At 42.0% G+C, this 60,948-nt stretch overlaps 1 protein-coding gene across 2 annotated transcripts; it reads left to right on the forward strand.

Annotated features, from left to right (window-relative positions):
* The first annotated feature begins 22,365 nt into the window (after positions 1-22,365).
* TMEM183A (transmembrane protein 183A) lies at positions 22,366-58,626 on the forward strand. Of its 2 annotated transcripts, none has more exons than XM_089668205.1 (8): positions 22,366-22,597; positions 31,909-31,998; positions 33,586-33,747; positions 37,660-37,822; positions 43,438-43,618; positions 48,396-48,476; positions 52,471-52,626; positions 54,644-58,626. In XM_089668205.1, exons 1-8 carry the CDS (start codon positions 22,534-22,536, stop codon positions 54,827-54,829), a joined length of 1,083 nt encoding a protein of 360 aa, XP_089524331.1. In that variant the 5' UTR covers positions 22,366-22,533; the 3' UTR covers positions 54,830-58,626. The 2 variants fall into 2 exon arrangements, with proteins under 2 accessions (XP_089524331.1, XP_089524332.1); XM_089668206.1 differs by having other exon boundaries at positions 55,186-58,626.
* Positions 58,627-60,948: the final 2,322 nt, after the last annotated feature.

A 60,948-nucleotide genomic window follows, 5' to 3' on the forward strand; every position in this document is an offset into this window, starting at 1 on the left:
TCTGAAGGTGCCACCATCGATTTCAAAATTTGACGAACCAAACCTTTAATTTCACCTCATGTTGCTACAGAAAACAATTTTCGTAGCCAAGAATTTTCTTTTCTTTCCAGGTCACGGCTCATTTCTTTTTCGATTACATTTCTCACATGATTCTTCCATCATTGATTAGAAATTTGTTAGTTTTTCAAAAAATTTCCAACATGCCTTATCACTCAATTTTGATGGTCGCTCAAAAATCATCCGTTGCTGTGGCCCACTAATGGTGTGAAATTTGAACAAACATTCTTAGCAGGGGCGGACTGACCATTCAGGCACTCGGGCACTGCCCGAGGGCCCGGGGTTAATAGGGGGCCCCATGAGATGCCTTTCATAGGCTTTTTTGGGTGTGGTTTGAGTGTGGGCAAGGACACAGAGGCCCCATGATCCTCTATTGCCCGGGGGCCCCATGAGTTGTCAGTCTGCCCCTGAGTCTTAGAAAATATTTTCAAAAGAAAATTATTTCGAAATTTGACCCATGTATGGCCGGCTTAACATTTCACAGAATGTTTACCATGTTTGAAGGCAGAGCTGCAGTATTCTGAGGCAAAAATGCAATGATCCAATACACCACCTGCAACTACTGAGATGAGGTCAGCAATCTTTTCAGTCTAGGCTAGCAGGTTGGATACTTATTCAAGCACTTTCTGGTATGGGATGACAATGCTCTGTTCCTCTCTCTCAATTGTTCTCTTTCATTGTCACGCTGTTACAGGCTCTCCCAATGCAAACTACAAGCAAGCGCACGTAGCACAGGCATGCTCCACTGTTGTCTCCATCAAGAAACTGCTCTGAGAAATAACATGCAGTAATTACTGAAGTGCATGCAAGTAGACATAATGGAGTTTATTTACTAAAACTGGAGAGTACAAAATCTGGTGCAGCTCTGTAGAGAAACCAATCAGCTTCCAGTTTTTATTGTAAAAGCTTAACTGAACAAGCTGAAATTACAAATTGATTGGCTACCATACACAACTACACCAGATTCTGAGTGCTCGTGCTCCAGTTTTCGTAAATCAACCCCAAAGAGGCTGCAGGAGATCAGCAGCACCAAGATGCAACAAAAGACAAACAAAAGGTGAAATCAAGCATTTCAGTTTAAAACATTTCAGTTGTTTTTGATACTACGAGCTTTCATGAACTAAATAAGTTGAGCTCTGGGTATGATCCTTATTGCATACTTACAATAATTCAGCTTGGACCAATGTAAGTATGTATATCTCAAACCTGAGGGGCCACTGGGGAAGCTGACAACCACTATAGTAGTCAGTGTCATTACAATGATAGGAGAGATCTTCCTGTTCCTGTGCGAGTCGCTTTGCCTTTGCACACTGACCACAAGGAGTTGCTCATTTGAAACTGCAGCTATTTACAGAACACCTTGTATTTATTTTAATGGATACAAGGGGCTCTCTGATTGGATGAGGTGGGATGATGATGTCACAGTCTCTACCTCATCCAATCAATCGTTGAAAAAATGTTCTGTAAATGGCAGCAGTGCCAAGCGAGCAACTCCCTGCGATCAATGTATAGAAAGGAAGATACTTTCACAGGACTTGGAAGGTCAATGACTACTACAGTGATTGTCAGCTTCATGTATGAAAAATGCATACTTACATTGTGCCAAGCAAGACCAATGTGAGTATGCAATGAATGAATATACCTAGAGTCCAGTTCTGCACTGCCCTATAGCAGAAATACTACTACAGGGCGGCACAGATGTGCAAAATAACATGCGCACGCCCTACCTGTGTCGCCATTTGTGGCTTCGGCTGTCTATCACCAGGTCCCAGCTGGTGATTACTCGCCAGCACCTGGTGAAACGCTGATTATCTCTAACGGGGGAGAAACCTGTATACAACAATACAGATCTCTCCCCTGTCAGCTCCTGCACACTGATTTGTATGGCTCTGCATAGCACAGCCATACAAAGCAGTGTGCTTATAGTGAAGCACACACATAGCCCCCATAGTGAAACAGCCCACATTTAACCCTTTGATCACCCCAGATGTTAAACCCTTCCTGCCCAGTGCCATTAGTACAATGGCAGTGCTTTTCAATAGCACGGTCACTGGGGACGTCAGTGACACCAAGTCAGTTCCCCCCAGTGTCAGAATGCCTGCCGCAGTCCCACTATAAATCGCTGATTGCCACCATTACTAGTAAAAAAAAAAACGAATTCCAGTATGTATATTTGTAGATGCTATAACATTCACCAATTCATTTACACGTATTGGGATTTTTTTTTTTTAGACATGTAGCAGAATACATGTTGGCCTAAATTAATTTTTTTTTTTTTTTTTTTTACTGGACATGTTTAACCACTTCCCAACTGGCCGTTGTATATAAACGGCCGGACGGTGGCAGTGCAGGGTCGGGTGGCCGTTTATAAACGGCCTCCCCACACCCTGCTTGTGTGCACTCCCTGGGAGCGCGCAGCACCGCAATCCAGTGCCCGCTGTGTCCCCCGGACACAGTGAAACACTGATCGTCGGACGGGACCTCTGTACGAGGTCCCGATCATGTAATCACTGATTGGCCAATCAGTGATCACATGCAAAGTAGTAAGCAAGATGTCACTTCTGACATCATTGCTTACTACGTGTGAAATCTGTGAATGATCACAGAGGTCACATGGTACAAGGCTATTCATAACAGCCTTGTACCATGTGACAAGCTGTGACCAATCACAGCTCACTCAGTAGTTCTCAATGGCTGCAAGAATGCAGACAGAGAGAGAGAAATGATTGCGTTTACATCCTATATGGGTGTAAAAGCAATCAGTGTAAAAAAAAAAAAATCTTCATCCTCAATCTTCAATCCTCAAAAAAAAAAAAATCTTCATCACCCCCTAAAAGTAGTACAGTGTCACCATGGTGACACTGTACTACTAGGGTGACAGTATGTAAAAAAAATACTAATAATAATAAAATAAATAATAATATTAAAAAAAAAATAAAAATGTAAAAAAAAATGTTTAAAAATTATAATTTTTGGTTATAAACTAATTTGGCTTTTTTTTTTTTACTAAAAAGATAACGGAATAAATTTTGGCCAAGATTTATGATGAAATATTATTTATTTGCAAAATTGTATAAGAAAAACACTTTTTTTCAAAATTTTTGGACATTTTCATTTACATAGCAAAAAAAAAAAAATCCCAGCGGTGAATAAATACCACCAAAATAAAGTTGTATCTGTATCAAAAACAAGGTAAAAAACTCATATGGGTACAGTGTTGCATGACCATGCAATTGTCATTCAAAGTGTGACAGCGCTGAAAGCTGAAAATTGCCCTGGTCAGGAAGGGGGTAAAAGTGTCCGGACTGGAAGTGGTTAATAGCAAAAAGTCAAAAATATTTTTTTTCTACAATTGCTGCTCTTTTTTTGTTTGTAGCGCAAAAAATAAAAAACGCACAGGTGAACAAATACCAACAAAAGAAAGCTCTATTTGTGAGAAAAAAAAATAAATTTGGGTGCAGCGTTGCATGACCACGCAATTGTCAGTTAAAGTAAAGCAGTGCCGTAACGCAAAAAATGACCTGATCCTCTGGAGGGCAAGTGGTTAAGCGAACAAATACAGTGTTCCGGAAATAGAAACCGAACGTTCATTTAGTTACAGATTTTTAGTTGCTGTATTGATCCAATTACTGACAATTGGAAATCCATTAATGCTACATCTCATATTTGACATATAGCATTTCTATACGATTATACCGTATCTTAAATCGATACTAATATAATGAATCTATATCACTAACACTTAGACTTGAATTCTCATTTTTTCTTGTCGAACCAAAGATGACCCAGATGGCCTGATTTTGGATGCAACCGCATCAGCATGTGGAGAGTGGAAATTTAATTTTTCTTCTTAATCTAGTTTTATTTGATTAACCTTGTTATGAGAGGCTATACTATCTTAAGAGATACAAGTTACTTTCTCTTAGCCTGAGTTGCAGCAGTCACAAGATTAATGATCAACTAGTACAAGGTGATAGACGTCAAAGTTAAGAAGCAGATGTGTAGTGACACCTGGTGGAATAATATATACATTACAGTTGTGAATTTTTTATTAAACAGGTGTAAGTTGTATTTTCCATACAAAACATTTACTATTTTAACCACTTGACCTCCGGAAGGTTTTACCCCCTTCATGACCAGGGCACCTTTTTTGCTATTCACCACTGTGCTACTTTAACTGGCAATTGCTCGGTCAACACTGTACCCAAATTAAATTTGTATAATTTTTTTCACACAAATAGAGCTTTCCTTTTGTGGTATGTAACCGCTTCCCGACCACCCAATAGCAGAAATACTGCTACAGGGCGGCATGGGTGCACAAAATCACGCATATATACGTGATATTGAATTTCCGGGTTGGGGGTGCGCCCTACCCGCACCGCCATTCGTGCTTGCAGCTGTCAATCACCAGGTCCCAGTCGGTAATTACTCGCCGGCGCCTGGTGATTACCAAGAATCTCCAATGGGGAGGAGAACTGTTTTGTTTACTAACAGTTTTCCTCCCTGTCAGCTCAGGCACACTGCTTTGGATGGCTGTGCACAGCACAGCCATTTAAAACAGTGTGCTTACAGTGAAGCACACAGACACCACCACAGAGTAAAACACACCAGTTAACCCTTTGATCACCCCCGATGTTAACCCCTTTCTGCCCAGTGCCATTAGTACAGTGTCAGTGCTTTTTTTTAGCACTGATCACTGTATTGGTGTTACTGGGGATGTCATTGACACCAAGTCAGTTCCCCACAGTGATAGAATATCCACTGCAGTCCCGCTATAAGTTGCTTATCACTGCCATTACTAGTAAAAATCTTAAAAAATTTTAAAATCCTAGTATATATACTGCCATTTGTAAATGCTATAACTTTCACATAAACCAATGTTTTTACACGTATTGGGATTTTTTTTAGCAAAGACATGTCACAGAATACATTTTGGCCTAAATTTATGACAAAATTTTGATTTAAAAAAAATTTTTACTTGGCATATTTAATAGCAAAAAGTCAAAAATATAGTTTTTTTTCTCAAAATTGTTTTTTTTTTTATAGCGCAAACGGTAAAAAACGCACAGGCAATCAAATACCACTGAAAGAAAGCTCAATTTGTGGGAAAAAAAGGGCGTAAATTTAATTTGGGTGCAGTATTGACTGCACAATTTTCAGTTAACGTAACACAGCGCCGTAACTCAAAAAATGGCCTGGTCAGGAAGGGGGTAAATCCTCAGGAGGGCAAGTGGTTAATCTCCACTGTTTTTTTTTTATATTTTTTGCTATGTAAACAAAAAAATATTGAAAAAATAAAAAAAACATTTTCTTAGTTTCTGTTTTAAAATTTTGCAAACAAATCATCTTTCTTGATAAATGTAGGCATAATTGTAGACTGCTACATTTTGTTGGTAAAAATAACCCAAATCAGTGTATATTATTTACCCTAGGTTCACACCGTAGTCTTGTGTGAAAAGTTATAGAGTCTACAAAATATGGTATATACTGTATATTTGAAAATTGATCAATCCTGATGTACTGACTTCTTATCTTATTTCTTGAGGCCCTTAAATACCATGCAAATTACCCCTTTTTGGAAAGTAGATAGTCCAAGGTATTTGGTAAGAGACAAGTTGTAATTTTTTTTTCACTATTTTTTAGAAAATTAAGAAATTAAATTTTTTTTCTTTCACGCATTGTCACCAGTGCAGTATATCATCATCATATGACTGGTGTGGCGGTGATTGGGGATACTGACAATTTTCTAAAACTTTTTTTTCTTTTTTGTACAATTTTCTTAACATCCTGTCGTCAGACTAGTTCAGTGTCACCATAGTGGCACCGTACTACTATGGGGAGTGATCAGAGTTTTTTTTGCTTTTTTACACTGTGATTGCTTGTTACCGTGATGATCACTGTAACAGCAATCATTTGAATTACCATGAATGGCTTTTACTAATGGCTCATTGTTTGTGATGCTGTCAGTGGCCCACAGCTATCACAAAGTACAAAGTGCTGTGAGTGGCACAGGTACCATGTGATACCTGCAAGCCAATCACAGCATCACAAAAGTAAGTGTAACACTATCACTGAAGGAGTGGCTTGAGGATTTTGGGTTCACTGTTCTGTGCCTCAACTCCAAGAACACCCTCAGTCCCTCAGGGACACCTGGTTAGTGGTAGACACTGTAATTCCAGAAAGTAGACTCACACACAGATTAGAGTAAACTGATATGTTTATACTGATAGGTATAACTATAACTGATATGAGGTTTATATCAAACTTCAGTATAAACTTGGTTGAACAGCACAAGCTAATATTGATACTTGAAGTAGCAATAATTACTCCTAGCAACTTTAACCAAAGAAGCAACACCTATAACAGAAGCTAAATCAATGTTAGTAGGCCTGCTTTTCAGAAAATTACCCAATGCCCCAATGTCAATTCCAGTGAGAAACAATAAGACTAGCTCACTTTGAGCCCACTAAATCTGGTGGCAAGGGTTAAATCTGAAGGAAAAGAGCTCTTTGACCAGGTTAGTCAATGTCCCTTTAAATGCAGTGAGGATTCTTCTGTGCACTTGCTGGGGCCCAGTTGGTGCACAAGTAGACATTGATGTAGGTGATAGTCCCTCACAGGATTGATACAAAGGGAAGACAGAAGAAAGTACAAGGACCTTTAGGTGACACTTGACTTGCAATGCACTAGGAAAAGAGCAGCTTTTAGGCAAGTAACTAATTAAGTAACAGATGAGCTTGTTGGCAAAGGGCAACTCCACTGTGGGAGTTTTAGGAGGAGAAGCCAGTGGTTTGGAAAGCACTGATGTGATCTGGCCTACCAGAGGTCGGCTCTACTGATTTGACTTTACTGCAAACATGTTCAACAGTAGCGGCTATGGGAACTAGGCCGCAGCATTTGTTAACTGAATGTAATGTTCACAACTGTGTGCAGGTAAGATAGCAGGTATGGGGAGAATGTCTGTGTTCTCCTGCTTAAAGTGTTACTAAATGCACAACAGCAAAATCAGTCTGTTTATGCAGTAAAGCATGCTTGTTATACTCACTGTGGATCCTAAGGGGCTAATCCTCTGCATTGTGTAAAAAGGCTGTTTGATTCTGACTTCTCTGATCCTCCCCTTCTTCCAGTGTCCCCCTCTTATCTCCTGATAAAACATATCTTGTGGCGTCACTATGCACATGCTCAGTTTGGATTGTATTGCTAGAGAATTTTTTTTTTTTGTTTGGGAGAGTGCATGTGATCAGCACAGGGCCAATCAGCACTGTCCAGAGGTCAGGGGTTCTGCATCCTCCTAGAGCAAAATGAAAACTCTTCCTGCAAGCTTTAACATGTGGTTTGCTGGACACTGATAGATGTCACAAGACTGCTCTAACTGCTGATGAGAAAAGGTATTTAACAGTTTATATTTACTAAAATAATTGCACTTCCATGTTCTGTGTACTGTGGGAGACCAGACATAGTGAATGCAGGGTCCTGGGTTTAGTAACACCTTAAATGATGTATGGGACTCTCTCACCCGATTGGTGGCTTCCAGCAGGTCCTGGCTGACTTTCTCTCGGCGGATGGGGGCCCATACAGGTTCTCCAGTCTCATGTGAAGCATTCCGTCCAGCTCCTACACTCTGGATCACCTGCTGGCATGCTGAACAAGATGCCCAGGTCATTGGTCAGCAGCTCCTCCTCTCTCTCTGACAGCCTGTCTATCTCTATTGGATGTGCCTGGCCACACGATTGTCCCTCCTGGAACTCCCCAGCTCTTCTCTCCTGGAGTCCCCGGGCTCTCTCACACAAGCATGCTGGGAGCTGTGGTCTACTTCCCATTAATTAACATGCAGCCATCCATCTTTGGGACTACATGTTCCATGATCTTTCCTTGGTCTCCGCTGATTGGTTGCCTGCTGTGGCCAATAGGGAGGGGGCAGAATGGTTGGTGATCCTAGCAAGCGTCACTCTTCCATGCTACAGTATGAGGAGGAGGAGGAGAGGAAAGCCCACAGCCATCCTCTGTCTCTGCATGGCTGCATGGAGGGTTCCCGCTGCTGACAGCCATGGTTTGAGCACGGGGAAGAGGAGCCCAATCCTGTTATCTGCCAGCAGGGAGAGCAAGTGGGGAGGAACATTGCTACACACTCCCCCCACCAAAGAACCTTTGGTCCCCAAAGGAGCCGTAACATTCTCAAACCAAGAGTGTTGAAAGTTGACAAGATTACCATACAATATACACACCGTGTATATATATATTGTGTGTGTGTGTGTGTGTGTGTGTGCGTGCGTGCGTGCGTGCGTGTGTACTATAAACATTTCTTTAGCTAGAACTTAGAAAGCTCATATTATGACACAGAGTAGGGGAATCAACCACCAGTTATTGTAAGGGGCAAGGTTATCCTGTCCAGAAGCAACCAAAATTGGGATGGCCCACCTAGATGTGTCAGGGGGTGAGTTGGTGTCGTCTTCCACTGAATCTGTGGAGGAAAGGTGGAAAGAAAGTAATGTTCACACAAAAGTATATTTTCTGCACTTTACTGTAAGTTGCAAAGATGGCAGTAACATGTAACATCACCTTGACGTACTGACAGAACTCTTCAGCATAAAAAACAATAGGCAATAGCAGACATCCTGTAGCAGTCACCTAGGTGCAGAATGCCAGCACATAATTATTAAGCCATCTTCCCTTTGCATCTCCTCTCCTTGGGAGCACCACAGTGTTGCGACCCATCCATGGGCGTACTGACAACTCATGGGGCCCCCGGGCAATAGGGGATCATGGGGCCCCTGTGTCCTTGCCCAAACTCAAAAAGCCTATGAAAAAGGTACCAGGGGCATCTCATGGGGCCCCCTACTGACCCCGGGCCCTCGGGCAGTGCCTGAGTTTCCAAATGGTCAGTCCGCCCCTGGACCCATCTTGCTGTATACTAGACTCTGCAGCATTCTGTCAAACCTAGATTATCAAGGTGTTTTCCTGTAGTATACCAGTCTCTCTCTCTCTCAGTTCCATACTATAGCTCTGCCCAGCCAGGCACGCTCCTTAATGTTACTCTTATTCCCAGGGACTTTGGTACTCGCATCAGAGGTCTCTGGCCTGGTCTATTAGACTCTATGGGGGATATTTACTAAAACTGAAACATTCAGAATCTGGTGCAGATGTGCATGTTAGCCAATCAGCTCCTAACTTCAGCTTGTTCAAATAAACTTTGACAAAAAAACCCTAGAAGCAAATTGAATTCTCTGCAGAGCTTCACCAGATTTTGTATGCTCCAGTTTTAGTAAATCTTCCTTTATGTATCCTGCTCATTACTCACTTCACCTTTATCAGAGACAGGATGACTGCAGCTGCACCTACTCAATCCTGTACACTCTTCCCTGGGCTTCAGCCCTGTCCAGGGCACTTGGCTGTAGCTGACTACATCCACACAGCTCTGGGATGTTTGGCTCCCATGCTCCAACTAACTGGGCCTTTATATAGGCACTCACTACACCCCTGACATCACTAGAGGAGGAACTTCTCCAAAAGGGAGCTAGCATCTGCAGCTGGAACTTTTCCCTTTACTATGCTATAATGGAAACTGAGCCATCTAGTGACAGACAAGCTAACTGCACCTTCCTACAGATCTGTGTGTTATGTGTGCCAAAAGTGAGGGTGCTCTGGCCAAAAAATATATTTATACAGAGTACATACTTGTCCATTGCTTTCAAGCATCTAGATGAGGTGTCCAAGAAGGAATTTCAAGAAAGAGTAGTAGAACCAAATTTGTGCAATGAAAAAAGATGTAATGGTTTATTTCAAGGGACAACATATATCCCAACATCATAAATATGCAATGAATGCTTTGCAAAATTTGAAGCAGCTTTCCTAAGGGGAAATAGTGATATTAAGTGGGCATGCAATGTTTAAATACAGTTTTAAAAGGTATAACTTTTACATAAACCACATAGAGGCCATACTATTTAAATAGCAAAGTGTGCAAAGATAGGAAAGAGATTACAGATTTTTCAGAACGTTAGCATAAATTAATACATACATACCTATAAATCAGAGGACAAACTAGTATAGCTTGGCCAAAAAAAACATAAATAACTGCAGACCTTTACATAATATGGCTGCTGGCCATGCTCATGCTGTTTTTGGAGCAAAATCACCTCGTAAATGGCATATTGACATACAGTATATTCACTGCTAACATAATGTAGCAAGGTGTCCCAAAAGTGAAAGCCACATTTATACTGAACTTTGCAAAATGATAAGGTTTGTTTGTAGTTTATTTCTCTATTAGGGAGAATCATTACATAAAAAAAAAATGTCCACGTTTTTGGTTGCTTCTCTGGCACAAGCAGTCTTTTTTCCTGCATTCCTATAAATACAATGGCAGTGTTACCCTGACATGCTGGCACACACACTGCTGCTTCCTATTTACTATTACTGGTGGTGCCTCTTACCATAGCAATATACTAGAGCTTTCTAATCTTACTAAGCCTGTGGTGCAGTGCGCAATAACTAAAAACACAATAAGTGAACAAACAAAATGTATGTGAAAACCAATCAAAATAGTGCACTTAAGGTGTGTTATATGGTTTCCTCCAGAAGAGGAAAGACCTTTCCCTGATCTCCCAGGGCACAAGGCTCCTGACCGTAGAAATCTCAGGTTAAGGGGCTTTCCTGAAGAGAGACCCTCCAAGGCAGGGAAGGAAGGAACCTAAGGGCCACACATCCTTCTCCTAGACCTCACACCCTACAATCCTGAGTGAAAAAGCACATATACAAGCAAGTGACATACTGTACATGAGGAAAAAATAAATAAAAAATATTCCCAGTAACAAAATTGCCCCAGCATTGGCCAAAAGGTCTAGCCCATGAGGTGATGCACAGAAAAAGACAAGCAATGTTGTGGCCAAAGTGCCTTTTCTCACAGTGGGATTCCAAACCCATAGTGATACTCTAAGCTGGAGCTTAACGGGATAGATGTCAGTTTTTTTTTACATCTGTGGCCATTCAGTTGGTATCCGCATTTACATAGTCGACAGGGGCAGACCCATGATAGCTCTGTGGGTGGACAAATGTAAATGGGCCTTGTTCATTTTTTTTTCTTACTAACCTGGAAGGACTAAGATGTAGGCAGGTGTAAATGGACAAAATTCTGTTTACATCAGCCTGTCCATAGTACCACAAGGAGCTTCTGATCAAGTACGCCTGAAAATATGGACAGGTAGACCTGTTTAAAAAGCTTGTGTGAAAAGGCTCTTTTACCCCTCTCTCCTAGCAACAGCAGTGGACCAATCAGCAGTAAGAAGGAGAGGACCAGATGTTTCTGGAAAAAGGATTCTCCTCAGAGTGTGATAGGAGAGTGATGTAACAGAAGTATGACCGGATTGTGTCAAGAAAAACTCCACCTAAGAATGAGCTTGGTCAGTGGAGCCCGTTGTCATGTGAAGGACAGCCAGAGGGTACAGCGCGTGATCTGAGTACTGAGGGACAAAGCTACCAACCAGAGTCATCACTGGCAACCCAGAGCTGGTCAGCACTAAAGAATGCCCCTAACAATTGCTACCCTGAGGTCTTAGGCTGCCCTGAGGCCCTACCCTGAGGCTGATAGGCAGCACTGATGGGCACAGATAGGCGGCACTGATCATCAAGTGGTTAAGAGGCACTGTATCCCAGCCAACCCCTGAGAGTGCACAAGTATACAAGTTTTGAACAATTTTTACACATTTTGCTTGGCACCCTGGTTGAAAAAGGCTGCCTTAGAGTGCACTCTAACCTGTTGTAGTGTTATCATCATTTAGTTTGCATTTAAAGTTTACTAATATTGTTTATTGCTCATTTACTAACATACCCTTATGATCCTAGTTACCACTAAACGGGTGTATGTCTGTTTACCGAGTTTGTTCTTGGAGTCGAGGCACAGACCAGGGAACCCAAAGTTACTTCTCCTTCTCTCCTCCTTCACGGCCACTGGGAGTCAAGTGTGGTGCGCGACATCCCTGGACTGAGGAGAGATATGACAAGCTGTGAAGGCACCAGTTCCTGATCAGATGGTGTGTGTGGTAGACTTGAATCCAGATCAAAGGATCTCACACACCTACGTCTTACTAGAGTGGAGAGGGGAGATCCCTGCCTGCTTCAAAGGGACTAGTCTTCAGCTACCTGGCAAAGTTGAGGCATGCCTGGTCCATCTGAATGTGCCAGGTATCAGCCCAAAAAGTTTAAGTCCAACTACTTCAACAGAAGCAACAGAGGCCTATAGCCATGATAGGGCAGGAATCCATTGCTGCTTTGGGTGATTTCGTGACAAAGTGTCAGAAGAGTAACACAACATACACTGGGTCTGGATACCAAAAATTGGGAGCCTTTTCTGGAAAACAGCTAGTACCTGCTGGTGAAGAGAGTTTCAAAGAATGGCTGGAGCTAGCCTGGCAAGCATTAAATAAATGGGATATTCCTGAGGCCCAGAAAAAGCAATGAATCACTGAGAATTTAAGGGTGCCTGCTTCAGAAGCTATTCGAAACCTGAAACTTAGCAAACCGGACTGCACTGCTTATGACTACTTAGGTATCCTGCAAGACATGTTCAGGAGAACAGAAAAGGCCTCCGTCCTCATGTACCAGTTTGAACATACTTACCAAGATGAGAGGGAGAAACTGTCTGAATACATGAGGCATCTTGACGATAACGCACCAGATATTGCAAAAGAAAGGTATAGACCTTAGGTCCTATCATGATCTAGTTGAAAACTCAAAGAGATGGTGGAATTTTGAAGTACCCAGAATTAATCCAGATGGTGCGGGAGGAAGAAGCTATGTTGGAAAGTAAAAGGAGAAGCCTGATATCAGAACCTATCACTGAGGTCAGAGTGGGTAGTGCAGTCTGCAGTGACCGAGATAAAGCTCTTGAAAACCCAGAAGTCCCAAATGATGGAGATGATGATGCTGCTGGCAGGCAGGATTGTCACTCAGAACCTAAGCAGACTTTGAACCCTACAGTCATTCTCACAGAAAAACCTATGAGTCAAGTAGTCTGCTTTAACTGCGGAAGAGTGGGTAACTACCAAAGTCCCCCAAAGCATGAAAGTCAAAGCCGGTGGAAAACTTCAGAGGGCTCCAGTGAAGAAGCAAACTGGGTGCCCATCTACAACAGCCAGCTCCAAAGTTAAAGACGCAAAGGAGCCACGGTGGAAACACAAACTCTCGCAGAGGGTCCCCACTGTTGCTGCTGTGTGACCATACAACCCACTCTTCTCGACCTTGGGTGTCTGGCCTCAGAAAGTCAGTGCTCACCAACCCTCCGGGGCCCAACTGACACACAAACAAAAGCAGAAGCCCATCAAGAAGGGGGCACAAATACAGACAACAGGACAGGTCAACCCCACTACTCCACGTAAATTCCCTGACAAGTTAGTGGGACCTTCTCCCATTGAGCCAATCAAAGTGGAAGGCATCTATTCAAAAGCCCTTTTGTACACAGGAGTACAAGTGAATCTGCTATACTGAGACTTACTGAGTCCCTACAGAAATTGGAAGAACTAGAAATATGGGGCCTTGGAATTCAGAATTTTCCATATGATAGGTACTTCCCAATCAAGTTGTCCTTCAACCCCTCTGTGACTGGGCAATCAGAGACATTCGATACATTAGCAGTTGTATGCCCTTGCCCACCTGGAGCCAACAAGAGTTCCTTAATAGTAGGAAAAAACACCGGCCTTGTCAGGAAACTACTCGCTCCTCTTGTCTCAAAGTATGACACTCCAACCGAGAGTGTATACCGCATGCTATGACAAGTGTATCGGTGCCTGATTAAAAAAAATAAAGCCCCATCAGAAGGGGTGGTGAAACTATGGCAATTAGACAGAAGTGAGAAGATATTACAGCCAGGGGACATGGCATGTATACGGGCTTCAGTCACATTCAGTTGAGATCAACAGGACCCTTTGTTGTTTTTGAAGTTGACTCTGGAGGAGAGGACACAGGGGTGGAGGTAATCCCAGAAGTGGTGTCAACTGGAGACTTGCAACAAAGTCATGGAAAGATTCCAGTCAGTGTCCGCACCACTTACAGTCCAAATGTTGCTAGGACAAGTGAATCCAGCCTTCTGATTTGGTGGGGGGGGAGCAGAAGATGAGATTCCAGTGGAGAAGTTTTACCCACAGAACACCCCGTTCCCACCCGAGTGGAAATACAGTGTCAAAGCCCCAGCTTCTGAGATGGCAGGAGACATTATTGAAAAGTGAATTTGATGTTAGATGTGCAAAGAGTGCCCAGGAATACAAGCCATTCAGTGAAAGAGTTCGACAAATTCCACTGGGTGATTTGGAAAATCTTTGTGAGCAACTGGCAGAGCTAAAGAGAGTGAGCATCATTTGACAGTCATGGAGCCCTTATGCCTCCCCCATAGTAGTTGTTGAAGAATGAGTATATGACAATGACCCAGACTCAACAAAATCAGTCAAACAAACCGAAGGATCCAGGAATCAATCCAAGACCAGTGGATTGACCAGTGTGAGCAAGCTTTCAGTTTGCTGAAGTGGAGCTTAACAACTGCTCCTGTTCTAGCCTATGCCGGGTGTTATATCAAGAAAAAAATGGACACATGTGGCCTGTTGCCTATGTGAGCAGAAGTCTTACATCTGCTGAGAACTACCCTACACACAAATTGGAGTTCTTGGCTCTGATGTGGGCAGTGGTGGATAAACTGAAAGACTATTTGTATGGTGCAGACTTCATAGTCAAACTGACAATAAACCGCCCACATATATACTCACCACAGCCAAGTTGGATGCCACTAAGCACAGGTGGTTGGCCACCCTATTAGGATTCTGCTTCAGCCTTAAGTCTCTCCAAGGGGACGGGAACAGAGATGCTGATGCCCTGTCAAGGAGACCCTATAACTCAGGGGCTTTCTCTGAAGAGTGGACTCAACTGAAAACAGAAGGGATACAAGCCTTTAAGGGTCAGAGTATCAGGCCAGAGGAGCTACAGGGGCTGAAGCTATTGGAGCCTCAGTGGCAGGTGTTCCCAATAATACTGTGATCTTTCCTAAGTAAGGGACAAAGGCCTGCTTAAGCTTTCAAAGAGAGACTTAAGAGGATCAGATAGAGGATCCTCTCTGTCGTGTAAGGTCAATGGCGATATCTACTGCTGGCAGACTCTTCGAGAGAAGCACATCTAGTACACAAAGAATGGGATCAGTTGCAGTTACGCAACCGGATGGTCTACCGAATCAGCCCCTTGGATAATTCCGAAAATAAGTGGCAACTATTCTTGTATGGAGACTGTGTTGACTGCCTTACATGACAATCATGGTCACTTAGGACCTGAAATAACAATCAAATTAGTGAGAGATTGTTTTTATTGGTCTTGTATGGTGGCTGAAGTGAAAAAAAAAACCTGCCACATTTGAATACGATATACAGAGGAAGACTGGGCCAGCCGGACCACCACAATAGGCAATCTTCAAAGTCAAGGACCAATGAAGTTAGTGTGCATTGACTTTCTGTATCTGGAGCCTGACTTAAGTGGACAGGGTAATGTCTTTAATGATAACCGATCACTTCACCCTGTATGCCCAAGCATTCCCAACCAAAGACCAGTAAGCATCTATGGTGGCCAAAGTTCTGGTAGAAAAGTTCTTCATCCACTACGGCCTACTTCAGTGCATTCACTCTGACCAAGGAAGAGACTTTGAGAGTAGACTCATAAGGAGACTGTTAGAACAGCATTGCAGCAGACACATTGCAGCTATTGTGCACGTCTACAACAGCACTGAAAATTACGCTACTGGCTATTCCTCATACAGGTTGATGTTCAGGAGGGAAGCTAGACTTAGCATTCAGCACATCCCTAGATTATACCTTGATAATGTCCCACAGAGGATATGTAGACCGTTTAAAGAAGAGTGTAATAACAGCGTATGAGAAAGCTCAGGCTGCCTCAGACACCCGGGGGCAGCGGAACAATAGCAACTTTAACCTGAAGTTGTGAGTACACAACTTACAACTTGGTGATAGTGTTGCTAAGGAATCTGAGGACCCCTGGAAAACAAAGATTAGCTGATCAATGGAAATCACAACCCTATAGCATCTGCAAGCAGTTACCAGGACTGCCAGTGTACCAGATTTGCTCAGAGGGAAGTGCAGGCCCACTACAGACCTGGCACTGTAATCACTTACTGCCCCTATCAGAAGCAGTTTGTGTGCCTCAGTAACCAGATCCACAGCCTACTCAAACCACCTCTCAGAGATCATGCCCAATAACCAGGTCTCAAACTATGCCACCAAACACAAATGAAGAGGACAGTGAAGAAGAGATGGGCATGGACTGGCTGTGGCTGCCTACACTGCCAGAGACTGCCACTCCTCCTCCTCTTAGAGAGACAGATACTGGAACCCTCAGGCCTAAGGCTCCAGAATTCATAAGACAAAGCCAATCCTTGGCAAGCCAAGAAGACCCCCCCTGATTTCCCTGAGTGCAGAGGAGACAGAAACTCCTCAACCATCTATAGAGGGAGAGCCAGCCGTACCAGAAACACCTGAGCCCAAACAGCAAAGCAAACAATTCGCCCCCCCTAAAAGACTGACCTATGATACCTTAGGTGAAAGTTCTGAAGAAGCCATTTTCACTTCTCAAAGAACTCACACAACATCAACCCTTCCCACTACAACTTCAGTGGAGGGCGACTCAGACTCACCCCGTGACACATCTAGGTAGGACATTCCAGTATCGGTGGCTTGTAGACGAGACAACATTGCCCCTTATGCCAAATAGTGGTAGGTCCCCTTGTCAAATTAATATGTTAATGAAAATTTTCTGGGTTCGTGTGAATGTCAACTTAAGTTGCTTTTAGACATTCATTTAAGTTGCTTTAATGTTATGGACTTTTATGTAAATAGGCTCCGTCCCTGCTTTGGGAACCAAAGGTTCTTTGGTGGGAGGAGTGTGTAGCCGGGGCAGCCGATCCTTTCACCCCCACTCCACTCATCTACTTGCCCTCTCCTCCAGTTTACTGTGAAAACAGCCAGCTGTAGAGGGAGAGGTACTATGTGTGGACTCCTTTCAGCCTCTCTCCTAGCAACAGCAATGGACCAATCAGCAGTAAGGAGAAGAGAACCAGATGTTCTACAAAAAAGATTCTCCTCAAAGTGTGATAGGAGAGTGATGTGTCAGGAGTCATGTGACCGGATCATGTCAAGGAAAACCCCACATAAGAAGGAGCCTTGTCATGGCCCACAACCATGTGAGGGACAGCCAGAGGGTACAGAGCGTGACCCAAATATTGAGGGACAAAGCTACCTACCAGAGTCATCATGGGCAACCCAGAGTGAGTGGATACCCAATCAGAGAGACCACTGCTACTGTGTTGCGGGGTCTGGCAAGAGTCTTGTGGCTGCTACTTGTTATCACTGTTGGGGAATGAGCCATTAGGAACAACCATCCAGTTACTCCATAGATCTGATACTGTCTGCAGGCCTTACTGACTGCCTTAATGCATGCCAACAGACCCTCCCTCAAAGTTTAGCCGGCTGAGTCGGGACGAAAGACTGCCCCTAACAGATGTTGTCATGAAGTCTTTTTCTTTTTTGTTTTATTTTTTTTTTTTAAAGAAGTACTTCTTAACCACTAGCCTACAGGGCACTTATACCCCCTTCCTGCCAGGCCAATTTCCAGCTTTCAGTGCTGTCACAATTTGAATGACAATTGCGCGGTCATGCAACACTGTACCCATATGAAATTTTTATAATTTTTTTGAGACAGATAGAGCTTTCTTTTGGTGGTATTTAATCACCTCTGGGATTTTTATTTTTTCTTAAACAAACCAAAAACCACTGAAAATTTTGAAAAAAAAAAGTTTTTTCTTAGTTGTTATACAATTATGTAAATAAGTGATTTTTCTCCTTCACTGATGTGCGCTAATGAGGCTGCAGTGATGGGCACTGATAGGCTGCACTGATGGACACTGATAGGTGGCACTGATGGGCACTGATGAGGAGGCACTGGTAGGTTGCACTGATGGGCATTGACAGGCATCACTGATGGGCACTGAAATGCAGCACTGACACATGACACTGATACATGACACTGATAGGCGGCACTGATAGGCAGCACTGACTGGCACTGATAGACGGCACTGACTGGCACTGTTAGGCGGCACTGACTGGCACTGATAGGTGGCACTGACTGGCACTGATGCGTACTGATAGGCGACACTGAGTGGCACTGATTGGCAGCACTGATTAGCATTGATAGGTGGCACTGACTGGCACTGATGGGTGACATTGAAAGGCAGCTCAGATGGGCACTGATATGTGGCATTGATATCCACTGGTATGCACTGATATGTGGCATTGATGGGCACTGGCACGTGGCACTGATGGGCACTGGCACGTGGCACTGATGAGCACTGACAGGTGGCACTTCTGGGGCCACACTGATCATCAGGGCACACTAATCATCAGTGCCCTGATGATCAGTGTACATGTCCCCTCCGCGGAAAGCCGATTACCGGCTCTCCTCACCGCTCGAGCTGTCAGCGTGACAGCTCGAGAGGAGAGAAATGCAGATAACCGGCATTTCCGTGTTTACATGTGATCAGCTTTGATTGGACACAGCTGATCACATGACAGACCCGACATCTTTGGCTCTTTCCGTGATCCGCTGTGTCCGAGGGACACAGCGCACTGGAGATCGCCGTGCTGCACGCTCCCTGAGCAGCGCATGCGCAGTGAGAATGGTAGGACGTCATATGACGTCCTATCAGAACGAGAGAACCTTCTTGCGCCCGTCATTGTACTATAGGGCGGGCAGAAGGTGGTAAAGATGTGCTGCATCCCAAATAGACCCTTAGAGCAGTGATTCTCAACCTTTTTTCAGTCAAGGCACCCTTTAAAATTATAGAAAATGTCAAGGCACCCTCTAAAACTATGGACAGTCCTGAGGCACAATTTAAATTATGGACAGTCCTGATGTACCCCATGTAAAAACTATTCTAACAGTTTTACTGTATATAACGCAGCAACATCCACACGTGTAGGACACCTAATGTTAGAGGTGATTTATTCTTCCAAAGCAAATATACTTTTGCACACTGGTACTGACTAGTATTTCAATGTTTCTCTTCTTCCTCAGTTTTTCTCCATCACTGAGCTAATGTGACCCCAGTGCGGACAGAGAGGGGCAGGGGAGGGTCATACAAGGATGTTGTGCAGGCAAAGGACATCCTCCTTATCAACTGACGTAATTGGTTGTCAGGATGCCGGTGGCTAGGTCATAATGGTGCACAATAAAAACCTGTGGTTTTGGGTAACTACAGTAAAAGGTAGGCTTGTTCTACCCGCTGGCTTGTTTACAAGTTTTGAACAATGTTTACACATTTTGCTTGGCACCCTGGTTGAAAAAGGCTGCCTTAGAGTGCACTCTAACCTAGTGTAGTGTTATCATCATTTATATTGCATTTAACATTTACTAATATTGTTTATTGCTGATTTACTAACTTATACTTTTGACCTGAGTTAGGGGTATAAAAGCTCATTTTTTCCAGTTAAACATAGTTATTACTCTAGCAGACTGTGTTATAATCTATCAGATGTGTATTCATTTATGTTCAATTTGCCATTTATTCTAGCCTGTATCAATAGATTAACCACTTACCCTCCGGAGGATTTACCCCCCCCCCCCCCGACCAGGCCGTTTTTTGTGATACAGCGCTGCATTACTTTAACTGACAATTGCGCAGTCATGCAACGCTGCACCCAAATTAAAAATACGTCCTCTTTTTTCCACAAATGGAGCTTTCTTTTGGTGGTATTTGATCACCTGTGTTTTTTATTTTTGCCCTATAAACAAAAAAAGACTGACGATTTTGAGAAAAAAACAATATTTTTGACCTTTTGCTATTAACCTCCCTAGCGGTCTGATTATTTCATATTTTTGGTGCTGAAAGCGGTACCATTATTTTGCATGGAAATATGTACTTTTTTTATTGTAGGCTGTAATTTTTAGGAATAACTCACTGAAATCTGTCTGAACAAGATTCTAAATCATACATTTAATTCAATAATATAATCAAACCAAAAACACTGAAATCTGAAATATAGCGCCAAGTTCGCACATCGCTGAGCAAAGTCGCAAAATTGTTTTCAGTGTCTGATGACGAATTTCTCCACGAATCATTATCACTCAATTCTGCAAGTAGTTCTGATTTACTATCGCTGTTCTCTAGCTGATCTAAACCCGCTTTTGACCTAAAGGGACACTTTTTGGACGTCATGGACTTTTCTACGTTTCCAGGCAGAAAGAACAATCAAAATGCAGACAGGGGACAGGACAAAGCACTAGGGACAAAATGTATGTGAAATGGGTTGAAACAGCAATGTTTTACTATGTAAAATCGTTTTGAAAAAAATGACATTTTTTTTAAATTTTCAAATTTCCCACCAGCGGCGGCGCCCATACGTCCCGACGTCACAGGGACCGAAACACAGGGCCGGGGACGCTGCAGGGGACACATCGCGGGAGCCAAGGACAAGGTAAGTGCTGCAGGGACTCCCTATGCAGCGCTGCATGGTAAGCCCGAGTGTAGCTCGGGGTTAACGCTTTTGCTTTAGATATTTTACCCCGAGCTACACTCGGGAATACCGCTAGGGAGGTTAAACATGTCCAGTAAAAAAATTTTAAAAATCAATTTTCATCATAAATTTAGGCCAAAATATATTCTGCTACATGTCCTTGCTAAAAAAAATCCCAATACATGTAAATGAATTGGTTTGAAAGCTATAGCGGTAGAGATACAGGAATTTTTTTTTCTATTAGTATTGGTGGCGATCAGCGACTTATAGTGGGACTGCGGCGGGCATTCTGACACTGGTAGGAACTGATTTGGTGTCACTGACATCCCCAGTGACACCAATACAGTGATCAGTGCTAATGAAAAGCACTGACTCTGTACTAATGGCAGGAAGGGGTTAACATCTGGGGCGATCAAAGGGTTAACTGTGTGCTGTTTTACTACGTGTGCTGTGTTTCACTGTAAGCACACTGCTTTGTGTGGCTCTGCTATGCAGAGCCACACAAAGTAGTGTGTAGGAGCAGACAGGGGAGAGATCTGTATTGCTTACATACAGGTCTTTTCCCCGTCGGAGATACTCCGCAATCACCGGCTGAGATCCAATGACTGACAACCGAGGCCGTGAATGACAGCGCAGCTCGTGAGTGCCCCCTGCCCAGAACTGCAAAATCACATATATATACGTGATTTTGAGCACCCCTGTAGCAGTATTTCTGCTATAGGGCGGAGGGGAAGCAGTTAAGGGCATTTACCACTAAACAGTGTTTGTCTATTTACTGGTAGGAACCCACAGCCAGATTAAAGGAATTTTCTATTTGTGTATTTATCCATGCTTGCAGTGATTTTTAGTTACCAGGTATGTCACAGGGGCCAAGATTGTTCTTGGAGTCGAGACACAGAACGGAGAACCTATGGTTACCAAATAGTGCCTTTCGAGGGTGGCAGATTTCACTTGCGAAGACATCAGTTTTCATGTGTGCTTCCGTAAGTTTTATACACATTTCAGACTCCTGTGCAGGAAAAAATCTGTACTAGTGCTGTGGTGTGAACAGGGCACATAGAGAACAATTATTTCATCGTGCCCTTGCAGAACACATGCAGAAAAACTGACATCTCTGCATCATGGTGTGAACCAGGGGCGGACTATTTGGAAACCCGGGCACTGCCCGAGGGCCCAGGGTCAGTAGGGGGCCCCATGAGATGCCCCTGGTACCTTTTTCATAGGCTTTTTTGAGTTTGTGCAAGTACACGGGCCCCGTGATCTTCTATTGCCCGGGGGCCCCATGAGTTGTCAGTCCGCCCCTGGTGTGAACAGCCCTCAGTGGGAGGGGTCATAAAGGTGGTCCTTACACTTCTGTTTACCAGTGTCCACTCATCTGAAAGTAGTAACATGTAACCAGTCCTTTAGGAATAGACGTGTGTTTTTAATAATTCCCAGATGAAGTTGTCCAATAGTGTCTAATTACATCCTTAGGTGTACGGCTACTATTCATGCCCACCCCACTCCTACCACATTGTAGGTTATGGCAGCAGCAGGGTATTATAATACACATCCATACACACTGCACTCATTTCCCCAGCTCTCCTTTGGTGAACTCATGACTACAAGAAATGGAAATACAACCCCTCCCACACTGTTTCTGAGGGACATGGCAGAAGCGGAAGCTTCCTCCTCAGGTGAGTCCTGTGCAGCGCTAGTGCTGCTAGCCAATGTGGGTTGCAGTGGTTGGCGGAAGTGTGAGCACTTCCGGGTCGGACCCGTCATGCTGTGCTTGGGTGACGTAGTTCCATGATGGCCGAAGATCCCGGCGGAATTTTGTCACCTTCTTCTCCATTCCTGTGCCCGTTCCGTGGTCTGTAGTCATGGCCTGGACCGGCACCCCCTCACCCACAGCTCGTGTGACCCCCTCACTTGTCAAGCTGCAGCCATGCCCAGGAAAGGGAACAGAAAACGGCTGAAGTATCGGGCCGATGATGTGAGCTCCCACAGAGGTGAGAGGACAGACCACTGACAGAATGTGAAATACGTGGAGCGGTCACTGGGAGCTGAGCCACAATGTGATCATGTATCCGATCCTCCACTGATACCACTGGGGGGAGATGACCTGGGAACCTCCTTAACACCTGGAGACTGGACTACCAGAGGACTACAGGGACCAAGAAGAAATCATAGGGGGACAGGACTACCAGAGGACTACAGGGACCAAGAAGAAATCATAGGGGGACAGGACTACCAGAGGACTACAGGGACCAAGAAGAAATCATAGGGGGACAGGACTACCAGAGGATTAGAGGGACCAAGAAGGACTCATAGGGGGACAGGAATATCAGGATTACAGGGACCAAGAAGGACTCATAGGGGGACAGGACTACCAGAGGATTACGGGGACCAAGAAGGACTCATAGGGGGATAGGACTACCAGAGGATTACAGGGACCAAGAAGGACCCATAGGGGGACAGGACTACCAGAGGACTACATTGACCAAGAAGGACTCGTAGGGGGACAGGACTACCAGAGGACTACATTGACCAAGAAGGACTCGTAGGGGGACAGGACTACCAGAGGACTACATTGACCAAGAAGGACTCGTAGGGGGACAGGACTACCAGAGGACTACATTGACCAAGAAGGACTCGTAGGGGGACAGGACTACCAGAGGACTACATTGACCAAGAAGGACTCGTAGGGGGACAGGACTACCAGAGGACTACATTGACCAAGAAGGACTCGTAGGGGGACAGGACTACCAGAGGACTACATTGACCAAGAAGGACTCGTAGGGGGACAGGACTACCAGAGGACTACATTGACCAAGAAGGACTCGTAGGGGGACAGGACTACCAGAGGACTACATTGACCAAGAAGGACTCGTAGGGGGACAGGACTACCAGAGGACTACATTGACCAAGAAGGACTCGTAGGGGGAAAGGACTACCAGAGGATTACAGGGACCAAGAAGGACTCATAGGGGGACAGGACTACCAGAGGATTAAGGGTACCAAGAAGGACTCATAGGGGGACAGGACTACCAGAGGATTACAGGGACTAAGAAGGATTGTTATGTCACATGATATTTGTGCAACTGTTTATTTAGGGCAAATTTTCAGGAAAAAATATAAAACTTATTTTAGTGCAAAAACACACAATAGAATACCCATTTTTGGCTAAAGTATAAAAGATGAGGTTGCATCGAGTAAATTGATACCAAACATTCCATGTCTTAACCACTTCCCGACCGGCCGTTGTATATAAACGGCCGGGCGGTGGCACTGCAGGGTCGGGTGGCCGTCTATAAACGGCCTCCCCGCACCCTGCTTGTGCGCGCTCCCCGATCGTCGGACGGGACCTCTGTACGAGGTCCCGATCATGTGATCACTGATTGGCCAATCAGTGATCACATGCAAAGTAGTAAGCAAGATGTCACTTCTGACATCATTGCTTACTATGTGTGAAATCTGTGAATGATCACAGAGGTCACATGGTACAAGGCTATTCACAAAAGCCTTGTACCATGTGACAAGCTGTAACCAATCACAGCTCACTCAGTTCTTCTCAATGAGTGCAAGAATGCACACAGAGAGAAAGAGAAATGATTGCTTTTACATCCTATATGGGTGTAAAAGCAATCAGTGTAAAAAAAAAAAAAAAAATCTTCATCACCCCTCACAAGTAGTACAGTGTCACCATGGTGACACTGTACTGCTAGGGTGACAGTATGTAAAAATAAAAAATAATAATATAAAAAAATAAAATAAAAATGTAAAAAAAAATGTTTAAAAATTATAATTATAAATTAAAATTTTATTAAAAAAACACTTTTTTTTCAAAATTTCTGGACATTTCATTTACATAGCAAAAAAAAATACAAATCCCAGTGGTGAATAAATACCACCAAAATAAAGTTTTATCTATCTCAAAAAAATGGTAAAAAATTCATTTGGGTACAGTGTTGCATGACCGCGCAATTGTCATTCAAAGTGTGATAGCGCTAAAAGCTGAAAATTGCCCTGGTCAGGAAGGGGGTAAAAGTGTCCGGTCTGGAAGTGGTTAAACTTGCGCACACCCGTGATATCACCATAAACTACCGTGCCCAAAAAATCACCATAGGTGAAGCTTTAAGACTCTACAGCTCATCAGTTTAGAGCCAACTACTCTAAAATTTGTGTGTGTGTGTGTTTTATATATGTGTCTATATTTATTTCAGGTACTTATATAGTGCCATCAATTTACGCAGCACTTTTCATATATTGTACATTCACATCAGTCCCTAACCCTCAAGGGCCAAACAATCTAAGGTCCCTAACTCACATTCATACATACTAGAGACAATTTAGACAGGAGCCAATACACCTACCAGCATGTCTTTGGAGTGTGGGAGGAAACCGGAGTTCCCAGAGGAAACCCACGCAGGCACAGGGAAAACATGCAAACTCCAGGCAGGTGGTGCTGTGGCTGGGATCCGAACCAACGACCTTAGTACTGCCAGGCGGAAGTGCTAACCATTTAGCCACTGTGCTGCCCCATGCATATGTGTATGTATGTATGTATATATATATTTTTAATTTTTACTTGATTGCCATCACAAGGTGTTAATAAACCCCCATGTGATAGCACTGGGCAGGTGACATGTACTCTTTATGGAGACATTAGGGGGTCTTAATTAGAAATGCGCCAAAAAGTTTTGGCCAAAATGAAAAAAAGCACCAATACAGGTGCCGAAAAAACCGCACCCCTCGCCGTCGCCCACCGACTGGCCGCCGCTCAGTAGTTCAGTCTTACTTGAGAAACCAACTATCCCGGCATTGGGCATAGAGATAGGAATTATGGCCACCACACATTTCTATTCCCTTGGAGGTCTGGAGCAACGTCACTTCTGGTTCCGGCCTAGATCAATGCTTTTTTTAAAATCTAATACTTTACATTTCAGAGGAGAGATATGGGGTCTTATTGACCCCATATCTCTCCATAAAGAGGACCTGTCACTAATTATTTCTATCACAAGAGATGCATGCATTTCTTGTAATAAGAATAAAAGTGATTACAATTTTTTTAAAAGAAACAGTGCAAAAATAAAAAAAACATTAAATACCTTTTTTTTTTAAAGTGCCCCCGTGCTTGCACATAGTGGTGAACGCATACGTAGGCCATGCCCACATATGTAAATGGTGTTCAAACCACACACATGAAGTATCGCCACGAATGTCGGAGCAAGAGCAATAATTCTTGTGCTAGACATCCTCTGTAACTTTACACTGCTAACCTGTAGAAATTTTTAAAGCATCGCCCATGGAGATTTTTAAGCAGCACAGCTTCACGGCATTCCACGAGCGTGCACAATTTTAAAGTGTGACATGTTGGGTATCTATTTACTCGCTGTAACATCCTCTTACATATTTTACAAAACAATTGGGGTATATATTGTTTTTTTTTAATGAAAGTGTATTTTTTTCCAAAAATATATATTCGTTTTTAAAAACTGCGCATTTCGGTTTTGGTTTTCGGCCAAGTGCATTTTGAATTTTCGGTTTCAGCACCCGAATTTTCGGTTTCGATGCACCACTAGGTCTAATAGACCCCAATGTCCTCCCTGCCCTTCACACCATCTAACCATGCACAGATCGGCTTGGATAGATGTGTCCCCTGGCTGTAGTGGCCAGGAAAGGGTGCATCCGAAACCGGAAATGGCATCACTTTTGGCGTCATTGTTTACATGTGAGATCGAGGCATGGGTTTGCTTTGGTCTCACAGCGCTCCCCCTCCCCTAGGTTGCGGTCGTGTACCTGGGCTCCGGCAAGAGCAGGAGAGCCTTGGAACTGTGGGGTGGTCACTGCGCTGCTGGCTCTGTGAAAGTGATCACCAGCTACAGAGCTGTCACATCACTTTTCACTTTTAAGCTGGCTGAACAAAAAACACACAAGCTGATGACTGCTACTGTAGTCATCGGCTTGTGATTAAGGGCAGGTTCACACTATAGAAACGCAGTCCAGATGCTTTTCTCCGGAAGGTGACTGCGTTTTTATGCATTTTTGCCACATTCCAGTGCGTTTTTATGCATTCCAGTTCATTTTTCCCCTCTTTTTCTTCAATAAAAATAGGGACATGTGCGTTTTTGTTGCGCTTTACCACGTTCCAGTACAGTTCTGTGCAGGAAAAATGCAGCATGTTCTACTTTTTTTTCCTGCACCCAGAACACACTGGAACTGCAAGCACAGATGTGAACTAAGACATTGACAACCATATAACCTACTTTCTGTGCATTTTGGATGCAGGAAAAACACAACTGAAACGCGTGTAGTGTGAACTGGCCCTAAAGGTTTACTCTTTGGATGTATTACATACGTTCAAAGAGCTGAACTGGTTAAATGTGAGCAGCAAATGGTCAGTCCCTACAATACTCCTTTCAGCCAATGAACATCTGAGCTGCCACATTCTTCCACATGTGGCAGGTCTTGGTTTTTGTTCAGATCATGTGAGGGATGGGGAGATAGATCGTCAGCCTAACACTATTCATAAAACAGAACAGCCCTACCTCTGTCATATCACTGCTTTACCCACTTCAATACCGGACCCTTTCCTGCCCAGGGCAATTTTCAGATTTCGGCGCTGTCACACTTTGACAATTAGTCATGTAGCACTGTACCCATATGAAATGATAGAGCTTTCGTTTGGTGGTATTTAATCACCACTTGGGTTTTTTTTATTGTTTGCTAAATAAACGAAAAAAGACTGAAAAGTTTGAAGGGAAAAAAAAAATTTTCTTAGGTTCTTTTATAAAATTTAGCAAATACAGTGGGGCAAAAAAGTATTTAGTTAGCCACCAGTTGTGCAAGTTTTCCCACTTAAAAAGATGAGAGAGGCCTGTAATTGGCATCATAGGTAGACCTCAACTATGAGAGACAAAATGAGAAAAAAAATCCAGACAATCACATTGGCTGATCTGGAAAGAATTTATTTGCAAATTATGGTGGAAAATAAGTATTTGGTCACTTACAAACAAGCAAGATTTCTGGCTCTCACAGACCCGTACCTTCTTCTTTAAGAGGCTCCTCTGTCCTGCACTCATTACCTGTATCAATGGCACCTGTTATCAGTATAAAAGAAACCTGTCCACAACCTCAAACAGTCACACTCCGAACTCCACTATGGTGAAGACCAAAGAGCTGTCGAAGGACACCAGAAACAAAATTGTAGACCTGCACCAGGCTGGGAAGACTGAATCTGCAATAGGCAAGCAGCTTGGTGTGAACAAATCAACTGTGGGAGCAATAATTAGAAAATGGAAGACATACAAGACCACTGATAATCTCCCTCGATCTGGGGCTCCACGCAAGATCTCACCCCGTGGGGTCAAAATGATCACAAGAACGGTGAGCAAAAATCCCAGGACCTAGTGAATGACCTGCAGAGAGCTGGGACCAACGTAACAAAGGCTACCATCAGTAACACACTACACCGCCAGGGACTCAGATCCTGCAGTGCCAGATGTGTCCCCCTGCTTAAGCCAGTACATGTCCGGGCCCGTCTGAAGTTTGCTAGAGAGCATTTGGATGATCCAGAAGAGGATTGGGAGAATGTCATATGTTCAGATGAAACCAAAATAGAACTGTTTGGTAGAAACACAACTCGTCGTGTTTAGAGGAGAGAGAATGCTGAGTTGCATCCAAAGAACACCATACCTACTGTGAAGCATGGGGGCGGCAACATCATGCTTTGGGGCTGTTTCTCCGCAAAGGGACCAGGACGACTGATCCATGTACAGGACAGAATAAATGGGGCCATGTATCGTGAGATTTTGAGTGCAAACCTCCTTCCATCAACAAGGGCATTGAGGTGAAACGTGGCTGGGTCTTCCAACATGACAATGATCCCAGGCAACGAAGGAGTGGCTTCGTAAGAAGCATTTCAAGGTCCTGGAGTGGCCTAGCCAGTTTCCAGATCTCAACCCCATAGAAAACCTTTGGAGAGAGTTGAAAGTCCGTGTTGCCCAGTGACAGCCCCAAAACATCACTGCTCTAGAGGAGATCTGCATGGAGGAATGGGCCAACATACCAGCAACAGTGTGTGCCAACCTTGTGAAGACTTACAGGAAACGTTTGACCTCTGTCATTGCCAACAAAGGATATATAACAAAGTATTGAGATGAACTTTTGATACTGACCAAATACTTATTTTCCACCATAATTTGCAAATAAATTCTTTCCAAATCAGCCATGATGCTAATTACAGGCCTCTCTCATCTTTTTAAGTGGGAGAACGTGCACAATTGGTGGCTGACTAAATACTTTTTTGCCCCACTGTAAGTAATTTTCCTTCTTCACCGATGTGCACTTATGAGGCTGCCCTCATAATCGGGGACACTGTTGAGGCTTCCCCGATGATCGGGGACACTGTTGAGGCTTCCCCGATGATCAGGGACACTGTTGAGGCTTCCCCGATGGTCAGGGACACTGATGAGGCTTCCCCTATGGTCAGGGACACTGATGAGGCTTCCCCTATGGTCAGGGACACTGATGAGGCTTCCCCTATGGTCAGGGACACTGATGAGGCTGCCCCGATGGTCAGGGACACAGATGAGGCTGCCCCGATGGTCAGGGACACTGATGAGGCTGCCCCGATGGTCAGGGACACTGATGAGGCTGCCCCGATGGTCAGGGACACTGATGAGGCTGCCCCGATGGTCAGGGACACTGATGAGGCTGCCCCGATGGTCAGGGACACTGTGTATCAGTGTAAAGTACTGTACTCACTGTGCACTGCACAGATCCAGCTCTCCCTCACACAAGGTCTCTGTTTGAGGAAAGAAGGGCAGATAACTGGCAAAGGAATTGGGTCTGTTTACACTGACAGCTGTGATTGGACACAGCTGATGACATGTTAAAGGGCCATTGTGATTGGCCCTTTACCTCAATCTGTGATCTGCTGTGTCCAAGGCACACAGCAGTCACAGAGCGCTCCCAAAGCGCACCACCCAGAATTGGAAAGCCTTTCTGTAGCCGTATATGTGTTATAGCGTGGTGGGGAAATTGTTAAAAAAAGGCACATTTATAAAGCACGACACTGTGCTTTACAAACATGCACTCTTTTGCTTGCTTAGACATCCCAAATGAGAAATGAGCATGCTATCCTATCATGGTAGGCTCTTGGTAAAATTATGATGAGGACACTCTGAAGGACACCATTCTCCATAGTCCATACAGGTAGTAAAGCGTTATTAAATATTCAAAATCATAAATGCAACAATATTATGTAAACAATATCATTATACATAGTCCATAATGTTCGGTGCAACAATACTGTCTCTTATCAGTGTCAGAGTACTACTCTTCATAAAAATTATGTCAGTTCACACACTGTGCTCCCCGCCAGTGTTCCCACTCACTCACCGACTTCAGTGGACTCTTATAGTTAAATAAGAGTTTGTTGCACTTAATGAAAAATCCGACTCTGCTGAGTCTTGTTGTAGTCCTTGATTCAGACGATCTCATATACCAGGGTGTTCCAATTGTACAGTCACAGAAAATGGATGCTCACATGTGGGGAATAAAGGATGGGGTCAGATAGTGTAATTCCATTTATTTGTTAAAGCACAGTGCAAGTTTCACTCACATGTAATAAAACGAACCAAGCATAACAGCCGGACCAGAAGTGATGCACCACCATGCGTTCCACCGGTCGGAAATACCTTCACCATAGCTCACAGCTGATGCATTTTGCCTCTCCTTGGCGGAGAGCATAGCGTATTAACTGAGACCATTTTTATGAAGAGTAGTACACTGGCACTGATAAGAGAATATTGTTGCACTAAACCTGATGGGACTATTTATAATGATATTGATTTACGTAATATTGTTGCACTTATAGTTTTGGATATTTAACCACTCGCCCTCCTGAGGATTTACCCCCTTGCGTCACTTTAACTGACAATTGCGCAGTCATGCAGCGCTGCACCCAAATTAAATTTGCATCCTTTTATTCCCACAAATTGAGCTTTGTTTCGGTGGTATTTGATCATCTGTGCAGTTTTTCTTTTTTCTGCTACAAAAAAAACCCGACAATTTTGAGAAATAAACAATATTTTTTACTTTTTTCTATTAAACATGTCCAGTAAAATAATGTAAAAAAAATCAAATTTTGCCCAAAATGTATTTTATACGTCTTTGCTAAATGAAAAAAAATCCCAATACGTGTAAATTAATTGGTTTACGTGAAAGTTATAGCGTTTACAAATGGCGGTATATGGGGTTTTTTTGTTAATTTTTACTAGTAATGGCGGCAATCAGCGACCTATTGCGGGACTGCGGTGGACATTCTGACACTGGGGGGAACTGACTTGGTGTCACTGACATCCCCAGTGACACCAGTACAGAGATCAGTGCTAAAAAAAAGCACCAACACTGTACTAATGGCACTGGGCAGGAATGGGTTAACTGTGCTGGGAGTGTTTTACTAGGGGTCTGTGTCAGTATGCTTCACTGTAAGCACACTGCTTTGGATGGTTGTGCTGTGCACAGCCATCCAAAGCAGTGTGCCCGAGCTGACAGGGAGGAGAACTACTAGTAAACCTACCTGTATTTGCACATTTAAAAGGGTCAGTACCCTTTGTAGAAGCTGCAGTCATTGTTTATTCACATTGTTTGGTATTGTTTTGTTTGAGTATTCTTTTTTAAAGTACTACGGATATAGGTCTTTATTACTCTCCATACTCTGGCTTGCATTTTTTTAAAATTGTTCCTAAAATGCAGGCACTGTGTGAAGTAAACACTGCAGCATCCTACGGATAGTGCTTCATTCTCCCCTTTTTAAATCGCCCTCCTTTGTATAGCAGAGATGTTAGTCTTCCCCTTTCCACAAACGCTTTGGGCTATATCCTCATAATTGTAAATCTGATATAGGCCCCTTTCACACGGGCATTCTGTTTGTCCGTTTTTTCATCTGTCCATTTACGGATGAAAAATGGATCCCCATGTATTTCTATGGACTTGCAGATGTAAACGGATGAACATCTTTTTACATCCGTTAAGGTCTGCATCCATTTTTTTGAACGGGAGAAAACCCTATTTTTCTTCCACAAGAAAACCCAGAAACAGACAAAAAATGGATGTCAACGGATGTAAACGGCCCGAAAACGGATGTAAACTCATCCGTTTTATCTTTGAAAAAATGGGACTGAACTGAAGAAAAAAAACAGAACACTCATGTGAAAGGACCCTAACTTGTGTGACAGAACGTATGCTACAGTTTTATCTTTGTTTACACTTCTGAGTAAAATTGTCATTGATGTGAATGGACTTTTGTTTTTAGTTACTGTGGCAGATTATGCAAATTCAAATCCAAAAGTTGTAAAGTCTGGAAGAATAAAAAAGGCGGTGGCCAATGCTGTTCAAAAAGAAGGTGAGTACATAATCAGTTGATTGAGACAAAATGTTCTGATACTGTTTACACAATGGCAGATTATTTTTATCCCTAAATGGAAATTGAGCCAAAACTATTTTAAAGTGGAACTTTAGTCGTAAAATAAAGTCCTGCTAGATCACTTCATGTTGGCCCCTTTTGCAGGTATAGCTATGTAAAACATTTAAAATAAGTGTCTATACTTTTCAAAAGCCAGTAATGCATTGTCGCTCCCTGCTCTGCATATGCTCGTTTGTTCTCTATTTTTAGGCATTGTGGTGAATTTGTAGAGATCGATCTACTGATAGCCTAAAGATTTACTGCTACTTAGGAGCCCTGGACTTCAACAAAATGTCAGCCTCCAGCAAGACAAAACAGGAACAATGCTGGAGGCACAAACTAATATTGGTAGCATAATTATTAATGTTGGATGTATGTTTCTTGCTAAAGAACATAATTTTTTATCTAGTTATGGGTAAAGTTCCACTTTAATTTGGCAAATGGTTAGCTCCTTTGTTAGGTATTTATTGCTACCCATGTCCCAATTGGTGATCACACAGTGACAAGACATCTCCCCACTGTTTATCTATAGCCATCATTCCTCTACATTCATTTAGAGTGCAGCATCTGTCAGCTCTGAAAAGCAAGAGGTGGTGGGAAGCTGAAGTTTCATCAGAAGAGAGCTCTGTTGGTTGAAGGGAAGGGACACATCCCCTTCACACAAGAACAGAGCTGAGGCTGTCAATCTTAGGCTGTGCCCTCCCCTGTCACCATTTTTCTCTTTGTGTCAGGAAAACCTTTCAGGAGTGTCTCATGCTGATAGCAGAGGACAGCAATAACACTTAGTGTTCTGGACTGAGACACACAATATAGAGGGATATGCTTTGTTCATATTTAATGTCTGAGGGTTACAACCACTTTACGTTACTATGTGATGCATAAACCTTATAAAGTTAACCAAAAAACTTCCTTGATTGAGCCAAGTCTTCTTTCGTTTCTGTCTCACGATCTCCCCCTTCAAGACACTGCAGTTCACAGTGGGAGGGTTTCAGCTACACAGGCAGTACAGTCGACCCAGAAAATGATATGCTAGGTGTGTCCAGGGGCTGATAGATAAGTTTCAGCCTTGTAAATCAGTGACCAATTTAAAGGGATGCCATAGTTCTTTTTTTAGTAGCTGACATAGGCTCTAATCCTTTGCTATTGTATGCAAAATAAACTAAATGTAATATACAAGTAGCATAAGTACCTGAATTTGTATTGATGTTTGGTCAGGTAGTTTACAATATGATTGTAGAAGCTCCTAAAGATTTGCCAAAACTATATAATAGGTGGGCACCCCAATTTATTCAGTCAGTCTGTATCCAATCATAGTTGATGGTAGATCTAAAGCAGGTTGTACAATCAGATTGTATGGTGAGCTTAAAACTGCAGGTGATGTCTGACCATGTAATTAACTCACCAGTGGTTCTTGTGTTCTGCCCTTTTTGACCTTAGGGTCTTAGAAATAATCTTTAAAAGAGAACAAGTTTTTTAGTATGCTATAGCAACATGACCCCCTCTGTGTTTTTATGGTCCCTGCAATAGTGAAAGCACTTTGTGGTCTTGAAGCTTCGCAAGTGCCTACTGAAGATGGGTTATCTATATTATCAGAGAATGGACAACATTATGGAAGCAGTGATGAACTGGAGGATAGTGAAAATCAAAATGGTACTTCTTCTAGGAAAAAGAAAAGTAGAAATCATAAAGGTAAGACGGATCACTATTTTATATACACTGATACACTTTGTGACAGCTGGCAGGTTAAGTGGATAACACTGATTATACTGTAATAATGGCATCTGAAAAGTCAGTGGATGTATTAGGCAGCAAATTAACATATTGATGCTTTTGAAAGCAGAAAAATGTGCATGCGTGTGTCTCAACTGGGCCATAGATCAGTGCAAGAAACTAGCCTGGTTTGATCAATCACATATGGATGGCCGGGTGTATATGCTTCGCTTACCTGGGAAAGAGATTGCACCAGGATGCTTTATGGGAAGAAGGCAAGCCGGTGGAGATATTGTGAGCTTGGACAATGTTCTGCTGGGAAATCTTGGGCCCTACCATTCATGTGGATGTTACTTGACATGTACCACCTACCTAATTGTTGCTGAGCAAGTACATCCTTTCATGGAATCTGTATTCCTCATGGCAACGGCCTCTTTCAGCAGGATAATTTGCCCTGCTACACTGTAAGAATTGTTCAAGAAAGATTTGGGGAACACAACATCGAGTGACAGCTTCCTGGTAGGATAGCACAGGTGGGCTCCGCTCTACTATGCATCTTTACTACATACTAAGGTTTCCTTTTCTTTTACAGTGGATATAAAGTTTTAACACCCCTGTTAAAATGTCAGCTTTTGTGATGTAAAAAATTTGACAAAAATAACTCATTTCAGAACTTTTTCCACCTTTAATGTAACCTATAAATTGTACAACTCAATTAAAAAACAGACTGAAATATTTTAGGTGGAGGGAAGTAAAAATAAAAAGCAAAAATAATATGGTTGCATAAGTGTGCACACCCTTAAACTAATACTTTGTTGAAGCACCTTTTGATTTTATTCCAGCACTCAGTCTTTTTGAGTATGAGTCTATCAGCATGGCACATCTTGACTTGGAAATATTTGCCCACTCTTCCTTGCAAAAACACTCCAAATTCGATGGGATTCAGGTCTGGGCTCTGGCTGGGCCATCCCGAAACTTTAATCTTCTGGTGAAGCCATTCCTTTGTTGATTTGGATGTATGCTTTGAGTCATTGTCATGATGAAAGATGAAGTTCTTCATGTTCAGCTTTCTAGCAGAAGCCTGAAGGTTTTGTGCCAATTGACTGGTATTTGGAGCTATTCATAATTTCCTCTGACTAAGGCCCCAGTTCCAGCTGAAGAAAAACAGCCCCAAAGCATGTGGCTGCCACCACCATGCTTCACTGTGGGTATGGTGTTCTGTTGGTGATGTGCAGTGTTGTTTTTGCGCCAAACATATCTTTTGGAATTATGGCCACAAAGTTCAACCTTGGTTTCATCAGACCATAACACATTTTCCCACATGCTTTTGGGAGACTCCAGATGTGTTTTTGCTAAATTTAGCCAGGCTTGGATGTTTTTGTTTGTAAGAAAAGGCTTCCGTCTTGCCACTCTACCCCATAGCCCAGATATATGAAGAATACAGGAGATTGTTGTCACACAGACAGTACTGTGGTACTTGTTGTACCACACAGACAGTACTTGCCAGATATTCCTGCAGCTCCTTTAATGTTGCTGTAGGCCTCTTGGCAGCCTCCCAGACCAGTTTTCTTCTCATCTTTTCATCAATTTTGGAGGGACGTCCAATTCTTGGTAATGTCACTGTTGCACCATATTTTCTCCACTATACGATGACTGTCTTCGCTGTGTTCCATGGTATATCTAATGCCTTGAAAATTCATTTGTACCCTTCTCCTGACTGATAACAATGAGATCCCTCTGATGCTTTGGAAGCTCTCTGCGGACCATGGCCTTTACTGTAGGATGCCACTAAGAAAATGTCAGTAAAGACCTACTAGAACAGTTGAACTTTATTTGGGGTTAATCAGAGGCACTTTAAATGATGGCAGGTGTGTACCGACTCCTATTTAACATGATTTTGAATGTCGGGTGTGGACATTTTTGATTTGAAAAAACTACTTGTCCAAGGGACTAAATCGGGGCCCCAATCTACTTGTTCCTCATGACAATCTACTTGTCCAGATTAAAAAAAAAAAATGTTAACCAAAACCGTTAGGAATGTTTTAAAAACAAAGGGGGTTTTATGGTGACCTAAACGTTTAATATTTTTAACATTGCGCTTCTCCTCCCCTCCCTGCCTGTCTCCAGCACCGCACTCAAGGACTAGCAGGGAGCAGACAGACCTTGCAGTGTAATGAGCACTGATTGGCTGCTCGTCAAGAAAGGTGGGTCAGGGCTTATCCTTTATCCCTTTCGCTGCCAGAGCTGGGGTTTTTTTTTTTTTTAGGCCTGAAGATTATATAAAACCCCCTAACATGATATATTTTCTGAAATCAGACACCCTAGAGAATAAAATAGTGGTAGTTCCAATTTTCTATGTCGCATGATATTACCGCAAAATTTTAGTAAAAAATACAAGTTAGTTAATTTTAGGGCACAAAAAAGCAATAAATTACCCTATTTTTTTGTAAAATATAAAAGATGAGGTTTCAGCGAGTAAATAGATATCCAACTTGTCAAACCTTAAATTTGTGTGCACTCATGAAATGGCAGCGAACTTCAGTACCCTATATTCTCTATAGGTGACACTTTTAAAGCCCCTTCTAGGTCATCAGTTTAGTGTTACGGAGGAGGTCTGGTGCTAGAATTATGCTCTCAATTATGCTTTCATTCTGGCGTGCACGGTGATATGTAACATATGTATCGCAATCAACGTTTTTCAGGCGTAGGCGCCCCAGTGTGTGCTTTTACGTTTGTACGTGCGTATATGTGTGTTTGTAGGGGGGGGGGGGGCTCAATTTTTTTTTGTGGGGGGGGGGTGTTATGTGCTTGGGTGTAACTTTAATTTTTTACGATTAAAAAAAATAACTTTTTTTTTTTTTTTACTTTTTTTTCATCACATAGGGGACAATGTTTTGGTGACAGATTCTCTTCATTGAGACATCCAAGGTCTAAAAGACCCTGGATGTCTTCCCTCTGCTCCCATGAATGTAGTCCAGTGCGCATCGGATTGTATTACACACTTTCCCGGCCTCAATTGCCAGGAATATGTGAATGGGGACCTGGAAGTGATGTCAAACGTGTCCTTCCCCTCTAGCTGTCGGCGGTGAGCCGGTCCTGGGCCCCGCAGATGGGCAAGCCTCACAGAAACCTGACATTTTAACAGGGATGTGTAGACTTTTTATATCCACTGTACCTTTTGAGTGGAGACAGTATATAATTCCTAGCAGGTTTTTTTTTGGTATGTGTGCCCTTAGGGGAGATTTTCCCTTCTGTCAGGACAGGAAGTTATGGGAAATCTTTGCAGTAGGAACACAGATTAAAGCACATATTTTTTTCAGTAAAATGGGCTTGGGGAGACACTAATTGTACTGATCTTAGGCTGCGTTCAGACTAGCCGTTGGGGGGAGTTTATAAACAGGTGGTTAAGCCAGTTTTTAATGCCCTCAATCGCATCCCTTAAGCTGCAATGGCCGTGAATGGGGGTGTTTCCATGCCGCAATCGCTAAGCTTTGTGTCTGTGGAAAAAAAAACATCTAACATGTTGCAATTGGTTCACGTTGCCTCTTCACTACCTATCAGTAGCCTTTGAAAAGCAATCTGAGCCTAGACACATGTCTAAGCCTAGCCTTAGAGGGACATAAAGTAAGGTTAACTCTCCTCATCATGTTAATCAGCTTCAGCGTTGGCTAATAGGTGAACACTAGGGGCATCATTGGGCTAATTAGAATTTGCTACAGCAGCAGCCAGCAATGGAATCCTAGGGTTCCTCAACCCCAGTCAAAGCACTGCTTTGTCAAAGGGAAAGAGCAGAGGGAGATTACAGTACAAAAATGTGCCTGAGCACTATGTAGTCTACTAGTATTGTTCTCAGAAAAAATTGGCTTGAACAGATATATATTTATTTTTCAGAGACATCTGTAGATGACAGAACTGGAGGTGTCTATCCTATCGACATTTGGCATGTCCTTGCCAACTACATAAGACCTGAAGATGTTTTGACATTTGCTCTTATTTGTAAGAAAGCTTGGACCGTTACTTGCACTGCTGTCTTTTGGATGAGATTGTACAAAAGGTGTGATAAGTAGTGTAGAATATTAATGATGCAGCTTATAGTTTAATCACTTTAAAGGGCAAGTCCCCCCAAGATTGATATTTCAGATTTTGGTAGATGTCAAGTAGGTAAACCACCTAATGTGTTTTCTTTCCTTTTTTTTTTTCTCTTTTTTTACCTTTTGAGGACCTAGGTGGCGAGACCTCATTTCTTTAGTTCACAAGTCTGTATATTTCCAGCAGCTATTACAATCTTCTTCCTTTATATTGAATTCATTTTACTTTTAAGTAGGAGTGACAACAAGCATGGTGGGTGCAAACACCCAGAATTCCAATGTGACCTTGCTTAAACCCAGAATTTATTACAGGAAGATCTCTTTGCTGCAATCCCAAGTTTTAAGAAACTAATGTGTGTATTGGCCTATCCATTTCAACCTATAACTGAAATATCACTTTTTGGAGGACAGGTCATTAAAAGAAAAAAAAAATAGCACATTGTTTTTTTCTGATGTATGACTTTTTAATGTGGAGTGGCCTTCTTTAAGGGGAATTCAGGATTATCATGTTGTTCTTAAAGCAGAGCTCCACCCAAAAAGGGGAAGTTCCGCTTTAAGGCTTTGTCCCAGCTCCCTGTTAAGGACTGGCACCTTTGGGGAGTGCGTAGGGGGTACCCAAATTTGACAGGCACCTGTTCCCATTCGCTGAGATCACCTAGGTGATTGGAAGCAGGGGTTGTCCTACCCTCACCCCCTCCCCATAGTCTTGGTCCCAGAAGACTACAGGACCATTCACCATGTGCAGTGGGCACCCAGCTGTGAAGCCGCAAGCTGTCACAGCCAGGTGCCCACACTGAAGATGACGGCGTCGAGGACAGGACTGTCGGTCAACCCGTCCGGTGTGAGGACACCGAGGGATCAAGGGACAGGTGAGTGTCCATTTTTTAAAAGTCATCAGCTACTGTTTTTGTAGCTGTTGACTTTTATTTTTTTTTTTTTAATTCCAAATCGACCTCCACTTTAAACACTTGTCTATCAAGGTATGCTTTTAAATGTCATGGTAGACAAGTGGTTGAATCAAGCTCACAGCTGCAAGCTTGATACCAGCTTTAAGAGCAGACGAAGGGCTTTCTGATAAAAATGACTGGATGGCTCCAGAGCTGCCCAACCACTTTTATGGGGCTGTCAAGTGCATCCCCCCACCGTCGGCACCCATGGTGGTTCTCGGGTTCTTCCTTTCCACTGGGGAGGCCAGGACCCCCTAATAGACCCCCAATGTCTAAATAAACAGCACCTGTCCGTGCTATCTCATATGGGGCTTGTTAGACCCCTTCTGGTAGCAGTAAAATGAAAGTATTTTTAAAAAAATTATATGAAATTTAAAAAAAAATTTTTTTAAAGCAAGCACCGCACACACCCTTTATAAAAAGTGCACCTCATGGCGAGCACAAACAGGTAAATGTCAATTGCGAAACACATGTGAGGTATCATTATGAACATCAGAATTAGAGCAACAATACTAGGGCCATAAATCACAGTAAATGTTTTTAGACTTGACATTTTTGTATCTATTTACTCGATGCATCACAATATTTTATATTTAACCAAATAATTGGTTGTATTAGTATTTGTTTGCACTAAAATTCATTTTAGTGTATTTTTTCCTGAAAATGTGTTTGAGAAATAACTGCCCAAATATCAAGCAACATGGAAGAATTGCAACTACCGCTATTTTTTTTTTTTTTTCCTCCAGGATCGCTGTTTTCACAAATTATATATGTGTGGGGAGGTTTACTGTAAGTTCTACCAAAAAATGCAGATTTTAGAATGTGTGTCAAAAATGAAAAAAAAATTGTCCCAGCAGACAAATGGTTAAACTATAGAAAAGTTCTAAATTCCCTTCAGAGTTATTACTACCCAGAGGAACTCAGTCCAGAGTACTGTAAGAGTAGCCTGTGATGTGTGGCCAGTGATGATTCAACCCTTAGGGGGGGTGTAATGGACAATCTGGGCTTGCAGGAAGTGGGCAGGAAAATATGACTGGTGTAAGATTTTGAATTCTGAACCCACCTTTCATGGCTACAGCAGTGTCCTATGGGCACAGAAAATTCCTTAATTGTTGCTATGGCCTCAAAGCACATGCAGTTGCCAGTGGCAATCCACTCATTGCCAGAAAAGCACAAAATTGGTTAACAATATGAATATTTAAATTCTAACATAAATCTAGAGAAGACCATGAAAGCCAAGCTAATATATAGTCCAGGACCGTAAAAGGCTATGCCTGTGCGCCTAATTCCTTGCCTGGATTATGCTACAACCCTGACAGAATGACCACACCAAAAATCTCAAACGACACAGTCGCGCGCTGGAGTGACTATGGCGCAAAACCAGATCCCAACAAGCGTTCACCCGATATAAATCTGCCTTCCTAACCTACACTTCCTCCCTCCACGCTGCCAAGCAAGCCTACTTTGTTATCCTCATTAATACCTTCTCCTCCAGTCCTCGCCGGCTCTTCTCTACTTTTAACTCTCTACTCTCTCTGCCCCCACCTTCACCCAGTACCTCACTCACCGCCCACGAGATTGCTAACCATTTCAAAAACAAGATCGACGCAACTCGTAGGGACATCGCCACTGCTCAGACTTCCACCCCACCAAGCATCCCTCACACCAAAACCCCCTCAACACTCCACTCCTTCGACCTCGCCACTGCCCAGACTTCCACCCCACCTAGCATTCCTCACACTGAAACCCCCTCAACACTCCTTCGACCTCGCTACTACTGAAGAGGTCACTAAGGTCTTCTCTGAAGCTCGCCTCACCACCTGCCCCCTTGACCCGGTCCCCTCACAACTCCTACGATCACCCTCTTCCTCCATCCTACGCTCCCTCACACACATCTTTAATCTTTCCCTCTCTACTGGCACATTCCCCTCCCCTCTGAAGCACGCGCACATCACTCTCATACTTAAAAAAACCTTCCCTGGATCCCACCGACCTGAACAACCTTAGGCCCATCTCCCTGCTGTCATTTACATCCAAACTCCTAGAGTGCTTAGTTTATAATCGCCTGAGTTCCCACCTCACCGACAACAACCTCCTTGATCCCCTACAGTCTGGCTTCCGCCCCCTACACTCCACCGAAACTGCCCTACTCAAACTCACCAACGACCTGCTAACCGCCAAAGCTAGTGGCCACTATTCAGTGCTCCTACTCCTCGACCTCTCTGCGGCTTTCAACACGTTTGACCACCCCCTCCTCCTCAAACAAGTACACTCTCTTGGCCTCAGAGACTCTGCTCTCTCCTGGCTCTCTTCCTATCTATCACAGCGCTCCTTCAGTGTTACCTATAACGCTCCCTTCACTCCTCTCTATTGGGCTCCTCTTCACTCCACCTCTCTGGAGTCCCTCAAGGTTCTGTCCTCGGGCCCCTTCTCTTCTCCATCTACACCTCCTCCCTTGGCCAATTGATACACTCTCACGTCTTCAACTACCATCTCCATGCCGACGACACGCAAATCTGTCTCTCTATCCCTCACCTCACCCCTTCAGTCTCCACTCGTATCACAAGCCTACTGAGCGACATATCGCACAGGATGTCACTCCACTTCCTCAAACTAAATCTGTCCAAAACTGAGCTCCTAGTCTTGTACCACTATCCCCTCCCTCCTAGATTGTAAGCTCCAAGGAGCAGGGCCCTCGAACCCCTCGTGTATTGAATTGTATTGTTACTGTACTGTCTCGTGTACTGTCTCCCTTTATAATGTACAGCACTGAGCAAACTGTTGGCGCTATATAAATCCTGTATTATAATAATAATTAGCAGAGACTTGACAGTTCTTGACATCTTTCAGATCTCTAACATTAATTTTAGATTTTGAAAAGAAACGTGCAGTGCCTAAGTGATCAAAAATGGATATAACAATCTTATAATTAAAAAACAATGTGTAAATAATATACAGGTGTACCTCGGTTTACGAAGGCCTCAGTTAACATAATTTTCGGTTTACGAATGACAATCCATTGAAAATAATACCTCGGTTTACGAATTTTTTTTGCAATACGAACAGATTAATTGGTTTTCAATGAATTTTTTTCATGTCTCTGTACATTACTATGCCTTTAAAGTACACTTTATAAAGAGTTTGAACAGATAAAATACTTTTTTTTTCTTTTTTCTGACCTCCGAAATGGATTAATTGGTTTTTAATGCATTCCTCTTGGAAACTGCGTTTCGGTTTATGAATTTTTCGCAATACGAAAAAACCGAGGTATGCCTGTACATATGACTAAAGTAACCAACAAAATCATGACTTTAAAAAGTTCCACAAACATTTGACTCTTCCTAGTGGTAAATAATAACTCCAACAGTTGTCCGCATGTAGTATTCATTCAACAGTCCAAATATATCACCACGTATTGCTCCAAACCACCACCTTTGCATACTCACCAGCTGCATCAGAAAGGCAGCAGTGTTTTTAGTGCAGACAGGGCATAACAGTATGGGAATCCTTCTACATTGTAATCCTCCACTTGCACAGGGGGCCTCCATCCTAGGAGGAACGCACACCACACCGGAGCCACAGAAAAAGGTATATAGAGTAGTAATTTATTCATAAAATCAGCTTCTGTCCATCCATAAAATCCATACACCAAAGCTACAGGTATAGCAGAGTGTAACTCTACATGTGGGGGCATTTACTTACTAAGATGGCCACCGGTCGCAGAAGTGGCGACATGACGGGAGCTTCTCCCACGTGTTTCATGCACATGCATGTCTTCAGGCGATACTCTAGTATTACATTGGGGTTTGTATACTTGCCTTACTTGCTAGATGCCTTACACTTGTCTTGACTTCAGAAGCTAAGAAGGGTCAGGCCTGGTTAGTACTTGGATGGGAGACTGCCTTACCTTGCTTGCTAGCTACATAAATGTGCTCTTTTTCCCTAGTGCTGACTATTCCTTTTCAGTTTATTCATTTTAAATTGTATTGAGTTATGCTATGTGAAAAGTGTAAACAATAGATATATTCTTGAACCTCTTAGCTAAGTAGCAGAAGAAATTGGACCTTTCAGTGTTAGTACCTCTTAGTTTGATATTTTACCTCTTTAATGATGTCAGAAACCAGTGCAAATTGACAGATTGATGTGTGTGATCATATTTACTACATCACATCCACCGATATAGTGTTTAATTGACCTTCGAATGCAAGCATTTCCAAGACCACATAAATACAGTTTTGTGTCCCAGAAATACATTGTACACACGGGTCCGGGTAAATGCTATTAAACAGAATCATCATCATTTACATGTGTACAGCCGCCTACAGCCATTCACTTGTACACAGGGCTGTATGTGGCACTTGTGGCTCCTTGGGTGTGAGAAAAAAACACAGAATTTTACACTGTGTATATGTTTTAAAAGAAATACCATGGAAATGCAGGTGCTTTCAAAACCGTACTTTAAAGATAGTGTAACAATACAAACTTTTTTCTTGATGAAAATGTGTGTATGCAGTGAAACCTAGGTTGGACTTGAAATCCAATTCTCTGTATTAGTTACCTTAAGAATACAAATTAATAAAAGTAAACAAAGTTTAATTTTGTTAGTTCTAATGATTTTGCTTTATTTTTTGCAGACATTACAGAACGAGCGCCTACCTTCCCGTTCGTCTTCTTCCAGAGTGTATGTACAGGCTGAGATCTTTACGTGCATGTGTTATCCGTTCCTTGTATCACATGTACGAGCCGTTTAGTTCAAGAGTTTCTAAAAATCCAGCATTACCCGAGTCAACACCTAGCACTTTATTGAATTCTAAAGTAAGTTTTTTTTTTTTTTTTGTTTTTTTTTTCTTTGTTTTTTTTTCTTTGTTTTTTTTGGGGGTTTGCATGTCTTTTTATAAATAATGTAGTGCTGCATGACTAATTACGCAACCATTCCATAATGACATACATTTTGGCAGTAAAAGTGAGGAACATCTTAATATATGTATCCTCTCATACAAGCACCTCGACTTGTTTCAGCTCAGCTCCATTTGCTGTTCTTGCAAAAATGTTAATAAAATGGGCAGCACAATGGCTAAATGGTTAGCACTTCCGCCTGGCAGTACTAGGGTCGTTGGTTCGAATCCCAAGCACGGCACCACCTGCCTGGAGTTTGCATGTTCTCCCTGTGTCTGCTTGGGTTTCCTCCGGGTACTCCGGTTTCCTCCCACATTCCAAAGCCATGCTGGTAGGCTAATTGGATCCTGTATAAATTGGCCCTAGTATTTGTATGTATGAATGTGAGTTAGGGACCTTAGATTGTACACCCCTTGAGGGTAAGGGACTGATGTGAATGTACAATATATATATGTAAAGCGCTGCATAAATTGACGGCACTATATAAGTACCTGAAATGGGGGCGCACTGCCCGAGGGCCCGGGGTCCATAGGGGGCCCCCATGAGATGCCCTTGGTACTTTTTTCATAGGCTTTTTTGAGTTTGGGCAAGGACACAGGGGCCCCATGATCCCCTATTGCCCGGGGGCCCCATGAGTTGTCAGTCCGCCCCTTACCTGAAATAAATAGTTGCAGTCTCAAATGCAGGTGGAATGTTTGATTTTCTGTAGTATTGTCATTGTCCACTAGAGGTCCTCTGTTCTATATAACATAATCTCAGGGTCACTGTATTTGCTTACATGTCAGCCCTCCTTTTTTTTTTTTTTTTTTTCTTTTTTTTTTTTTTTCTTTTTTTTTTTTATTGATGAGGATGTTTGGTAAAAGGTAAGTTTCATGCATTGCATATGCCATGGCTCTCATGCTTTTTATTTCAAGCCGGACCCTAGTGACTTTGCCCTTTATTTTAGCAACTTGTGGAGTACATAGAATGTCTATTGTAGAAACTCCATAATGTTAGCATCTTCAGTTAGCCTTGTATGTACTTAAAATGTGTGAGGAAGTTGCATGCTTGGCCACAGAGTTACATAACTGATGAGTTGATCAACCTCCTGAAGTCACCCTGTGGAGTTTTGACATAAGCGTAAGTTTTTCACTTGAAACAAAAACAAGTCAAGATCCCTTAAGTTGGTACACAAGAGAAGCTTGTTATGTGGCAACAAACAATAAAATTCTGAGAAGTTTTTCTATTGCCCAGTAATTCTAAGTGCTGGGTAATTTTTACTGATGAATAGACAACCTGATTTCTCCATACGCTTGATTCCTAATAACACAGATGTCTACCACTTACTTCTGACATACATTTCCAATTCAATACACATCATACCACAGAATATATTTGCTTCTTATTTATACACTACATTTATTATGCATTGCCACTCACAACTGTGTTGTGCTTGTTATTGTCATCATCATTTAAGCCTCTTGGTTTTAGCACATTGTATTTATTAATCCAGTACGTCACTCTTACTGGTTTATTACCTCAGTCTTTCCTCCTGCACAGACTACATTCTAGACTTGTACTGTTTAATACTAATTTGTGGAAGGAAAGCTTTCATGTGTATGTTCCTCTGAATAACAGATCACCTGTACAGTGCAATTGTAAAAGTGAGAATGAATTATAGAGATACTCTCTTTTAACCACTTCAAGTCCGGACACTTTCACCCCCTTCCTGCCCAGGCCAGTTTTCAGCTTTCAGTGCTATCACACTTTGACAATTGTGCGGGCATGCAACACTGTAACCCATATGAATTTTTTAGTATTTTTTTGAGACAGATAAAAGTTTATTTTGGTGGTATTTATTCAGTGGGATTTTTATCTTTTTTTGCTATATAAATGAAAATGTCCAAAAAATTTTAAAAAAAGTGTTTTTCTTATAAAAATTTTGCAAAGCTTTCTTCATAAGTCTTTGTCAAAATTTATTCAGTTATCCTCTTTTTAGTACAAAAAAAAAACTCAAATTAGTTTATAACCAAAATTTATAATTTTTCAAAAAAAATTTTACTTTTTTTTTTTTTTTTATAACATACTGTCACCCTAGCAGTATAGTGTCACCATAGAGACACTGTACTACTTGTGGGGTTGATGAAGAATTTTTTTTTTTTTAGTAACACTGATTGCTTTTACTCCCATAAAGGCTGTAAAAGCAATAATTCTTGCAGCCATTGAGAAATACTGTGCAAGCTGTGATTGGTCACAGCTTGTCACATGGTACAAGGCTGTTGTGAATAGCCTTGAACCATGTGATCTCTGTGATCATTCCCAGATTTCACACATAGTAAGCAATGATGTCAGAAGTGACATCTTGCTTACTACTATTCATGTGATCACTGATTGGCCAATCAGTGATCACATGATCGGGACCTCACACAGAGATCCCGTACAACGATCGGTGTTTCGCTGTGTCCAGAGGAGCGCACACAATCAGGGAAGCGGGTAGGACAGTTATAAACGGCCACCCGCCCCTGCACTGCTTCCGTCCGGCCATTTATATACATATATTTATATACAGAGCTGCACCATATTTTGCACTCTCCAGTTTTAGTAAATCAACCCCACTATGTCTGCAGTAAAGAATTCTTACTGTCTGTCCATAATCTCTTTGACTTGACAATGTCATGCACAGCTCATTATGTATTTCCACACATGTGCTGAACAAATCAACTCCTGTGCACCTGTGCAGAATATTCATCATCTTGGCACAGCAAATCAACATGGCCAGAGATCCTGAACCTGGAAGACAAATGGATGAAAATGTTGGCTTGGATAAGGGAGCTTGCAGATGTCACGTGTAGAGTTGAGTATTGTTCCACTTAATGTCCTTAGTCTAGGCACTGGTGCACTTTAACCCCTTCCGCGCTGCCTTATAGCAGAAATACTGCTACATGGCGGCAAAGCTGCGCAAAATCATGTGTATATATATATATATATGATTTTGCAGTTCCGGGTAGGGAACTCACGCGTCCTGCCTGCACCACCATTCGTGGCCTTGGCTGTCAAACACCGGGTCTCGGTCTGTGATTCCCCGCCGGCACCTGGCGATCGCCAAGCATCACCGACGGAGAAGAGACCTGTGTATAAACATCACAGATCTCTCCCGTGTCAGCTCCTGCACACTGGTTTGTATGCCTCTGCAGAGCCACACAAAGCAGTGTGCTTACAGTGTAAAGCGCACACGCAGCACACAGTAAAACGGCACACAGTTAACCCTTTGATTGTCCCATATGTTAACCCCTTCCTGTCCAGTGTCATTAGTACAGTGTCAGTGCTTTTTATTAGCTTATCAGCTTTATCACTGTATTGGTGTCATTGGGGATGTCAGTGACACCAAGTCATTTCCCCCCAGTGTCAGAATGCCCGCCACAGTCCCGCTATAAGTTGCTGATTGTCACCATTACTGGTTAAAAAAAAAAAATCCAGTATATATATCGCCAATATATATACCGCCATTTGTAAACACTATAACTTTCACGTAAACCAATAAATTTACATGTATTGGGATTTTGTTTTAGCTAAGACATGTCGCAGAATACATTTTGGCCTAAATTAGATTTTTTTTTTGTTTTATAGCGCAAAAAATAAAAAATGCACAGGCGATCAAATACCACCAAAAGAAAGCTCTATTTGTGGGGAAAAAAGGACGTAAATTTAAGGCCTGGTCAGGAAGGGGGGGGGGGGGGTAAATCCTCTGGAGGGCAAGTTGTTAAAGCGGAACTCAAGGCACAACTCCAGTTCCTGAAACAACCAATAAGCCTGTATTATGGCATTCTAAATATTTTTAATGCAGGGAATGTTTAGGTTGCAGTATGCCCCCCCCCTCACTCGATTTAGTGCTGTGCCCATCTGCAGCAGTTCTTCCCACTCTCTTTGTCAGTCATATCCTGTGATGGGGGGTGGGGCCAAGCCGCATTGTCTTTGTCTATGGGGGCAGGCAACACAGCTCAGGATGGAGCCCATAAGTGTGCCATGATAGCGGCTTTCCATGGTGGCACATCAAAAAAGAGGATCAGGGCAGCTCTGTGCAATTCCATCTAGTCTTTTCCTGTTATTGAAAAAAAAAGAGGCCTATTTGTGTAGTGGAGGGGAGAAGGAGTGCATAGGAGGGAACTTTCTTTTCAGGGTAAAGATCTGCTTTGATGTCCTAATGTATAGTCAAGTATTTGACTGTTGATGTTGACAGTCCTTCTAATGTGGACTCATTTCCTGTGCTATGCAGACAACACCATGGTCCCACTGCTGAATTTGCAGTGTTGTCAGCCCACAAATTTATGGCTCCCCGTTCATCTAAATAATGACATCATCAAAGAGTTCAATTGGCACACAATGGTTGTTGATGTCTACTTTCCCATTCATGTCGATCAAACTCATGTTGTTGCATGCTTTAGCATACAAATGTTGTCCATCTCTGCCTTCTCATTCCGTTACTGGAGCAGTAAAAAAGGATGTTAACAGGCAGTTTGATAATGAAGAGCTGAATAATGCTAATGGTGAATGAGCTTTTTATATGTTCATTCCTGTTGGCTTGCCTTACACTTTCATTTATTTTTCTGTGTTGTACTAATAAGCTAAATGATGTGTAGATTTTGTTGTGTTAATTTTTTTTCTTTCCAGGTAGCACTGCCTTAAAAGGTACTAAGGGATATTGATTTTTTTTTTTCAGTGTTTACTCTTCTGTTGTAAAAAAGTAACTGGAAGCAGGCCTGAGCCCTTGTGGGAGTTTTACTTCAAATTTAAGAAGCCGGTATGGTATAACTTACTATGGTATTTTATTTAGCGTCAAAGCAGAACTACTTTGCTTTTTTTTGTGTTTTCTTGTGTGTTAAAGCAGAACTGTGCTCACCTTGGGTCCAGCGATGTGAAGTCCTGGAGCTCCCCTCTGGCAGCTGACATCTTTGAATGGCCCACTTCTGGGTATTGATCACTGGCCGCTCTCATTGGCTGTACAGTTCTGTTGTCTTTGGCATTGTCAAATTTCTACACACTTCTCACTGTACAGGGGCGGACAGGCAGGTAGGTAATTTTAATGCAGAAGAGACAAAGCATGCCTCTTCTACATTAATAATCTTGCCTCTTCGCCCATTTTTATTTTGCATATAAAGTTCCACTTTAAGAGTAGCAAGCGCTAATGTGAGCTGGTGTTTAACATCCCCACAGAGTACCTGTCATGACTAGAGATGAGCGAATCGAACCAGGCAAAGTGGAATTCGATTCGAATTTCAGGAAAAATTCGATTCGCGTCGAATCCGAATATTAGCCTACTTCGGGTGCGCGAATCGGATTTTTCCCGATCAGCCGGCAAAAGTGTCCCTGCAGAGAGCTCCGCTATTTCTGACAGTTCTTTGACAGTTCCTTCACATGTACAGCGGTTGAAACATTGTATCTATTTGTTTCCATTTAGGATACAGATGTTTTTATTCGGAAATAGATACAATGTTTCAACCGCTGTAAATGTGAAAGTCAGAGAACTGTCAGAAATAGAGGAACTCTGCAGATACACTTTTTGCCGGTTTGGAATTATTCTTATTTTCATCCTACTTCTTCTTCTTCATCCTCAGAAGAAGAAGAGGATGAGGATGAAGAAGAAGAAGTAGGATGAAAATAAGAATTCCAAGCCGGCAAAAAGTGTATCTGCAGAGCTCCTCTAAGTGTATCTGCAGAATAGAGGAGCTCTGCAGATACACTTTTTGCCGGCTTGGAATTCTTATTTTCATCCTACTACTTCTTCTTCTTTTTCCTCTTCATCCTCATCCTCTTCTTCTTCGGATGAAGAAGAAGAAGTAGGATGAAAATAAGAAGAATTCCAAGCCGGCAAAAAGTGTATCTGCAGAGCTCCTCTATTCTGCAGATACACTTAGAGGAGCTCTGCAGATACACTTTTTGCCGGCTTGGAATTCTTCTTATTTTCATCCTACTTCTTCTTCATCCTCATCCTCTTCTTCTTCTTCTGAGGATGAAGAAGAAGAAGTAGGATGAAAATAAGAAGAATTCCAAGCCGGCAAAAAGTGTATCTGCAGAGCTCCTCTAAGTGTATCTGCAGAATAGAGGAGCTCTGCAGATACACTTTTTGCCGGCTTGGAATTCTTCTTATTTTCATCCTTCTACTTCTTCTTCTTCTTCTTCCTCTTCATCCTCATCCTCTTCTTCTGAGGATGAGGATGAAGAAGAAGAAGTAGAATGAAAATAAGAAGAATTCCAAGCCGGCAAAAAGTGTATCTGCAGAGCTCCTCTATTCTGCAGATACACTTAGAGGAGCTCTGCAGATACACTTTTTGCCGGCTTGGAATTCTTCTTATTTTCATCCTACTTCTTCTTCTTCTTCTTCTTCATCCTCATCCTCTTCTTCTGAGGATGAGGATGAAGAAGAAGAAGAAGTAGGATGAAAATAAGAAGAATTCCAAGCCGGCAAAAAGTGTATCTGCAGAGCTCCTCTATTCTGCAGATACACTTAGAGGAGCTCTGCAGATACACTTTTTGCCAGCTTGGAATTCTTCTTATTTTCATCCTACTTCTTCTTCTTCTTCTTCTTCTTCTTCATCCTCAGAAGAAGAGGATGAGGATGAAGAGGAAGAAGAAGAAGAAGAAGTAGGATGAAAATAAGAAGAATTCCAAGCCGGCAAAAAGTGTATCTGCAGAGCTCCGCTAAGTGTATCTGCAGAGCTCCGCTATTTCTGACAGTTCTGTGACATTCCCTCCATACAGCGGTTGAAACATTGTATCTATTTGTTTCCATTGTTGTTTCTTCTCATCCTTCTCCTTCTTCTCATCCTTCTCCTTCTCCTCATCCTTCTCCTTCTCCTTCTTCTCATCCTTCTCCTTCTCCTTCTTCTCATCCTTCTCCTTCTCATCCTTCTCCTTCTCCATCTTCTCATCCTTCTCCTTCTTCTCATCCTTCTCCTTCTCCTTCTTCTCATCCTTCTCCTTCTTCTCATCCTTCTCCTTCTCCTTCTCCTTCTTCTCATCCTTCTCCTTCTTCTCATCCTTCTCCTTCTCCTTCTTCTCATCCTTCTCCTTCTCCTTGTCCTTCCTCATCTCCAAGGGCATTTAAATTAAAGGTACAGTGTTCTGCACTAATTTAAAGGCTCTCTGAAGCCTAGAAAACCTTTTAATAAGTTAAATTCGTAGCGAATTAATTCGCATCGAATCGAATTTCTTCCTCAAATTCGGCGAATCAGCCGAATCGAATTTTTGAATAATTCGCTCATCTCTAGTCATGACAGATTGAAGACAGTCATTACTAAACTCTTCTTTGATAATGCTAGTTGGCTGGTTGTCATTCTGATGCTTTGAATTTAATGCTGTCTGAATTGCTGGCCTGGAGCAAGTTTACCTGGTTCTGACACATGTTGCAGGTCTGTAACATACAAAAACATAGCCAAACATTTACAATTCTCCGGAGGCCTGCAGCTGGCAGCCCAAAACTTTTTTTTCATAAGAGTCCCTTTAACAGGAACAATACCTTTTAGATGCCACGGGAGCTGAACCTGTAAACGAAATTAAACCCTCCTATGCTTTCTTGCAAAGGAAGCTGCCATCTTAGCTTCTATTTCGATCTGTGGTTGCCATGGTGCTGCACACATGATCAATTATGAGACCAGCCATTTGATGGCTTGACAGTTTAGTTGAAAAAACAGTCCACTGTGATGGTTCTCATTCATGACATACCTTGAATGAAACTGTTTTATCAACGGGTTTAGTTCTGCCTTACATGCCCTGAAAAGTTATTGTCAATAACTGAGTTTCCTCACCTGTATAACCCTTATGGATCATAGTAACATTTTACTGATTCAGCTATACCTTGGTCATTACTTAGTTGTCAATGTTAAAGTAATGCATATGTCACTTTTGTGGGGGGGGGGGGTTGTTTTTGTTTAGTTTTTTTTCAGCACGCACAAGGCTTTCTTTTAAAATGTTGTATTGTGAAAATTGGTCATTTTTATGCAGTCTAAAGGCAAAAAAAAAACTTACAAAAGAATTCAAGGTTTGGAGATTTTATGCATAGTTACATTGGTCCATCTTGGTACATAGTTACATTGGTACATCCCCAATGTCCAAACGCATATAGCTTACCTGGCAAATGCTCCTGGAATCTATAAATCACTGGAGTAGACACCGCTACCCCAGTGATCTCTACTTGCTTCCAGTTCCCATGCTGAGTGGCTGGCCTGATGCATTGTGAACATAGGTCAGCTGTACAACACAGGTGCCATTCAGAGAATGTATTGCATTTTTTGAATGAATACATAGTGTTCTCTGATTGGAAGAGGAAGGTGGGGATATCATAGAAGGAGAAACCAGGGGCATATTCTGGGGTGGAGCTGAAGAGGGATAAAAAAATAGGACATTTTCTTGGGATGAAGGAGGTTGAAAAGTGGGGTGAAAGATAAGAAGGTGAATGAGAGGGGAGGAGGATGAATAATTTGGATCTTTAAGCCTAATTCTGTAACTCTGTAGTTAGAAACGTACGGGGGATTCTATTGTTGGTTGCTTTCTGAAAATGCTAATTGCCAGGCTGTCTGGCTTCAGTACTTGTGAACCACAAATCAAACACAAGCAGACCACCAGCATTCTGAAAAAATCAGCAATGGTAGCTTACACATTCTCCCATGAAAGGTGTATTTTATGACATCTCAAATTCAGCTGTTTTAGATGTGTGTGTGCTTTGCTGAAAAAGACCAGTTTACATTTATATAGTACATATGATCTCATAAAGGTGTTCTGTTTTTTTTGTTATTTAGCCTCTAAAACAGAAGAATCATTGTATTAATTATCTGCAGCCTCCAACAGAGTACAAAGAAGTCCATTATAACCCAGACCAAGACTGTTGCCTACTTCAGATTACTACCCTTAACTTTATCTTCATCCCTGTGGTCATGGGTATGACACTGACTTTTGTAAGTAGTCTGTTACTTCTTTCATTGGAAGCTTTGCCTGATAGCAATCGTGTGTAAGTCTAAACTAGTCACACGCTGTACCTATTTTATGTTGTTTTGACTTTTTGTGGTTTTCCAATGTGACTGATGGTACATCAGGCATATTACACAGTCATACTGACTGTTTATACTACAGGGGAAAATTGTCTTTGGTAATGCTGTATGCACAGTATGTTCTTTAGGTGAGCACCCGGCACTGTCTGTGATAGCTGTGTCCTTTTGGATTGACCACATAACATGGTAAAAGGCCTTTTACCACGTGATCAGCTGTGTCCAATCACAGCTGACCACCATATCTGCAGAGAGATGTCTACTCTGATAATAAGGGCACTGATTATCAGTGCAGTCCCAAAAGTGCCTAGCAGTGCTGCCAAGCTGTGCCTGTCAGTGCCCATCAGTGCTACCTATTAGTGCCCATCAGTGCAGCATCATCAATGTCCAACAGTGCTGCACATCAGTGAAGGAGAAAAATTACCTGTTTGCAAAATTTTGTAATAGAAACAAAGAAAACTTTCTTTTCGCTTTTTTTTTTTATCTATAAATAAAAAACACAGTGGTGATTAAATACAGCCAAAAGAAAGCTCTTTGTGTGCAGAAAACAAAATAAAAATTTCATATGGGTATGGCTGCACTATTGTCATTCAAAGTGCAACAGCACTGAAAGCTGAAAATTGGCCTGGGCAGGAAGGGGGTAAAAGTGCCCAGTAACCAGTGGTTAATTGGCTTTCAGGGCACTATTTCTCCCTCTGACACCAAGGATGGGCACTATTGCTCTGCTTATATCAATAATGGGGGCAACATTCTTCCTTCTGCTGACCGCAAGCGGTAAGTAATTTTTTACTCCCACTGACCACCATCCCTAAGGCAATTTTTTTCTCCCACTGACCGCAGAGAATGGGACATGGTTTTCTCTCACTGATGCTTGGGCATTTTCTAATCCCACTGGCCAATCTGGCCCTCAAGTCTTGACAGTGAGCTGACCCTTTGTCCTGAACTGTATGAAATTGACTCCAGTTTTAAGGGTTTTGTTGTGATGTTTGAGGATCTTTGAAAATAAATTACTTCGTAGTGTATGCAGCTAGAGGACTGGTTTGACTTCTTTTTAAAGGTCTGTTACTGCTTGTTAAGAATATGTCCTCCCTTTAGATTGTAAGTTCCATGAGCAGGGCCCTCCTATTCCTTCAGTATTGAAATGTATTGTAATTGTACTGTCCCCCTTTATATTGTAAAGCACTGCGTAAACTGTTCGCACTATATAAATCCTGTACAATACTAATAATGATCTCTGTAATCTCGGCATAAATGCACTTTAACTCTTATGATGCCATCGATATAACTCTTACGTTCATGGTAGTGCTTGCTTTTTTGTTGCCGGCTTTCTTGTGAATGTGATTTGGACTGTAAAGCCAACCACCCACATTTCTGTATACAGTAATCTTTTTAACCTCACACCCCACCCCTTTGTCAGGTTTTCATTGCTGTCTGTGTTTTTATATTTCGCTGACGAGGCATCACCAAGACAAGAAGTGATAGAATATCGGGTTGATGCTTGTGGGTCACAGGAATGCACAAGTAAGTGCCCTCCTGTGACCCACTCTTAACAATAGATTCAAAAAAAAAGTTTTGGCTGGAGGTGTACCTTAATGTGTGTGTATTTCTCTGAGGTAAAAAGGAGCAAACTGTTGCAGATATGAAGCGTAGGCATCTATACCTGCCTCTACCCCTACACCCCCAGGTTTTTATGGGCCGATCACTATAAGGGACAGCCTTACTGACAAGTATAATTACAGGGCGAGAGAGAGGCCGGCAAACTTCATTATGAAGTACCAATGCTTTACCTGTCAGAAAAATCTTGAGCGATTGTGTGTGAGAGTGTACAGGTTTACAATTCCACAGCACACATCAACATGTCGTTATCATGAAATATAATTTACAGTTTCTGTGTTGATCAGGAAGCTAATTTTTAATTTTTTTTTAGCTCACAATAAACGTCAGTACTGACATGAGACATCATCGTGTGCGACTGGTCTTCCAAGACTGTCCTATGTTAAATGGCAAGAAGCCTCGTGGGGAACAAGGCATACAAATAGTTCTGGATCCTGTTCATTGCGTCCATCTTCTTGAATGGTGGCATCCCAAATATCCTTTCTCAATAAAAGCTTAGTATCTCAACTGAAATCTTCTTTCTGGTAGCAGCCCATCTATGAACCAAAGAGAATAAAAAACACTAAAATGTTGTGAATTATATACAGGGTTGTTGAATAAATCTGTACCAAGGAAATATACAAGCCACCATTTCTAGACTCTTCTTTTGAAAATGCTAGTTGCCTGACTGCTATGCTCATTTCTGGTCCGTGACTTTGGTTGTGTTGACGCCAGTAGCAGACAAGCAACTGATATTCTTGGTGTAAGCAATATAAGGCCCCATACTTCTTTTAGTACAGAAGTTCTTTAATACTTAAATATTAACTGAAGCCAATTTTTTTCTTCTCTTTTGGGAATATTTTACCTCACTTCAAGTCCATATTATGATGTCTGTGAAAAAATGAGGAAGGGGGACCAAGATGTCAGTGTTCGTCATTGGAACAAGAAGGCAATGACTGCAATAAACACATTTTGAGAAATTAAAAACAATGTCCACTGCGTTTTGTGTTTCTACCTATTTGAGAGATTTCCCATAATTTCTTGTTCTAGAAAAAACACTGCAGTCAGCAAATTGAGGTTCTGACGCTTCACTGTTCTATTCAAAATGAAAGAGACAAATTTTGGTTGCAGTTGGGTTTTATTGTAGCAGACATTTTTACAGTTCAGTGCCAAAGCGCGTCAAACATTACATTACAGTATAAACTTGAAAGTTTCCAAGACAAAAAAAAAGAATTTTATTCGCAGAAAGCAATTATATTTTATTATGCTTACTATAAATATTAGGCTCATTGATTTAAGTGTATGTAAACCCTAACAGTGAACTTATGATGTGCTTTTTTTGGTCTGTTAAAACAAACACCGTAAATAAAATATCTGTTTGATAAATGAAATAATATACCTGTTGATCCTGCCATAAATCCAGCAGGCTTGGGACTTTCTGTGTTCTTAGTCTCTGCTGCACTGAAATCTCAAGCAGTATTAAGCCCTGCCTTATAACTACAGAACACCCCCCCCCCCTGTGTTATGTAGATGAAGGGAGGGGATGCTGTTCTGTAGTCCTAACACACTTCTTGTCCAAGGGTGAAAATGCTCACTCAGCAGCATTGTTAACCCTAGGTCAGGAATTGCATTACTGGCAGGTTCACCATGTGAAAAGAAAGGAAAATAGCTTTGAAAAACTAATTCAGCTTCTGTATATTAGGACTGTTACACAGCAGTACATTACAATTTTGTTCTTGGGTTTAGATACATTTTAAATTCAATATCACCTTAATTGTTAGGAAGTTGAGCAAATGAAGAAAGATTTCTTAGATTGTAATGTTTTAACGTCAGTAGGATTTTTTTTTTTTTTTTGCCATAGCTGTAGAAATGTCTTCACACTCATGTTTCTTGTAAATAGAAAGCTGCAGTATTACAGTAGATTGCCCAACATCCATAGAATTCTGTCTGAATTTAGAAATACAATGTCAGCAGGGAAGCTGCAAAAGAAAATGTTGCATTTAGCATTTTATGGGTGAGAAATTTTCTAAATGTAATTAAAAATGATGAAAAATCAGCATCATAGCGGTCCTGTTTTAATTATATTGTGAGCTGCAATATTTCTATTCTTGATTAACCTTTCAAATCAACACTGTAAGTTTAGTCTTTGGTAGAATGTGGTATATTTAACATTCTGAGGTCTTCCTTGCCTGAGAAGGGCTAACCAGAGAATAAAGTCAGCCATGGATGGATTGAATCTCAGCTGGTTCAGCAGGGACTGGCGGAGACTCAAACCATCTATGGGCAGGCAGATTGTATCCAAGTCGATCCATCAATTTGACTTGGGTATAACCAGCCTGTCAGATTTTTTTATATGCTATTACTGGGAGCACCTATAGCTTCTAGCAGTAATCATTGTGTTCAACTGGCCGGGAAGTCTCCCTGCTGGCAGAACACAATAGCGCTGTAGGGAGGGATCCCCCTGATTTGCTTTCCCTACAACCACGGTGGACGAAAAGAAAATTAAACAGTCTATGGCTTGCTTAAGTAGGTTTACTTCCACTAGCTGACACTCATTAACTCCTTACAGTTATGCATTAATTTAGATTAAAAAAAAAGTCACACCTAAACATCCAACATCACACTGACTTTAATGACATGATAAAGGACCAGGGTTGTTTTGGCAGTATGAGACCATTCCACCTGCACTGTCTCTGCAATGCAGCCAAGTATGCATTTTTATTAATGTGCATTGTGTTAAGACAGCACCAACATAGCTCACCACAGCGGATCAGAATGAATATTGTGCATTTGCAGCAACGTGTACAGTACCACAAGGGTGTGAATCCAGGCTGGTATTTAGGCAATTCCTGCTGAATCAGCTAAATTTGAGCTGTGGGTTTCCCTTTCAACACCAACTGGCTCAACAACCTGCAATTGAAAATTGCAGGTGGAAACCTGTCAGCCGAACAGTGACTGCATCATCTAATCAGATGCATTCACTGTAGGGTGTTCAGAGAGCCGCAAACACTGGCTGTCTGAATACAATAGCTGGAACTGAGTATTCCACGGGTTGCAGGAAAGAAAATCGCTTGACTGACAGTGTTGATGGAGGGAATCACTCCCACTGAGCTATTGTGTTCTCCTGGTGGGGGGGCGATTACTGTTAGTGTCTATATTTGCTGGCAGTGATAGCATGTGAAAATCTGATATATTTGTTGTAGCCAGGTCGATCACTGGATCAGCTTGAGTACAATCAGCCTGGCCATAAATGGTTCCAATCTCTGGTGGTCCTGGCTGTTGTGCTAACCATCTATGGCCTGCTTAGGTGCGTATGGCTAGCATTGAAGTAGAAAGGAGAAAAAAAAAGGTTTACAAGCAGGAAGGCTTTTTATTACATAAGAGGCATACTCTGTCTCTTCTGCAATAAAAGCCTGTTTGCAAACTTCTTTATAATGTACATTGAGCTTTGCGTGCAAAGCTCTTGCATCATCCTGGGCCAGCCAGTCAAGAACACTGAAGATGCTGAACCCTAAAATGGGCAGCCTGCTTGCTGGAGCAGAGGGAAATATAGGCAGCTTTAGTTTCACTATAACTACACACCTAAATGTCATTGAATGATGTCAGGTAGGTTAAACAGAGGGAACAAATTTCTTCTGTACTTATTTTCTAATTTTTCCAAAAGTTACAGACCTGTTTCTGCAAGGTTGGCGCTTGTATTTACAAAATTATTAATTGATGTATTAATAACTAAAAAGAATATTCACAAATATTGACATAACGTTTCTTAATTCAGTAGGTTAATGCAAAGAACAAAACTGTCAGTAACCAGTTTAGTTTGTTGCCAAATCTGTAAAGAGATCAAACCTGGTTGTCGTTGTTTACTGCACTTCTTTATTACTAAGCAGCTTATGGTGAGAAGACCCCTTTTATTTATCTGGGTGGCTTTTAGGCTACACTGTGTCCTGTTTGCTGCTAGCAGACCATATTGCATACCATGATTGCTTCAATGGCTATAATGTTTCTGTATCGAATGTAATAATTGGCACTGGACAACTTTTTTTTTTTTGCACTTATGTGCAGAAATAAAATAATTTCCCTATTTATAATTTTTCATGTATGGATTTGCTAAAAAGAAAAGGAAATCTTATTTTTAAAAAAATATACTTTATTTTATTCAGAAGTGTGTGTCTTTGTACCAATAATGTAGTAATCAAATATTTCATGGATGTAAATGAGGATAACATTTTCATTCACTGTTACTGCTAAAGAGAGTCATTTTGAAAGCTGGAAACGTTGTACTAATGAATGCAGAATAAAAAAAAAAGAATGTTTTCACTCCTGACTGAGCTTTCATTTTGTGAAAAAAACATTTTGGATGGTTATTTTCTATCAAAGGGTAACTATACTGGATTATCAGTAGATGCAAATTTTAAATGATTTATTTATTTATTTTTATATTAATTAAATCATATGCATATATGTAAGGGAAAATAAAAAAGATAATATAAATTATCTTTGAATTTTTGCTGGTTTATTTTTGACCCTCATGAAACGGGCCTTATTAAATCAGAGTGTCTGAAAAACATTTAACAGGTTCAGGTAAAAAGTATTTACACAAGTCTAATTGGCCCTTCCACTTCTTACTTGGTCTTCAGATCAGTTACTGTCCATGTTGTTGGAGATAAGGGAAGGGATTCAGTAGTATAGCAAAAGACAGTTGGGCAGAGCGGACACCATTTTTTTTTGTAAATTTTGTAAAGTTGAAAAACTAACAAAATTTGTGTTGATCTTTGAATCCATCATTAGTGTGCCAACTGCGACTCATGATTTTATTGCCGCAATCAAAAGTGCCTGCTTCAGCGTGCTGGGTTTTAGTTGTGTGGTGGTTTTTTCTTTTTTTTTTTTTCTTTTATTAAGAAAATCGAAACCATTCATGGCACAATCGTATGAGCTATTTTTGTTTTTCGATCAAAAAAAGTCTATGACCTCAAGTCCACAAAATCCTGTGAGGGGAATTTATCAGAATCTGGAGCAGGTGCGCATGGCAACCAATCAGCTTCTGTAGGACTACGGACTTGTTACAAGAGATGTACAGTGCCTGACATTAATAATTCACATCCTTTAGAAGACATAGATTGACACAGAGCAATAGGAAAGCGCAGACTACTGTGCAGAGGCTGTAAAGCCTCCACTGAAAGTGCCTAAGAGCCACCGTTGGGGTACCAGGTCTCTAGATAGACACAGCAATGAACCGTGTCTGCGCAATGTGTGTGTTCGCAGGTCTGCTTTTAGTCTCCACCAGAGGCATATGTGACAAGATGAAAATACAGGAGCACAATTGGTACATGGGTTTCACCATGAAACAGGAAGCACCTAAACCAGGATCTTGTAGGACCCTTTACTGAAAGCTTTATGTTTATAGAGAATGAAAACAATTTTTGAAAGTGTAGTAACACGTTAAAACATTTGAGTTCAGTAACTGGCTTTAGGTCTTTTTTAAGAGCTATATTTCATCTTTGAAACAAAGGATACTCCCAGATACTTTGAAGTTGTTTTAAATATTTTTTAAATGTCAGCAGAATGTGAAGTTTGTAAGACTACCATTTACAGTACAAGATAGGCAAATGCAGATGTCTGTGTAGCAATCGTGCACACAGAGATGGATGTGAACCTCCATTTTGGCAAAGGCCTCCATCTTGTATCATTTTCTACTCCCAAATCAGCTTCCTCAAAATCCCCCCCCCCCCCCTCCTCTCTGTTGACTGACATGTGGTCTGTTTGATGCAGAGATCAAAGGCATCAAGGCCCAGCGGGAGAGCTCATGGTTCTAAACCCCAATTAGCCTGGCCCCCCCATATGTCTGTGAGACTCTTGCTTGGAAAGGAATCGTAAAGCCATAAAAGCCATAAACCAAGTGTCCTCGCTGAGCTACAAAGACATTCCAGATAAACCATAAACCAGACATCACATTCAAGATCCATTTTCCCCTATGATTTCATATCTTGGAATATGAAAGACATAAAAACCAGGCATATATTCAGACCGGTCACTTTAATACAAGTCGTCTGATATATTACGCCCCCTAGCTGACATCTACAGGAGAGCAGAAAATTATATCGCCTTAACCGTCCCAGCAGGTATGTGATATTTCATATCTAGACTTTCGGCAGGCGATTCTGCATATTAATCTACTCGTGGATAGAATGTTATATGTATCCAGGGAAAGTTATTGCCCTGGTATCAACTTGTGAGGGATTTTGGTTCTAGCTGGGGCCTGCGCCCACAACTCCCTCGCAAATGAGGCAATTGGTTCTTTGCTTCAGGGAGACACCCTGCTGATATCCTAGAAAAGCTGTCATGCTTGGAGCAGAAGCTGAGTCGAAGTTGAAGAAGTTCCCTTTTAACATCGTAACTAACTTTGGGAGATAAGGCCCTTTTGCTCTGACACTTGAAAGCTGCTTAAACCAAGGTTGACGGCAAGTACTTTATCTCTCTAAATTTCTTTCTGTTATCTCTTTGTGTTATTGCGCTCTCTCTCTCTCTCTCTCTCTCTATATATATATATGCATGCTACATCTCTTTCTGTAAATATTTTTATCGCACCCTTTTGACCTTTTATTAATCTTACTTTCTGAAAGTGTTGAGCTGTTTCTAAAG

Source organism: Staurois parvus, unplaced genomic scaffold (assembly GCF_062004578.1).
Source record: "Staurois parvus isolate SC_StPar_1 unplaced genomic scaffold, SC_StPar_1.0 ptg000056l, whole genome shotgun sequence".
NCBI classification, from domain to species: domain Eukaryota; kingdom Metazoa; phylum Chordata; class Amphibia; order Anura; family Ranidae; genus Staurois; species Staurois parvus.

Excerpts from the sequence above, each read along its gene's own strand:
- TMEM183A (XM_089668205.1), top strand. The coding sequence starts at position 22,534 with ATGCCCAGGAAAGGGAACAGAAAACGGCTGAAGTATCGGGCCGATGAT. Across the intron at positions 37,823-43,437 it reads TGGATGAGATTGTACAAAAG|ACATTACAGAACGAGCGCCT; the intron begins GTGTGATAAGTA and ends TATTTTTTGCAG. Across the intron at positions 52,627-54,643 it reads TGGGTATGACACTGACTTTT|CTCACAATAAACGTCAGTAC; the intron begins GTAAGTAGTCTG and ends ATTTTTTTTTAG.